Genomic DNA, 72,089 nt, shown 5'->3' with positions numbered 1-72,089 from the left:
ACTTCAAGCCCCTCTACCACTTCCCTGTTCCTGGATTAACTCAGATGTTTTTAAAACTCACAGCCTATGCACACACACATACTTCCAGCCCCTATGCCTCTTCCCTCTTCCTGGATTCACTCAGAGGTTTTTAAAACTCAAAGCCTCTGCACAGGGACACACTTACAACCCTCTGCCTCTTCCCTCTTCCTGGATTCACTCAGAGGTTTTTAAAACTGACAGCCTGTGCACACACAAACACTTCCAGCCCTTGTTCCTCTTCCCTCTTCCTGGATTCACTCAGACGTTTTTAAAACTCACATCCTGTGCACACAAACACACTTCAAGCCCCTCTACCACTTCCCTGTTCCTGGATTAACTCAGATGTTTTTAAAACTCACAGCCTATGCACACACACATACTTCCAGCCCCTATGCCTCTTCCCTCTTCCTGGATTCACTCAGAGGTTTTTAAAACTCAAAGCCTCTGCACAGGGACACACTTACAACCCTCTGCCTCTTCCCTCTTCCTGGATTCACTCAGAGGTTTTTAAAACTGACAGCCTGTGCACACACAAACACTTCCAGCCCTTGTTCCTCTTCCCTCTTCCTGGATTCACTCAGACGTTTTTAAAACTCACAGCCTGTGCACAGGCACACACTTCCAGCGCCTGTACCTCTTCCCTCTTCCTGGATTCACTCAGACGTTTTTAAAACTCACAGCCTGTGCACAGGCACACACTTACAACCCTCTGCCTCGTCCCTCTTCCTGGATTCGCTCAGATGTTTTAATACACACAGCCTGTGCACACACACACACTTCCAGACCCTCTGCCTCTTACCGCTTCCTGGATTCACTCAGAGGTTCTTAAAACTCAAAGCGTCTGCACAGGGACACACTTAAAACCCTATGCCTCTTCCTTCTTCCTGGATTCACTCAGAGGTTTTTAAAACTCACAGCCTCTGCACAGGGACTCACTTCCAGACCCTCTGCCTCTTCCCTCTTCCTGGATTCACTCAGACGTTTTTAAAACTCACAGCCTGTGCACACAAACACACTTCCAGTCTCTGTGCCTCTTCCCTCTTCCTGGATTCACTCAGACGTTTTTAAAACTCACAGCCTGTGCACAGGGACACACTTCCAGCCCCTCCACCACTTCCCTGTTCCTGGATTAACTCAGATGTTTTTAAAACTCACAGCCTGTGCACACAAACAGACTTCCAGTCTCTGTGCCTCTTCCCTCTTCCTGGATTCACTCAGACATTTTTAAAACTCACAGCCTGTGCACACACACACACTTCCAGCCCCTCTACCACGTCCCTGTTCCTGGATTAACTCAGATGTTTTTAAAACTCACAGCCTGTGCACACACACATACTTCCAGCCCCTGTGCCTCTAGCCTCTTCCTGGATTCACTCAGACGTTTTTAAAACTCACAGCCGGTGCACAGGGACACTCTTACAAGCCTCTGCCTCTTCCCTCTTCCTGGATTCACTCAGAGGTTTTTAAAACTCACAGCCTGTGCACACACACACACTTCCAGCCCCTGTGCCTCTTACCTCTTCCTGGATTCACTCAGAGGTTTTTAAAACTCAAAACCGGTGCACACACAGACACTTCCAGCCCCTCTGCCTCTTCCCTCTTCCTGGATTCACTCAGACGTTTTTAAACCTCAAAGCCTGTGCACAGGAACATACTTCCAGCCCCTCTGCCTCTTCCTGGATTCACTCAGACGTTTTTAAAACTCACAGCCTGTGCTCAGGCACACACTTCCAGCGCCTGTACCTCTTCCCTCTTCCTGGATTCACTCAGACGTTTTTAAAACTCACAGCCTGTGCACAGGGACACACTTACAAACCTCTGCCTCGTCCCTCTTCCTGGATTCACTCAGATGTTTTAATACACACAGCCTGTGCACACACACACACTTCCAGACCCTCTGCCTCTTACCGCTTCCTGGATTCACTCAGAGGTTCTTAAAACTCAAAGCGTCTGCATAGGGACACACTTAAAACCCTATGCCTCTTCCTTCTTCCTGGATTCACTCAGAGGTTTTTAAAACTCACAGCCTCTGCACAGGGACTCACTTCCAGACCCTCTGCCTCTTCCCTCTTCCTGGATTCACTCAGACGTTTTTAAAACTCACAGCCTGTGCACATAAACACACTTCCAGTCTCTGTGCCTCTTCCCTCTTCCTGGATTCACTCAGACGTTTTTAAAACTCACAGCCTGTGCACACACACACACTTCCAGCCCCTCTACCACTTCCCTATTCCTGGATTAACTCAGATGTTTTTAAAACTCACAGCCTGTGCACACACACATACTTCCAGCCCCTATGCCTCTTCCCTCTTCCTGGATTCACTCAGAGGTTTTTACAACTCAAAGCCTCTGCACAGGGACTCACTTACAACCCTCTGCCTCTTCCCTCTTCCTGGATTCACTCAGAGGTTTTTAAAACTCAAAGCCTCTGCACAGGGTCACACTTACAACCCTCTGCTTCTTCCCTCTTCCTGGATTCACTCAGATGTTCTTAAAACTCACAGCTTGTGCACACAAACAGACTTCCAGCCCCTGTGCCTCTTCCCTCTTCCTGGATTCACTCAGACGTTTTTAAAACTCACAGCCTGTGCACAGGGACACACTTCCAGCCCCTCTACCACTTCCCTGTTCCTGGATTAACTCAGATGTTTTTAAAACTCACAGCCTGTGCACACACACATACTTCCAGCCCCTGTGCCTCTTCCCTCTTCCTGGATTCACTCAGACGTTTTTAAAACTCACAGCCTGTGCACAGGGACACACTTCCAGCCCCTCCACCACTTCCCTGTTCCTGGATTAACTCAGATGTTTTTAAAACTCACAGCCTGTGCACACAAACAGACTTCCAGTCTCTGTGCCTCTTCCCTCTTCCTGGATTCACTCAGACATTTTTAAAACTCACAGCCTGTGCACACACACACACTTCCAGCCCCTCTACCACGTCCCTGTTCCTGGATTAACTCAGATGTTTTTAAAACTCACAGCCTGTGCACACACACATACTTCCAGCCCCTGTGCCTCTAGCCTCTTCCTGGATTCACTCAGACGTTTTTAAAACTCACAGCCGGTGCACAGGGACACTCTTACAAGCCTCTGCCTCTTCCCTCTTCCTGGACTCACTCAGACGTTTTTAAAACTCACAGCCGGTGCACAGGGACACTCTTACAAGCCTCTGCCTCTTCCCTCTTCCTGGATTCACTCAGAGGTTTTTAAAACTCAAAACCGGTGCACACACAGACACTTCCAGCCCCTCTGCCTCTTCCCTCTTCCTGGATTCACTCAGACGTTTTTAAACCTCAAAGGCTGTGCACAGGAACATACTTCCAGCCCCTCTGCCTCTTCCTGGATTCACTCAGACGTTTTTAAAACTCACAGCCTGTGCTCAGGCACACACTTCCAGCGCCTGTACCTCTTCCCTCTTCCTGGATTCACTCAGACGTTTTTAAAACTCACAGCCTGTGCACAGGGACACACTTACAACCCTCTGCCTCGTCCCTCTTCCTGGATTCACTCAGATGTTTTAATACACACAGCCTGTGCACACACACACACTTCCAGACCCTCTGCCTCTTACCGCTTCCTGGATTCACTCAGAGGTTCTTAAAACTCAAAGCGTCTGCACAGGGACACATTTAAAACCCTATGCCTCTTCCTTCTTCCTGGATTCACTCAGAGGTTTTTAAAACTCACAGCCTCTGCACAGGGACTCACTTCCAGACCCTCTGCCTCTTCCCTCTTCCTGGATTCACTCAGACGTTTTTAAAACTCACAGCCTGTGCACACACAAACACTTCCAGCCCCTATGCCTCTTCCCTCTTCCTGGATTCACTCAGACGTTTTTAAAACTCACAGCCTGTGCACACACACACACTTCCAGCCCCTCTACCACTTCCCTATTCCTGGATTAACTCAGATGTTTTTAAAACTCACAGCCTGTGCACACACACATACTTCCAGCCCCTATGCCTCTTCCCTCTTCCTGGATTCACTCAGAGGTTTTTAAAACTCAAAGCCTCTGCACAGGGACTCACTTACAACCCTCTGCCTCTTCCCTCTACCTGGATTCACTCAGAGGTTTTTAAAACTCAAAGCCTCTGCACAGGGTCACACTTACAACCCTCTGCCTCTTCCCTCTTCCTGGATTCACTCAGATGTTCTTAAAACTCACAGCTTGTGCACACAAACAGACTTCCAGCCCCTGTGCCTCTTTCCTCTTCCTGGATTCACTCAGACGTTTTTAAAACTCACAGCCTCTGCACAGGGACACACTTCCAGACCCTGAACCTGGATTAACTCAGATGTTTTTAAAACTCACAGCCTGTGCACACACAAACACTTCCAGCCCCTATGCCTCTTCCCTCTTCCTGGATTCACTCAGACGTTTTTAAAACTCACAGCCTGTGCACACAAACAGACTTCCAGCCCCTGTGCCTCTTTCCTCTTCCTGGATTCACTCAGACGTTTTTAAAACTCACAGCCTCTGCACAGGGACACACTTCCAGACCCTGAACCTGGATTAACTCAGATGTTTTTAAAACTCACAGCCTGTGCACACAAACAGACTTCCAGCCCCTGTGCCTCTTCCCTCTTCCTGGATTCACTCAGACGTTTTTAAAACTCACAGCCTGTGCAGACAAACACACTTCCAGTCTCTGTGCCTCTTCCCTCTTCCTGGATTCACTCAGATGTTTTTAAAACTCACATCCTGTGCACACAAACACACTTCCAGCCCCTCTACCACTTCCCTGTTCCTGGATTAACTCAGATGTTTTTAAAACTCACAGCCTGTGCACACACACACACTTCCAGACCCTCTGCCTCTTCCCTCTTCCTGGATTCACTCAGAGGTTTTTAAAACTCAAACCCTCTGCACAGGGACACACTTACAACGCTCTGCCTCTTCCCTCTTCCTGGATTCTCTCAGAGGTTTTTAAAACTAACAGCCTGTGCACGCACACACATACTTCCAGCCCCTGTGCCTCTTCCCTCTTCCTGGATTCACTCAGACATTTTTAAAACTCACAGCCGGTGCACAGGCAGACACTTACAACCCTCTGCCTCTTCCCTCTTCCTGGATTAACTCAGATGTTTTTAAAACTCACAGCCTGTGCACACACACACACTTCCAGCCCCTGTGCCTCTTACCTCTTCCTGGATTCACTCAGAGGTTTTTAAAACTCAAAACCGGTGCACACACAGACACTTCCAGCCCCTCTGCCACTTCCCACTTCCTGGATTCACTCAGACGTTTTTAAACCTCAAAGCCTGTGCACAGGAACATACTTCCAGCCCCTCTGCCTCTTCCTGGATTCACTCAGACATTTTTAAAACTCACAGCCTGTGCTCAGGCACACACTTCCAGCGCCTGTACCTCTTCCCTCTTCCTGGATTCACTCAGACGTTTTTAAAACTCACAGCCTGTGCACAGGGACACACTTACAACCCTCTGCCTCGTCCCTCTTCCTGGATTCACTCAGATGTTTTAATACACACAGCCTGTGCACACACACACACTTCCAGACCCTCTGCCTCTTACCGCTTCCTGGATTCACTCAGAGGTTCTTAAAACTCAAAGCGTCTGCACAGAGTCACACTTACAACCCTCTGCCTCTTCCCTCTTCCTGGATTCACTCAGATGTTCTTAAAACTCACAGCTTGTGCACACAAACAGACTTCCAGCCCCTGTGCCTCTTCCCTCTTCCTGGATTCACTCAGAGGTTTTTAAAACTCAAAGCCTCTGCACAGGCAGACACTTACAACCCTCTGCCTCTTCCCTCTTCCTGGATTAACTCAGATGTTTTTAAAACTCACAGCCTGTGCACACACAAAAACTTCAAGCCCCTCTACCACTTCCCTGTTCCTGGATTAACTCAGATGTTTTTAAAACTCACAGCCTGTGCACACACACATACTTCCAGCCCCTATGCCTCTTCCCTCTTCCTGGATTCACTCAGAGGTTTTGAAAACTCAAAGCCTCTGCACAGGGACACATTTACAACCCTCTACCTCTTCCCTCTTCCTGGATTCGCTCAGAGGTTTTTAAAACTAACAGCCTGTGCACGCACACACATACTTCCAGCCCCTGTGCCTCTTCCCTCTTCCTGGATTCACTCAGACATTTTTAAAACTCACAGCCGGTGCACAGGCAGACACTTACAACCCTCTGCCTCTTCCCTCTTCCTGGATTAACTCAGATGTTTTTAAAACTCACAGCCTGTGCACACACACACACACTTCCAGCCCCTGTGCCTCTTCCCTCTTCCTGGATTCACTCAGAGGTTTTTAAAACTCAAAACCGGTGCACACACAAACACTTCCAGCCCCTCTGCCTCTTCCTGGATTCACTCAGAGGTTTTTAAAACTGACAGCCTGTGCACACACAAACACTTCCAGCCCTTGTTCCTCTTCCCTCTTCCTGGATTCACTCAGACGTTTTTAAAACTCACAGCCTGTGCACAGGCACACACTTCCAGCGCCTGTACCTCTTCCCTCTTCCTGGATTCACTCAGACGTTTTTAAAACTCACAGCCTGTGCACAGGCACACACTTACAACCCTCTGCCTCGCCCCTCTTCCTGGATTCGCTCAGATGTTTTAATACACACAGCCTGTGCACACACACACACTTCCAGACCCTCTGCCTCTTACCGCTTCCTGGATTCACTCAGAGGTTCTTAAAACTCAAAGCGTCTGCACAGGGACACACTTAAAACCCTATGCCTCTTCCTTCTTCCTGGATTCACTCAGAGGTTTTTAAAACTCACAGCCTCTGCACAGGGACTCACTTCCAGACCCTCTGCCTCTTCCCTCTTCCTGGATTCACTCAGACGTTTTTAAAACTCACAGCCTGTGCACACAAACACACTTCCAGTCTCTGTGCCTCTTCTCTCTTCCTGGATTCACTCAGACGTTTTTAAAACTCACAGCCTGTGCACACACACACACTTCAAGCCCCTCTACCACTTCCCTGTTCCTGGATTAACTCAGATGTTTTTAAAACTCACAGCCTGTGCACACACACATACTTCCAGACCCTCTGCCTCTTCCCTCTTCCTGGATTCACTCAGACGTTTTTAAAACTAACAGCCTGTGCACGCACACACATACTTCCAGCCCCTGTGCCTCTTCCCTCTTCCTGGATTCACTCAGACGTTTTTAAAACTCACAGCCTGTGCAGACAAACACACTTCCAGTCTCTGTGCCTCTTCCCTCTTCCTGGATTCACTCAGATGTTTTTAAAACTCACATCCTGTGCACACAAACACACTTCCAGCCCCTCTACCACTTCCCTGTTCCTGGATTAACTCAGATGTTTTTAAAACTCACAGCCTGTGCACACACACACACTTCCAGACCCTCTGCCTCTTCCCTCTTCCTGGATTCACTCAGAGGTTTTTAAAACTCAAACCCTCTGCACAGGGACACACTTACAACCCTCTGCTTCTTCCCTCTTCCTGGATTCTCTCAGAGGTTTTTAAAACTAACAGCCTGTGCACGCACACACATACTTCCAGCCCCTGTGCCTCTTCCCTCTTCCTGGATTCACTCAGACATTTTTAAAACTCACAGCCGGTGCACAGGCAGACACTTACAACCCTCTGCCTCTTCCCTCTTCCTGGATTAACTCAGATGTTTTTAAAACTCACAGCCTGTGCAGACACACACACTTCCAGCCCCTGTGCCTCTTACCTCTTCCTGGATTCACTCAGAGGTTTTTAAAACTCAAAACCGGTGCACACACAGACACTTCCAGCCCCTCTGCCACTTCCCACTTCCTGGATTCACTCAGACGTTTTTAAACCTCAAAGCCTGTGCACAGGAACATACTTCCAGCCCCTCTGCCTCTTCCTGGATTCACTCAGACATTTTTAAAACTCACAGCCTGTGCTCAGGCACACACTTCCAGCGCCTGTACCTCTTCCCTCTTCCTGGATTCACTCAGACGTTTTTAAAACTCACAGCCTGTGCACAGGGACACACTTACAACCCTCTGCCTCGTCCCTCTTCCTGGATTCACTCAGATGTTTTAATACACACAGCCTGTGCACACACACACACTTCCAGACCCTCTGCCTCTTACCGCTTCCTGGATTCACTCAGAGGTTCTTAAAACTCAAAGCGTCTGCACAGAGTCACACTTACAACCCTCTGCCTCTTCCCTCTTCCTGGATTCACTCAGATGTTCTTAAAACTCACAGCTTGTGCACACAAACAGACTTCCAGCCCCTGTGCCTCTTCCCTCTTCCTGGATTCACTCAGAGGTTTTTAAAACTCAAAGCCTCTGCACAGGCAGACACTTACAACCCTCTGCCTCTTCCCTCTTCCTGGATTAACTCAGATGTTTTTAAAACTCACAGCCTGTGCACACACAAAAACTTCAAGCCCCTCTACCACTTCCCTGTTCCTGGATTAACTCAGATGTTTTTAAAACTCACAGCCTGTGCACACACACATACTTCCAGCCCCTATGCCTCTTCCCTCTTCCTGGATTCACTCAGAGGTTTTGAAAACTCAAAGCCTCTGCACAGGGACACATTTACAACCCTCTACCTCTTCCCTCTTCCTGGATTCGCTCAGAGGTTTTTAAAACTAACAGCCTGTGCACGCACACACATACTTCCAGCCCCTGTGCCTCTTCCCTCTTCCTGGATTCACTCAGACATTTTTAAAACTCACAGCCGGTGCACAGGCAGACACTTACAACCCTCTGCCTCTTCCCTCTTCCTGGATTAACTCAGATGTTTTTAAAACTCACAGCCTGTGCACACACACACACACTTCCAGCCCCTGTGCCTCTTCCCTCTTCCTGGATTCACTCAGAGGTTTTTAAAACTCAAAACCGGTGCACACACAAACACTTCCAGCCCCTCTGCCTCTTCCCTCTTCCTAGATTCACTCAGACGTTTTTAAACCTCAAAGCCTGTGCACAGGCACATACTTCCAGCCCCTCTGCCTCTTCCTGGATTCACTCAGAGGTTTTTAAAACTGACAGCCTGTGCACACACAAACACTTCCAGCCCTTGTTCCTCTTCCCTCTTCCTGGATTCACTCAGACGTTTTTAAAACTCACAGCCTGTGCACAGGCACACACTTCCAGCGCCTGTACCTCTTCCCTCTTCCTGGATTCACTCGGACGTTTTTAAAACTCACAGCCTGTGCACAGGCACACACTTACAACCCTCTGCCTCGCCCCTCTTCCTGGATTCGCTCAGATGTTTTAATACACACAGCCTGTGCACACACACACACTTCTAGACCCTCTGCCTCTTACCGCTTCCTGGATTCACTCAGAGGTTCTTAAAACTCAAAGCGTCTGCACAGGGACACACTTAAAACCCTATGCCTCTTCCTTCTTCCTGGATTCACTCAGAGGTTTTTAAAACTCACAGCCTCTGCACAGGGACTCACTTCCAGACCCTCTGCCTCTTCCCTCTTCCTGGATTCACTCAGACGTTTTTAAAACTCACAGCCTGTGCACACAAACACACTTCCAGTCTCTGTGCCTCTTCTCTCTTCCTGGATTCACTCAGACGTTTTTAAAACTCACAGCCTGTGCACACACACACACTTCAAGCCCCTCTACCACTTCCCTGTTCCTGGATTAACTCAGATGTTTTTAAAACTCACAGCCTGTGCACACACACATACTTCCAGACCCTCTGCCTCTTCCCTCTTCCTGGATTCACTCAGACGTTTTTAAAACTAACAGCCTGTGCACGCACACACATACTTCCAGCCCCTGTGCCTCTTCCCTCTTCCTGGATTCACTCAGACATTTTTAAAACTCACAGCCGGTGCACAGGCAGACACTTACAACCCTCTGCCTCTTCCCTCTTCCTGGATTAACTCAGATGTTTTTAAAACTCACAGCCTGTGCACAGGCACATACTTCCAGCCCCTCTGCCTCTTCCTGGATTCACTCAGAGGTTTTTAAAACTGACAGCCTGTGCACACACAAACACTTCCAGCCCTTGTTCCTCTTCCCTCTTCCTGGATTCACTCAGACGTTTTTAAAACTCACAGCCTGTGCACAGGCACACACTTCCAGCGCCTCTGCCTCTTCCCTCTTCCTGGATTCACTCAGACGTTTTTAAAACTCACAGCCTGTGCACACAAACACACTTCAAGCCCCTCTACCACTTCCCTGTTCCTGGATTAACTCAGATGTTTTTAAAACTCACAGCCTATGCACACACACATACTTCCAGCCCCTATGCCTCTTCCCTCTTCCTGGATTCACTCAGAGGTTTTTAAAACTCAAAGCCTCTGCACAGGGACACACTTACAACCCTCTGCCTCTTCCCTCTTCCTGGATTCACTCAGAGGTTTTTAAAACTAACAGCCTGTGCACGCACACACATACTTCCAGCCCCTGTGCCTCTTCCCTCTTCCTGGATTCACTCAGAGGTTTTTAAAACTCAAAACCGGTGCACACAAAAACACTTCCAGCCCCTCTGCCTCTTCCCTCTTCCTGGATTCACTCAGACGTTTTTAAACCTCAAAGCCTGTGCACAGGCACATACTTCCAGCCCATCTGCCTCTTCCTGGATTCACTCAGAGGTTTTTAAAACTGACAGCCTGTGCACACACAAACACTTCCAGCCCTTGTTCCTCTTCCCTCTTCCTGGATTCACTCATACGTTTTTAAAACTCACAGCCTGTGCACAGGCACACACTTCCAGCGCCTGTACCTCTTCCCTCTTCCTGGATTCACTCAGACGTTTTTAAAACTCACAGCCTGTGCACAGGCACACACTTACAACCCTCTGCCTCGTCCCTCTTCCTGGATTCGCTCAGATGTTTTAATACACACAGCCTGTGCACACACACACACTTCCAGACCCTCTGCCTCTTACCGCTTCCTGGATTCACTCAGAGGTTCTTAAAACTCAAAGCGTCTGCACAGGGACACACTTAAAACCCTATGCCTCTTCCTTCTTCCTGGATTCACTCAGAGGTTTTTAAAACTCACAGCCTCTGCACAGGGACTCACTTCCAGACCCTCTGCCTCTTCCCTCTTCCTGGATTCACTCAGACGTTTTTAAAACTCACAGCCTGTGCACACAAACACACTTCCAGTCTCTGTGCCTCTTCCCTCTTCCTGGATTCACTCAGACGTTTTTAAAACTCACAGCCTGTGCACAGGGACACACTTCCAGCCCCTCTACCACGTCCCTCTTCCTGGATTCACTCAGATGTTTTAATACACACAGCCTGTGCACACACACACACTTCCAGACCCTCTGCCTCTTACCGCTTCCTGGATTCACTCAGAGGTTCTTAAAACTCAAAGCGTCTGCACAGGGACACACTTAAAACCCTATGCCTCTTCCTTCTTCCTGGATTCACTCAGAGGTTTTTAAAACTCACAGCCTCTGCACAGGGACTCACTTCCAGACCCTCTGCCTCTTCCCTCTTCCTGGATTCACTCAGACGTTTTTAAAACTCACAGCCTGTGCACACAAACACACTTCCAGTCTCTGTGCCTCTTCCCTCTTCCTGGATTCACTCAGACGTTTTTAAAACTCACAGCCTGTGCACACACACACACTTCCAGCCCCTCTACCACTTCCCTATTCCTGGATTAACTCAGATGTTTTTAAAACTCACAGCCTGTGCACACACACATACTTCCAGCCCCTATGCCTCTTCCCTCTTCCTGGATTCACTCAGAGGTTTTTAAAACTCAAAGCCTCTGCACAGGGACTCACTTACAACCCTCTGCCTCTTCCCTCTTCCTGGATTCACTCAGAGGTTTTTAAAACTCAAAGCCTCTGCACAGGGTCACACTTACAACCCTCTGCCTCTTCCCTCTTCCTGGATTCACTCAGATGTTCTTAAAACTCACAGCTTGTGCACACAAACAGACTTCCAGCCCCTGTGCCTCTTTCCTCTTCCTGGATTCACTCAGACGTTTTTAAAACTCAAAGCCTCTGCACAGGGACACACTTCCAGACCCTGTACCTGGATTAACTCAGATGTTTTTAAAACTCACAGCCTGTGCACAGGGACACACTTACAACCCTCTGCCTCTTCCCTCTTCCTGGATTCACTCAGAGGTTTTTAAAACTAACAGCCTGTGCACGCACACACATACTTCTAGCCCCTGTGCCTCTTCCCTCTTCCTGGATTCACTCAGAGGTTTTTAAAACTCAAAACCGGTGCACACACAAACACTTCCAGCCCCTCTGCCTCTTCCCTCTTCCTGGATTCACTCAGACGTTTTTAAACCTCAAAGCCTGTGCACAAGCACATACTTCCAGCCCATCTGCCTCTTCCTGGATTCACTCAGAGGTTTTTAAAACTGACAGCCTGTGCACACACAAACACTTCCAGCCCTTGTTCCTCTTCCCTCTTCCTGGATTCACTCAGACGTTTTTAAAACTCACAGCCTGTGCACAGGCACACACTTCCAGCGCCTGTACCTCTTCCCTCTTCCTGGATTCACTCAGACGTTTTTAAAACTCACAGCCTGTGCACAGGCACACACTTACAACCCTCTGCCTCGTCCCTCTTCCTGGATTCGCTCAGATGTTTTAATACACACAGCCTGTGCACACACACACACTTCCAGACCCTCTGCCTCTTACCGCTTCCTGGATTCACTCAGAGGTTCTTAAAACTCAAAGCGTCTGCACAGGGACACACTTAAAACACTATGCCTCTTCCTTCTTCCTGGATTCACTCAGAGGTTTTTAAAACTCACAGCCTCTGCACAGGGACTCACTTCCAGACCCTCTGCCTCTTCCCTCTTCCTGGATTCACTCAGACGTTTTTAAAACTCACAGCCTGTGCACAGGGACACACTTCCAGCCCCTCTACCACTTCCCTGTTCCTGGATTAACTCAGATGTTTTTAAAACTCACAGCCTGTGCACACAAACAGACTTCCAGTCTCTGTGCCTCTTCCCTCTTCCTGGATTCACTCAGACGTTTTTAAAACTCACAGCCTGTGCACACACACACACTTCCAGCCCCTCTACCACTTCCCTATTCCTGGATTAACTCAGATGTTTTTAAAACTCACAGCCTGTGCACACACACATACTTCCAGCCCCTATGCCTCTTCCCTCTTCCTGGATTCACTCAGAGGTTTTTAAAACTCAAAGCCTCTGCACAGGGACTCACTTACAACCCTCTGCCTCTTCCCTCTTCCTGGATTCACTCAGAGGTTTTTAAAACTCAAAGCCTCTGCACAGGGTCACACTTACAACCCTCTGCCTCTTCCCTCTTCCTGGATTCACTCAGATGTTCTTAAAACTCACAGCTTGTGCACACAAACAGACTTCCAGCCCCTGTGCCTCTTTCCTCTTCCTGGATTCACTCAGACGTTTTTAAAACTCACAGCCTCTGCACAGGGACACACTTCCAGACCCTGTACCTGGATTAACTCAGATGTTTTTAAAACTCACAGCCTGTGCACACACAAACACTTCCAGCCCCTATGCCTCTTCCCTCTTCCTGGATTCACTCAGACGTTTTTAAAACTCACAGCCTGTGCACACAAACACACTTCCAGTCTCTGTGCCTCTTCCCTCTTCCTGGATTCACTCAGACGTTTTTAAAACTCACATCCTGTGCACACAAACACACTTCAAGCCCCTCTACCACTTCCCTGTTCCTGGATTAACTCAGATGTTTTTAAAACTCACAGCCTATGCACTCACACATACTTCCAGCCCCTATGCCTCTTCCCTCTTCCTGGATTCACTCAGAGGTTTTTAAAACTCAAAGCCTCTGCACAGGGACACACTTACAACCCTCTGCCTCTTCCCTCTTCCTGGATTCACTCAGAGGTTTTTAAAACTAACAGCCTGTGCACGCAAAGACATACTTCTAGCCCCTGTGCCTCTTCCCTCTTCCTGGATTCACTCAGAGGTTTTTAAAACTCAAAACCGGTGCACACAAAAACACTTCCAGCCCCTCTGCCTCTTCCCTCTTCCTGGATTCACTCAGACGTTTTTAAACCTCAAAGCCTGTGCACAAGCACATACTTCCAGCCCATCTGCCTCTTCCTGGATTCACTCAGAGGTTTTTAAAACTGACAGCCTGTGCACACACAAACACTTCCAGCCCTTGTTCCTCTTCCCTCTTCCTGGATTCACTCAGACGTTTTTAAAACTCACAGCCTGTGCACAGGCACACACTTCCAGCGCCTGTACCTCTTCCCTCTTCCTGGATTCACTCAGACGTTTTTAAAACTCACAGCCTGTGCACAGGCACACACTTACAACCCTCTGCCTCGTCCCTCTTCCTGGATTCGCTCAGATGTTTTAATACACACAGCCTGTGCACACACACACACTTCCAGACCCTCTGCCTCTTACCGCTTCCTGGATTCACTCAGAGGTTCTTAAAACTCAAAGCGTCTGCACAGGGACACACTTAAAACCCTATGCCTCTTCCTTCTTCCTGGATTCACTCAGAGGTTTTTAAAACTCACAGCCTCTGCACAGGGACTCACTTCCAGACCCTCTGCCTCTTCCCTCTTCCTGGATTCACTCAGACGTTTTTAAAACTCACAGCCTGTGCACAGGGACACACTTCCAGCCCCTCTACCACTTCCCTGTTCCTGGATTAACTCAGATGTTTTTAAAACTCACAGCCTGTGCACACAAACAGACTTCCAGTCTCTGTGCCTCTTCCCTCTTCCTGGATTCACTCAGACGTTTTTAAAACTCACAGCCTGTGCACACACACACACTTCCAGCCCCTCTACCACTTCCCTATTCCTGGATTAACTCAGATGTTTTTAAAACTCACAGCCTGTGCACACACACATACTTCCAGCCCCTATGCCTCTTCCCTCTTCCTGGATTCACTCAGAGGTTTTTAAAACTCAAAGCCTCTGCACAGGGACTCACTTACAACCCTCTGCCTCTTCCCTCTTCCTGGATTCACTCAGAGGTTTTTAAAACTCAAAGCCTCTGCACAGGGTCACACTTACAACCCTCTGCCTCTTCCCTCTTCCTGGATTCACTCAGATGTTCTTAAAACTCACAGCTTGTGCACACAAACAGACTTCCAGCCCCTGTGCCTCTTTCCTCTTCCTGGATTCACTCAGACGTTTTTAAAACTCACAGCCTCTGCACAGGGACACACTTCCAGACCCTGTACCTGGATTAACTCAGATGTTTTTAAAATTCACAGCCTGTGCACACACAAACACTTCCAGCCCCTATGCCTCTTCCCTCTTCCTGGATTCACTCAGACGTTTTTAAAACTCACAGCCTGTGCACAAGCACATACTTCCAGCCCATCTGCCTCTTCCTGGATTCACTCAGAGGTTTTTAAAACTGACAGCCTGTGCACACACAAACACTTCCAGCCCTTGTTCCTCTTCCCTCTTCCTGGATTCACTCAGACGTTTTTAAAACTCACAGCCTGTGCACAGGCACACACTTCCAGCGCCTGTACCTCTTCCCTCTTCCTGGATTCACTCAGACGTTTTTAAAACTCACAGCCTGTGCACAGGCACACACTTACAACCCTCTGCCTCGTCCCTCTTCCTGGATTCGCTCAGATGTTTGAATACACACAGCCTGTGCACACACACACACTTCCAGACCCTCTGCCTCTTACCGCTTCCTGGATTCACTCAGAGGTTCTTAAAACTCAAAGCGTCTGCACAGGGACACACTTAAAACCCTATGCCTCTTCCTTCTTCCTGGATTCACTCAGAGGTTTTTAAAACTCACAGCCTCTGCACAGGGACTCACTTCCAGACCCTCTGCCTCTTCCCTCTTCCTGGATTCACTCAGACGTTTTTAAAACTCACAGCCTGTGCACAGGGACACACTTCCAGCCCCTCTACCACTTCCCTGTTCCTGGATTAACTCAGATGTTTTTAAAACTCACAGCCTGTGCACACAAACAGACTTCCAGTCTCTGTGCCTCTTCCCTCTTCCTGGATTCACTCAGACGTTTTTAAAACTCACAGCCTGTGCACAGGGACACACTTCCAGCCCCTCTACCACTTCCCTCTTCCTGGATTCACTCAGATGTTCTTAAAACTCACAGCTTGTGCACACAAACAGACTTCCAGCCCCTGTGCCTCTTTCCTCTTCCTGGATTCACTCAGACGTTTTTAAAACTCACAGCCTCTGCACAGGGACACACTTCCAGACCCTGTACCTGGATTAACTCAGATGTTTTTAAAACTCACAGCCTGTGCACACACAAACACTTCCAGCCCCTATGCCTCTTCCCTCTTCCTGGATTCACTCAGACGTTTTTAAAACTCACAGCCTGTGCACACAAACAGACTTCCAGTCTCTGTGCCTCTTCCCTCTTCCTGGATTCACTCAGACATTTTTAAAACTCACAGCCTGTGCACAGGGACACACTTCCAGCCCCTCTACCACTTCCCTGTTCCTGGATTAACTCAGATGTTTTTAAAACTCACAGCCTGTGCACACAAACAGACTTCCAGTCTCTGTGCCTCTTCCCTCTTCCTGGATTCACTCAGACGTTTTTAAAACTCACAGCCTGTGCACAGGGACACACTTCCAGCCCCTCTACCACTTCCCTCTTCCTGGATTCACTCAGATGTTCTTAAAACTCACAGCTTGTGCACACAAACAGACTTCCAGCCCCTGTGCCTCTTTCCTCTTCCTGGATTCACTCAGACGTTTTTAAAACTCACAGCCTCTGCACAGGGACACACTTCCAGACCCTGTACCTGGATTAACTCAGATGTTTTTAAAACTCACAGCCTGTGCACACACAAACACTTCCAGCCCCTATGCCTCTTCCCTCTTCCTGGATTCACTCAGACGTTTTTAAAACTCACAGCCTGTGCACACAAACACACTTCCAGTCTCTGTGCCTCTTCCCTCTTCCTGGATTCACTCAGACGTTTTTAAAACTCACATCCTGTGCACACAAACACACTTCAAGCCCCTCTACCACTTCCCTGTTCCTGGATTAACTCAGATGTTTTTAAAACTCACAGCCTATGCACACACACATACAACCAGCCCCTATGCCTCTTCCCTCTTCCTGGATTCACTCAGAGGTTTTTAAAACTCAAAGCCTCTGCACAGGGACACACTTACAACCCTCTGCCTCTTCCCTCTTCCTGGATTCACTCAGAGGTTTTTAAAACTAACAGCCTGTGCACGCACACACATACTTCTAGCCCCTGTGCCTCTTCCCTCTTCCTGGATTCACTCAGAGGTTTTTAAAACTCAAAACCGGTGCACACACAAACACTTCCAGCCCCTCTGCCTCTTCCCTCTTCCTGGATTCACTCAGACGTTTTTAAACCTCAAAGCCTGTGCACAGGCACATACTTCCAGCCCATCTGCCTCTTCCTGGATTCACTCAGAGGTTTTTAAAACTGACAGCCTGTGCACACACAAACACTTCCAGCCCTTGTTCCTCTTCCCTCTTCCTGGATTCACTCAGACGTTTTTAAAACTCACAGCCTGTGCACAGGCACACACTTCCAGCGCCTGTACCTCTTCCCTCTTCCTGGATTCACTCAGACATTTTTAAAACTCACAGCCTGTGCACAGGCACACACTTACAACCCTCTGCCTCGTCCCTCTTCCTGGATTCGCTCAGATGTTTTAATACACACAGCCTGTGCACACACACACACTTCCAGACCCTCTGCCTCTTACCGCTTCCTGGATTCACTCAGAGGTTCTTAAAACTCAAAGCGTCTGCACAGGGACACACTTAAAACCCTATGCCTCTTCCTTCTTCCTGGATTCACTCAGAGGTTTTTAAAACTCACAGCCTCTGCACAGGGACTCACTTCCAGACCCTCTGCCTCTTCCCTCTTCCTGGATTCACTCAGACGTTTTTAAAACTCACAGCCTGTGCACAGGGACACACTTCCAGCCCCTCTACCACTTCCCTGTTCCTGGATTAACTCAGATGTTTTTAAAACTCATAGCCTGTGCACACAAACAGACTTCCAGTCTCTGTGCCTCTTCCCTCTTCCTGGATTCACTCAGACGTTTTTAAAACTCACAGCCTGTGCACAGGGACACACTTCCAGCCCCTCTACCACTTCCCTGTTCCTGGATTAACTCAGATGTTTTTAAAACTCACAGCCTGTGCACACAAACAGACTTCCAGTCTCTGTGCCTCTTCCCTCTTCCTGGATTCACTCAGACGTTTTTGAAACTCACAGCCTGTGCACACACACACACTTCCAGCCCCTCTACCACTTCCCTGTTCCTGGATTAACTCAGATGTTTTTAAAACTCACAGCCTGTGCACACACACATACTTCCAGCCCCTGTGCCTCTTACCTCTTCCTGGATTCACTCAGAGGTTTTTAAAACTCAAAACCGGTGCACACACAGACACTTCCAGCCCCTCTGCCTCTTCCCTCTTCCTGGATTCACTCAGACGTTTTTAAACCTCAAAGCCTGTGCACAGGAACATACTTCCAGCCCCTCTGCCTCTTCCTGGATTCACTCAGACGTTTTTAAAACTCACAGCCTGTGCTCAGGCACACACTTCCAGCGCCTGTACCTCTTCCCTCTTCCTGGATTCACTCAGACGTTTTTAAAACTCACAGCCTGTGCACAGGGACACACTTACAACCCTCTGCCTCGTCCCTCTTCCTGGATTCACTCAGAGGTTTTTAAAACTCACAGCCTGTGCACACACACACACTTCCAGCCCCTGTGCCTCTTACCTCTTCCTGGATTCACTCAGAGGTTTTTAAAACTCAAAACCGGTGCACACACAGACACTTCCAGCCCCTCTGCCTCTTCCCTCTTCCTGGATTCACTCAGAGGTTTTTAAAACTCACAGCCTCTGCACAGGGACTCACTTCCAGACCCTCTGCCTCTTCCCTCTTCCTGGATTCACTCAGACGTTTTTAAAACTCACAGCCTGTGCACACAAACACACTTCCAGTCTCTGTGCCTCTTCCCTCTTCCTGGATTCACTCAGACGTTTTTAAAACTCACATCCTGTGCACACAAACACACTTCAAGCCCCTCTACCACTTCCCTGTTCCTGGATTAACTCAGATGTTTTTAAAACTCACAGCCTATGCACACACACATACTTCCAGCCCCTATGCCTCTTCCCTCTTCCTGGATTCACTCAGAGGTTTTTAAAACTCAAAGCCTCTGCACAGGGACACACTTACAACCCTCTGCCTCTTCCCTCTTCCTGGATTCACTCAGAGGTTTTTAAAACTGACAGCCTGTGCACACACAAACACTTCCAGCCCTTGTTCCTCTTCCCTCTTCCTGGATTCACTCAGACGTTTTTAAAACTCACAGCCTGTGCACAGGCACACACTTCCAGCGCCTGTACCTCTTCCCTCTTCCTGGATTCACTCAGACGTTTTTAAAACTCACAGCCTGTGCACAGGCACACACTTACAACCCTCTGCCTCGTCCCTCTTCCTGGATTCGCTCAGATGTTTTAATACACACAGCCTGTGCACACACACACACTTCCAGACCCTCTGCCTCTTACCGCTTCCTGGATTCACTCAGAGGTTCTTAAAACTCAAAGCGTCTGCACAGGGACACACTTAAAACCCTATGCCTCTTCCTTCTTCCTGGATTCACTCAGAGGTTTTTAAAACTCACAGCCTCTGCACAGGGACTCACTTCCAGACCCTCTGCCTCTTCCCTCTTCCTGGATTCACTCAGACGTTTTTAAAACTCACAGCCTGTGCACACAAACACACTTCCAGTCTCTGTGCCTCTTCCCTCTTCCTGGATTCACTCAGACGTTTTTAAAACTCACAGCCTGTGCACAGGGACACACTTCCAGCCCCTCTACCACTTCCCTGTTCCTGGATTAACTCAGATGTTTTTAAAACTCACAGCCTGTGCACACACACATACTTCCAGCCCCTGTGCCTCTTCCCTCTTCCTGGATTCACTCAGACGTTTTTAAAACTCACAGCCTGTGCACAGGAACATACTTCCAGCCCCTCTGCCTCTTCCTGGATTCACTCAGACGTTTTTGAAACTCACAGCCTGTGCTCAGGCACACACTTCCAGCGCCTGTACCTCTTCCCTCTTCCTGGATTCACTCAGACGTTTTTAAAACTCACAGCCTGTGCACAGGGACACACTTACAACCCTCTGCCTCTTCCCTCTTCCTGGATTCACTCAGATGTTTTAATACACACAGCCTGTGCACACACACACACAGTTCCAGACCCTCTGCCTCTTACCGCTTCCTGGATTCACTCAGAGGTTCTTAAAACTCAAAGCGTCTGCACAGGGACACACTTAAAACCCTATGCGTCTTCCTTCTTCCTGGATTCACTCAGAGGTTTTTAAAACTCACAGCCTCTGCACAGGGACTCACTTCCAGACCCTCTGCCTCTTCCCTCTTCCTGGATTCACTCAGACGTTTTTAAAACTCACAGCCTGTGCACACAAACACACTTCCAGTCTCTGTGCCTCTTCCCTCTTCCTGGATTCACTCAGACGTTTTTAAAACTCACAGCCTGTGCACACACACACACTTCCAGCCCCTCTACCACTTCCCTATTCCTGGATTAACTCAGATGTTTTTAAAACTCACAGCCTGTGCACACACACATACTTCCAGCCCCTATGCCTCTTCCCTCTTCCTGGATTCACTCAGAGGTTTTTAAAACTCAAAGCCTCTGCACAGGGACTCACTTACAACCCTCTGCCTCTTCCCTCTTCCCGGATTCACTCAGAGGTTTTTAAAACTCACAGCCTGTGCACACAAACAGACTTCCAGTCTCTGTGCCTCTTCCCTCTTCCTGGATTCACTCAGACGTTTTTAAAACTCACAGCCTGTGCACAGGGACACACTTCCAGCCCCTCTACCACTTCCCTCTTCCTGGATTCACTCAGATGTTCTTAAAACTCACAGCTTGTGCACACAAACAGACTTCCAGCCCCTGTGCCTCTTTCCTCTTCCTGGATTCACTCAGACGTTTTTAAAACTCACAGCCTCTGCACAGGGACACACTTCCAGACCCTGTACCTGGATTAACTCAGCTGTTTTTAAAACTCACAGCCTGTGCACACACAAACACTTCCAGCCCCTATGCCTCTTCCCTCTTCCTGGATTCACTCAGACGTTTTTAAAACTCACAGCCTGTGCACACAAACACACTTCCAGTCTCTGTGCCTCTTCCCTCTTCCTGGATTCACTCAGACGTTTTTAAAACTCACATCCTGTGCACACAAACACACTTCAAGCCCCTCTACCACTTCCCTGTTCCTGGATTAACTCAGATGTTTTTAAAACTCACAGCCTATGCACACACACATACTTCCAGCCCCTATGCCTCTTCCCTCTTCCTGGATTCACTCAGAGGTTTTTAAAACTCAAAGCCTCTGCACAGGGACACACTTACAACCCTCTGCCTCTTCCCTCTTCCTGGATTCACTCAGAGGTTTTTAAAACTAACAGCCTGTGCACGCACACACATACTTCTAGCCCCTGTGCCTCTTCCCTCTTCCTGGATTCACTCAGAGGTTTTTAAAACTCAAAACCGGTGCACACACAAACACTTCCAGCCCCTCTGCCTCTTCCCTCTTCCTGGATTCACTCAGACGTTTTTAAACCTCAAAGCCTGTGCACAGGCACATACTTCCAGCCCATCTGCCTCTTCCTGGATTCACTCAGAGGTTTTTAAAACTGACAGCCTGTGCACACACAAACACTTCCAGCCCTTGTTCCTCTTCCCTCTTCCTGGATTCACTCAGACGTTTTTAAAACTCACAGCCTGTGCACAGGCACACACTTCCAGCGCCTGTACCTCTTCCCTCTTCCTGGATTCACTCAGACGTTTTTAAAACTCACAGCCTGTGCACAGGCACACACTTACAACCCTCTGCCTCGTCCCTCTTCCTGGATTCGCTCAGATGTTTTAATACACACAGCCTGTGCACACACACACACTTCCAGACCCTCTGCCTCTTACTGCTTCCTGGATTCACTCAGAGGTTCTTAAAACTCAAAGCGTCTGCACAGGGACACACTTAAAACCCTATGCCTCTTCCTTCTTCCTGGATTCACTCAGAGGTTTTTAAAACTCACAGCCTCTGCACAGGGACTCACTTCCAGACCCTCTGCCTCTTCCCTCTTCCTGGATTCACTCAGACGTTTTTAAAACTCACAGCCTGTGCACACAAACACACTTCCAGTCTCTGTGCCTCTTCCCTCTTCCTGGATTCACTCAGACGTTTTTAAAACTCACAGCCTATGCACACACACACACTTCCAGCCCCTCTACCACTTCCCTATTCCTGGATTAACTCAGATGTTTTTAAAACTCACAGCCTGTGCACACACACATACTTCCAGCCCCTATGCCTCTTCCCTCTTCCTGGATTCACTCAGAGGTTTTTAAAACTCAAAGCCTCTGCACAGGGACTCACTTACAACCCACTGCCTCTTCCCTCTTCCTGGATTCACTCAGAGGTTTTTAAAACTCAAAGCCTCTGCACAGGGTCACACTTACAACCCTCTGCCTCTTCCCTCTTCCTGGATTCACTCAGATGTTCTTAAAACTCACAGCTTGTGCACACAAACAGACTTCCAGCCCCTGTGCCTCTTTCCTCTTCCTGGATTCACTCAGACGTTTTTAAAACTCACAGCCTCTGCACAGGGACAAACTTCCAGACCCTGTACCTGGATTAACTCAGATGTTTTTAAAACTCACAGCCTGTGCACACACAAACACTTCCAGCCCCTATGCCTCTTCCCTCTTCCTGGATTCACTCAGACGTTTTTAAAACTCACAGCCTGTGCACACAAACACACTTCCAGTCTCTGTGCCTCTTCCCTCTTCCTGGATTCACTCAGACGTTTTTAAAACTCACATCCTGTGCACACAAACACACTTCAAGCCCCTCTACCACTTCCCTGTTCCTGGATTAACTCAGATGTTTTTAAAACTCACAGCCTATGCACACACACATACTTCCAGCCCCTATGCCTCTTCCCTCTTCCTGGATTCACTCAGAGGTTTTTAAAACTCAAAGCCTCTGCACAGGGACACACTTACAACCCTCTGCCTCTTCCCTCTTCCTGGATTCACTCAGAGGTTTTTAAAACTGACAGCCTGTGCACACACAAACACTTCCAGCCCTTGTTCCTCTTCCCTCTTCCTGGATTCACTCAGACGTTTTTAAAACTCACAGCCTGTGCACAGGCACACACTTCCAGCGCCTGTACCTCTTCCCTCTTCCTGGATTCACTCAGACGTTTTTAAAACTCACAGCCTGTGCACAGGCACACACTTACAACCCTCTGCCTCGTCCCTCTTCCTGGATTCGCTCAGATGTTTTAATACACACAGCCTGTGCACACACACACACTTCCAGACCCTCTGCCTCTTACCGCTTCCTGGATTCACTCAGAGGTTCTTAAAACTCAAAGCGTCTGCACAGGGACACACTTAAAACCCTATGCCTCTTCCTTCTTCCTGGATTCACTCAGAGGTTTTTAAAACTCACAGCCTCTGCACAGGGACTCACTTCCAGACCCTCTGCCTCTTCCCTCTTCCTGGATTCACTCAGACGTTTTTAAAACTCACAGCCTGTGCACACAAACACACTTCCAGTCTCTGTGCCTCTTCCCTCTTCCTGGATTCACTCAGACGTTTTTAAAACTCACAGCCTGTGCACAGGGACACACTTCCAGCCCCTCTACCACTTCCCTGTTCCTGGATTAACTCAGATGTTTTTAAAACTCACAGCCTGTGCACACACACATACTTCCAGCCCCTGTGCCTCTTCCCTCTTCCTGGATTCACTCAGACGTTTTTAAAACTCAAAGCCTCTGCACAGGGACACACTTACAACCCTCTGCCTCTTCCCTCTTCCTGGATTCACTCAGAGGTTTTTAAAACTGACAGCCTGTGCACACACAAACACTTCCAGCCCTTGTTCCTCTTCCCTCTTCCTGGATTCACTCAGACGTTTTTAAACCTCACAGCCTGTGCACAGGCACACACTTCCAGCGCCTGTACCTCTTCCCTCTTCCTGGATTCACTCAGACGTTTTTAAAACTCACAGCCTGTGCACAGGCACACACTTACAACCCTCTGCCTCGTCCCTCTTCCTGGATTCGCTCAGATGTTTTAATACACACAGCCTGTGCACACACACACACTTCCAGACCCTCTGCCTCTTACCGCTTCCTGGATTCACTCAGAGGTTCTTAAAACTCAAAGCGTCTGCACAGGGACACACTTAAAACCCTATGCCTCTTCCTTCTTCCTGGATTCACTCAGAGGTTTTTAAAACTCACAGCCTCTGCACAGGGACTCACTTCCAGACCCTCTGCCTCTTCCCTCTTCCTGGATTCACTCAGACGTTTTTAAAACTCACAGCCTGTGCACACAAACACACTTCCAGTCTCTGTGCCTCTTCCCTCTTCCTGGATTCACTCAGACGTTTTTAAAACTCACAGCCTGTGCACAGGGACACACTTCCAGCCCCTCTACCACTTCCCTGTTCCTGGATTAACTCAGATGTTTTTAAAACTCACAGCCTGTGCACACACACATACTTCCAGCCCCTGTGCCTCTTCCCTCTTCCTGGATTCACTCAGACGTTTTTAAAACTCACAGCCGGTGCACAGGGACACTCTTACAAGCCTCTGCCTCTTCCCTCTTCCTGGATTCACTCAGAGGTTCTTAAAACTCAAAGCGTCTGCACAGGGACACACTTAAAACCCTATGCCTCTTCCTTCTTCCTGGATTCACTCAGAGGTTTTTAAAACTCACAGCCTCTGCACAGGGACTCACTTCCAGACCCTCTGCCTCTTCCCTCTTCCTGGATTCACTCAGACGTTTTTAAAACTCACAGCCTGTGCACACAAACACACTTCCAGTCTCTGTGCCTCTTCCCTCTTCCTGGATTCACTCAGATGTTTTTAAAACTCACAGCCTGTGCACACACACATACTTCCAGCCCCTATGCCTCTTCCCTCTTCCTGGATTCACTCAGAGGTTTTTAAAACTCAAAGCCTCTGCACAGGGACTCACTTACAACCCTCTGCCTCTTCCCTCTTCCCGGATTCACTCAGAGGTTTTTAAAACTCACAGCCTGTGCACACAAACAGACTTCCAGTCTCTGTGCCTCTTCCCTCTTCCTGGATTCACTCAGACGTTTTTAAAACTCACAGCCTGTGCACAGGGACACACTTCCAGCCCCTCTACCACTTCCCTCTTCCTGGATTCACTCAGATGTTCTTAAAACTCACAGCTTGTGCACACAAACAGACTTCCAGCCCCTGTGCCTCTTTCCTCTTCCTGGATTCACTCAGACGTTTTTAAAACTCACAGCCTCTGCACAGGGACACACTTCCAGACCCTGTACCTGGATTAACTCAGATGTTTTTAAAACTCACAGCCTGTGCACACACAAACACTTCCAGCCCCTATGCCTCTTCCCTCTTCCTGGATTCACTCAGACGTTTTTAAAACTCACAGCCTGTGCACACAAACACACTTCCAGTCTCTGTGCCTCTTCCCTCTTCCTGGATTCACTCAGACGTTTTTAAAACTCACATCCTGTGCACACACACACACTTCAAGCCCCTCTACCACTTCCCTGTTCCTGGATTAACTCAGATGTTTTTAAAACTCACAGCCTATGCACACACACATACTTCCAGCCCCTATGCCTCTTCCCTCTTCCTGGATTCACTCAGAGGTTTTTAAAACTCAAAGCCTCTGCACAGGGACACACTTACAACCCTCTGCCTCTTCCCTCTTCCTGGATTCACTCAGAGGTTTTTAAAACTAACAGCCTGTGCACGCACACACATACTTCTAGCCCCTGTGCCTCTTCCCTCTTCCTGGATTCACTCAGAGGTTTTTAAAACTCAAAACCGGTGCACACACAAACACTTCCAGCCCCTCTGCCTCTTCCCTCTTCCTGGATTCACTCAGACGTTTTTAAACCTCAAAGCCTGTGCACAGGCACATACTTCCAGCCCATCTGCCTCTTCCTGGATTCACTCAGAGGTTTTTAAAACTGACAGCCTGTGCACACACAAACACTTCCAGCCCTTGTTCCTCTTCCCTCTTCCTGGATTCACTCAGACGTTTTTAAAACTCACAGCCTGTGCACAGGCACACACTTCCAGCGCCTGTACCTCTTCCCTCTTCCTGGATTCACTCAGACGTTTTTAAAACTCACAGCCTGTGCACAGGCACACACTTACAACCCTCTGCCTCGTCCCTCTTCCTGGATTCGCTCAGATGTTTTAATACACACAGCCTGTGCACACACACACACTTCCAGACCCTCTGCCTCTTACTGCTTCCTGGATTCACTCAGAGGTTCTTAAAACTCAAAGCGTCTGCACAGGGACACACTTAAAACCCTATGCCTCTTCCTTCTTCCTGGATTCACTCAGAGGTTTTTAAAACTCACAGCCTCTGCACAGGGACTCACTTCCAGACCCTCTGCCTCTTCCCTCTTCCTGGATTCACTCAGACGTTTTTAAAACTCACAGCCTGTGCACACAAACACACTTCCAGTCTCTGTGCCTCTTCCCTCTTCCTGGATTCACTCAGACGTTTTTAAAACTCACAGCCTGTGCACACACACACACTTCCAGCCCCTCTACCACTTCCCTATTCCTGGATTAACTCAGATGTTTTTAAAACTCACAGCCTGTGCACACACACATACTTCCAGCCCCTATGCCTCTTCCCTCTTCCTGGATTCACTCAGAGGTTTTTAAAACTCAAAGCCTCTGCACAGGGACTCACTTACAGCCCTCTGCCTCTTCCCTCTTCTTGGATTCACTCAGAGGTTTTTAAAACTCAAAGCCTCTGCACAGGGTCACACTTACAACCCTCTGCCTCTTCCCTCTTCCTGGATTCACTCAGATGTTCTTAAAACTCACAGCTTGTGCACACAAACAGACTTCCAGCCCCTGTGCCTCTTTCCTCTTCCTGGATTCACTCAGACGTTTTTAAAACTCACAGCCTCTGCACAGGGACACACTTCCAGACCCTGTACCTGGATTAACTCAGATGTTTTTAAAACTCACAGCCTGTGCACACACAAACACTTCCAGCCCCTATGCCTCTTCCCTCTTCCTGGATTCACTCAGACGTTTTTAAAACTCACAGCCTGTGCACACAAACACACTTCCAGTCTCTGTGCCTCTTCCCTCTTCCTGGATTCACTCAGACGTTTTTAAAACTCACATCCTGTGCACACAAACACACTTCAAGCCCCTCTACCACTTCCCTGTTCCTGGATTAACTCAGATGTTTTTAAAACTCACAGCCTATGCACACACACATACTTCCAGCCCCTATGCCTCTTCCCTCTTCCTGGATTCACTCAGAGGTTTTTAAAACTCAAAGCCTCTGCACAGGGACACACTTACAACCCTCTGCCTCTTCCCTCTTCCTGGATTCACTCAGAGGTTTTTAAAACTGACAGCCTGTGCACACACAAACACTTCCAGCCCTTGTTCCTCTTCCCTCTTCCTGGATTCACTCAGACGTTTTTAAAACTCACAGCCTGTGCACAGGCACACACTTCCAGCGCCTGTACCTCTTCCCTCTTCCTGGATTCACTCAGACGTTTTTAAAACTCACAGCCTGTGCACAGGCACACACTTACAACCCTCTCCCTCGTCCCTCTTCCTGGATTCGCTCAGATGTTTTAATACACACAGCCTGTGCAAACACACACACTTCCAGACCCTCTGCCTCTTACCGCTTCCTGGATTCACTCAGAGGTTCTTAAAACTCAAAGCGTCTGCACAGGGACACACTTAAAACCCTATGCCTCTTCCTTCTTCCTGGATTCACTCAGAGGTTTTTAAAACTCACAGCCTCTGCACAGGGACTCACTTCCAGACCCTCTGCCTCTTCCCTCTTCCTGGATTCACTCAGACGTTTTTAAAACTCACAGCCTGTGCACACAAACACACTTCCAGTCTCTGTGCCTCTTCCCTCTTCCTGGATTCACTCAGACATTTTTAAAACTCACAGCCTGTGCACACACACACACTTCCAGCCCCTCTACCACTTCCCTGTTCCTGGATTAACTCAGATGTTTTTAAAACTCACAGCCTGTGCACACACACATACTTCCAGCCCCTGTGCCTCTTCCCTCTTCCTGGATTCACTCAGACGTTTTTAAAACTCACAGCCGGTGCACAGGGACACTCTTACAAGCCTCTGCCTCTTCCCTCTTCCTGGATTCACTCAGAGGTTTTTAAAACTCACAGCCTGTGCACACACACACACTTCCAGCCCCTGTGCCTCTTACCTCTTCCTGGATTCACTCAGAGGTTTTTAAAACTCAAAACCGGTGCACACACAGACACTTCCAGCCCCTCTGCCTCTTCCCTCTTCCTGGATTCACTCAGACGTTTTTAAACCTCAAAGCCTGTGCACAGGAACATACTTCCAGCCCCTCTGCCTCTTCCTGGATTCACTCAGACGTTTTTAAAACTCACAGCCTGTGCTCAGGCACACACTTCCAGCGCCTGTACCTCTTCACTCTTCCTGGATTCACTCAGACGTTTTTAAAACTCACAGCCTGTGCACAGGGACACACTTACAACCCTCTGCCTCGTCCCTCTTCCTGGATTAACTCAGATGTTTTTAAAACTCACAGCCTGTGCACACACACATACTTCCAGCCCCTATGCCTCGTCCCTCTTCCTGGATTCACTCAGATGTTTTAATACACACAACCTGTGCACACACACACACTTCCAGACCCTCTGCCTCTTCCTGGATTCACTCAGATGTTTTTAAAACTCACAGCCTATGCACACACACATACTTCCAGCCCCTATGCCTCTTCCCTCTTCCTGGATTCACTCAGAGGTTTTTAAAACTCAAAGCCTCTGCACAGGGACACACTTACAACCCTCTGCCTCTTCCCTCTTCCTGGATTCACTCAGAGGTTTTTAAAACTGACAGCCTGTGCACACACAAACACTTCCAGCCCTTGTTCCTCTTCCCTCTTCCTGGATTCACTCAGAGGTTTTTAAAACTCAAAACCGGTGCACACACAAACACTTCCAGCCCCTCTGCCTCTTCCCTGTTCCTGGATTAACTCAGATGTTTTTAAAACTCACAGCCTGTACACACACACACACTTCCAGACCCTCTGCCTCTTCCCTCTTCCTGGATTCACTCAGACGTTTTTAAAACTCACAGCCTGTGCACACACACACACTTCAAGCCCCTCTACCACTTCCCTGTTCCTGGATTAACTCAGATGTTTTTAAAACTCACAGCCTGTGCACACACACATACTTCCAGCCCCTATGCCTCTTCCCTCTTCCTGGATTCACTCAGAGGTTTTTAAAACTCAAAGCCTCTGCACAGGGACACACTTACAACCCTCTGCCTCTTCCCTCTTCCTGGATTCACTCAGAGGTTTTTAAAACTGACAGCCTGTGCACACACAAACACTTCCAGACCCTCTGCCTCTTCCCTCTTCCTGGATTCACTCAGACGTTTTTAAAACTCACAGCCTGTGCACACACACACACTTCAAGCCCCTCTACCACTTCCCTGTTCCTGGATTAACTCAGATGTTTTTAAAACTCACAGCCTGTGCACACACACATACTTCCAGCCCCTATGCCTCTTCCCTCTTCCTGGATTCACTCAGAGGTTTTTAAAACTCAAAGCCTCTGCACAGGGACACACTTACAACCCTCTGCCTCTTCCCTCTTCCTGGATTCACTCAGACGTTTTTAAAACTCACAGCCTGTGCACAGGAACACACTTCCAGCGCCTGTACCTCTTCCCTCTTCCTGGATTCACTCAGACGTTTTTAAAACTCACAGCCTGTGCACAGGCACACACTTACAACCCTCTGCCTCGTCCCTCTTCCTGGATTCGCTCAGATGTTTTAATACACACAGCCTGTGCAAACACACACACTTCCAGACCCTCTGCCTCTTACCGCTTCCTGGATTCACTCAGAGGTTCTTAAAACTCAAAGCGTCTGCACAGGGACACACTTAAAACCCTATGCCTCTTCCTTCTTCCTGGATTCACTCAGAGGTTTTTAAAACTCACAGCCTCTGCACAGGGACTCACTTCCAGACCCTCTGCCTCTTCCCTCTTCCTGGATTCACTCAGACGTTTTTAAAACTCACAGCCTGTGCACACAAACACACTTCCAGTCTCTGTGCCTCTTCCCTCTTCCTGGATTCACTCAGACGTTTTTAAAATTCACAGCCTGTGCACACACACACACTTCCAGCCCCTCTACCACTTCCCTGTTCCTGGATTAACTCAGATGTTTTTAAAACTCACAGCCTGTGCACAAACACATACTTCCAGCCCCTGTGCCTCTTCCCTCTTCCTGGATTCACTCAGACGTTTTTAAAACTCACAGCCGGTGCACAGGGACACTCTTACAAGCCTCTGCCTCTTCCCTCTTCCTGGATTCACTCAGAGGTTTTTAAAACTCAAAACCGGTGCACACACAGACACTTCCAGCCCCTCTGCCTCTTCCCTCTTCCTGGATTCACTCAGACGTTTTTAAACCTCAAAGCCTGTGCACAGGAACATACTTCCAGCCCCTCTGCCTCTTCCTGGATTCACTCAGACGTTTTTAAAACTCACAGCCTGTGCACACACACACACTTCCAGCCCCTCTACCACTTCCCTATTCCTGGATTAACTCAGATGTTTTTAAAACTCACAGCCTGTGCACACACACATACTTCCAGCCCCTATGCCTCTTCCCTCTTCCTGGATTCACTCAGAGGTTTTTAAAACTCAAAGCCTCTGCACAGGGACTCACTTACAACCCTCTGCCTCTTCCCTCTACCTGGATTCACTCAGAGGTTTTTAAAACTCAAAGCCTCTGCACAGGGTCACACTTACAACCCTCTGCCTCTTCCCTCTTCCTGGATTCACTCAGATGTTCTTAAAACTCACAGCTTGTGCACACAAACAGACTTCCAGCCCCTGTGCCTCTTTCCTCTTCCTGGATTCACTCAGACGTTTTTAAAACTCACAGCCTCTGCACAGGGACACACTTCCAGACCCTGTACCTGGATTAACTCAGATGTTTTTAAAACTCACAGCCTGTGCACACACAAACACTTCCAGACCCTCTGCCTCTTCCCTCTTCCTGGATTCACTCAGAGGTTTTTAAAACTCAAACCCTCTGCACAGGGACACACTTACAACCCTCTGCCTCGTCCCTCTTCCTGGATTCACTCAGAGGTTTTTAAAACTAACAGCCTGTGCACGCACACACATACTTCCAGCCCCTGTGCCTCTTCCCTCTTCCTGGATTCACTCAGACATTTTTAAAACTCACAGCCGGTGCACAGGCAGACACTTACAACCCTCTGCCTCTTCCCTCTTCCTGGATTAACTCAGATGTTTTTAAAACTCACAGCCTGTGCACACACACACACTTCCAGCCCCTGTGCCTCTTACCTCTTCCTGGATTCACTCAGAGGTTTTTAAAACTCACAGCCTGTGCACACAAACACACTTCCAGTCTCTGTGCCTCTTCCCTCTTCCTGGATTCACTCAGACGTTTTTAAAACTCACATCCTGTGCACACAAACACACTTCCAGCCCCTCTACCACTTCCCTGTTCCTGGATTAACTCAGATGTTTTTAAAACTCACAGCCTGTGCACACACACACACTTCCAGACCCTCTGCCTCTTCCCTCTTCCTGGATTCACTCAGAGGTTTTTAAAACTCAAACCCTCTGCACAGGGACACACTTACAACCCTCTGCCTCGTCCCTCTTCCTGGATTCACTCAGAGGTTTTTAAAACTAACAGCCTGTGCACGCACACACATACTTCCAGCCCCTGTGCCTCTTCCCTCTTCCTGGATTCACTCAGACATTTTTAAAACTCACAGCCGGTGCACAGGCAGACACTTACAACCCTCTGCCTCTTCCCTCTTCCTGGATTAACTCAGATGTTTTTAAAACTCACAGCCTGTGCACACACACACACTTCCAGCCCCTGTGCCTCTTACCTCTTCCTGGATTCACTCAGAGGTTTTTAAAACTCAAAACCGGTGCACACATAGACACTTCCAGCCCCTCTGCCTCTTCCCACTTCCTGGATTCACTCAGACGTTTTTAAACCTCAAAGCCTGTGCACAGGAACATACTTCCAGCCCCTCTGCCTCTTCCTGGATTCACTCAGACGTTTTTAAAACTCACAGCCTGTGCTCAGGCACACACTTCCAGCGCCTGTACCTCTTCCCTCTTCCTGGATTCACTCAGACGTTTTTAAAACTCACAGCCTGTGCACAGGGACACACTTACAACCCTCTGCCTCGTCCCTCTTCCTGGATTCACTCAGATGTTTTAATACACACAGCCTGTGCACACACACACACTTCCAGACCCTCTGCCTCTTACCGCCTCCTGGATTCACTCAGAGGTTCTTAAAACTCAAAGCGTCTGCACAGGCTCACACTTACAACCCTCTGCCTCTTCCCTCTTCCTGGATTCACTCAGATGTTCTTAAAACTCACAGCTTGTGCTCAGGCACACACTTCCAGCGCCTGTACCTCTTCCCTCTTCCTGGATTCACTCAGACGTTTTTAAAACTCACAGCCTGTGCACACAAACACACTTCCAGTCTCTGTGCCTCTTCCCTCTTCCTGGATTCACTCATACGTTTTTAAAACTCACAGCCTGTGCACACACACACACTTCAAGCCCCTCTACCACTTCCCTGTTCCTGGATTAACTCAGATGTTTTTAAAACTCGCAGCCTGTGCACACACACATACTTCCAGCCCCTATGCCTCTTCCCTCTTCCTGGATTCACTCAGAGGTTTTTAAAACTCAAAGCCTCTGCACAGGGACACACTTACAACCCTCTGCCTCTTCCCTCTTCCTGGATTCACTCAGAGGTTTTTAAAACTAACAGCCTGTGCACGCACACACATACTTCCAGCCCTTGTGCCTCTTCCCTCTTCCTGGATTCACTCAGAGGTTTTTAAAACTCAAAACCGGTGCACACACAAACACTTCCAGCCCCTCTGCCTCTTCCCTGTTCCTGGATTAACTCAGATGTTTTTAAAACTCACAGCCTGTGCACACACACACACTTCCAGACCCTCTGCCTCTTCCCTCTTCCTGGATTCACTCAGAGGTTTTTAAAACTCAAACCCTCTGCACAGGGAAACACTTACAACCCTCTGCCTCTTCCCTCTTCCTGGATTCACTCAGAGGTTTTTAAAACTAACAGCCTGTGCACGCACACACATACTTCCAGCCCCTGTGCCTCTTCCCTCTTCCTGGATTCACTCAGACATTTTTAAAACTCACAGCCGGTGCACAGGCAGACACTTACAACCCTCTGCCTCTTCCCTCTTCCTGGATTAACTCAGATGTTTTTAAAACTCACAGCCTGTGCACACACACACACTTCCAGCCCCTGTGCCTCTTACCTCTTCCTGGATTCACTCAGAGGTTTTTAAAACTCAAAACTGGTGCACACACAGACACTTCCAGCCCCTCTGCCTCTTCCCTCTTCCTGGATTCACTCAGACGTTTTTAAACCTCAAAGCCTGTGCACAGGAACATACTTCCAGCCCCTCTGCCTCTTCCTGGATTCACTCAGACGTTTTTAAAACTCACAGCCTGTGCTCAGGCACACACTTCCAGCGCCTGTACCTCTTCCCTCTTCCTGGATTCACTCAGACGTTTTTAAAACTCACAGCCTGTGCACAGGGACACACTTACAACCCTCTGCCTCGTCCCTCTTCCTGGATTCAGTCAGATGTTTTAATACACACAGCCTGTGCACACACACACACTTCCAGACCCTCTGCCTCTTACCGCTTCCTGGATTCACTCAGATGTTCTTAAAACTCACAGCTTGTGCACACAAACAGACTTCCAGCCCCTGTGCCTCTTCCCTCTTCCTGGATTCACTCAGAGGTTTTTAAAACTCAAAGCCTCTGCACAGGGACTCACTTACAACCCTCTGCCTCTTCCCTCTTCCTGGATTCACTCAGAGGTTTTTAAAACTCAAAGCCTCTGCACAGGGTCACACTTACAACCCTCTGCCTCTTCCCTCTTCCTGGATTCACTCAGATGTTCTTAAAACTCACAGCCTGTGCACACACACATACTTCCAGCCCCTATGCCTCTTCCCTCTTCCTGGATTCACTCAGAGGTTTTTAAAACTCAAAGCCTCTGCACAGGGACACACTTACAACCCTCTGCCTCTTCCCTCTTCCTGGATTCACTCAGAGGTTTTTAAAACTAACAGCCTGTGCACGCACACACATACTTCCAGCCCCTGTGCCTCATCCCTCTTCCTGGATTCACTCAGAGGTTTTTAAAACTCAAAACCGGTGCACACACAAACACTTCCAGCCCCTCTGCCTCTTCCCTCTTCCTGGATTCACTCAGACGTTTTTAAACCTCAAAGCCTGTGCACAGGCAAATACTTCCAGCCCATCTGCCTCTTCCTGGATTCACTCAGAGGTTTTTAAAACTGACAGCCTGTGCACACACAAACACTTCCAGCCGTTGTTCCTCTTCCCTCTTCCTGGATTCACTCAGACGTTTTTAAAACTCACAGCCTGTGCACAGGCACACACTTCCAGCGCCTGTACCTCTTCCCTCTTCCTGGATATACTCAGACGTTTTTAAAACTCACAGCCTGTGCACAGGCACACACTTACAACCCTCTGCCTCGTCCCTCTTCCTGGATTCGCTCAGATGTTTTAATACACACAGCCTGTGCACACACACACACTTCCAGGCCCTGTGCCTCTTCCCTCTTCCTGGATTCACTCAGACATTTTTAAAACTCAAAGCCAGTGCACAGGCAGACACTTACAACCCTCTGCCTCTTCCCTCTTCCTGGATTAACTCAGATGTTTTTAAAACTCACAGCCTGTGCACACACACACACACTTCCAGCCCCTGTGCCTCTTCCCTCTTCCTGGATTCACTCAGAGGTTTTTAAAACTCAAAACCGGTGCACACACAAACACTTCCAGCCCCTCTGCCTCTTCCCTCTTCCTGGATTCACTCAGACGTTTTTAAACCTCAAAGCCTGTGCACAGGCACATACTTCCAGCCCCTCTGCCTCTTCCTGGATTCACTCAGAGGTTTTTAAAACTGACAGCCTGTGCACACACAAACACTTCCAGCCCTTGTTCCTCTTCCCTCTTCCTGGATTCACTCAGACGTTTTTAAAACTCACAGCCTGTGCACAGGCACACACTTCCAGCGCCTGTACCTCTTCCCTCTTCCTGGATTCACTCAGACGTTTTTAAAACTCACAGCCTGTGCAAAGGCACACACTTACAACCCTCTGCCTCGTCCCTCTTCCTGGATTCGCTCAGATGTTTTAATACACACAGCCTGTGCACACACACACACTTCCAGCCCCTGTGCCTCTTCCCTCTTCCTGGATTCACTCAGACATTTTTAAAACTGAAAGCCAGTGCACAGGCAGACACTTACAACCCTCTGCCTCTTCCCTCTTCCTGGATTAACTCAGATGTTTTTAAAACTCACAGCCTGTGCACACACACACACACTTCCAGCCCCTGTGCCTCTTCCCTCTTCCTGGATTCACTCAGAGGTTTTTAAAACTCAAAACCGGTGCACACACAAACACTTCCAGCCCCTCTGCCTCTTCCCTCTTCCTGGATTCACTCAGACGTTTTTAAACCTCAAAGCCTGTGCACAGGCACATACTTCCAGCCCCTCTGCCTCTTCCTGGATTCACTCAGAGGTTTTTAAAACTGACAGCCTGTGCACAACCAAACACTTCCAGCCCTTGTTCCTCTTCCCTCTTCCTGGATTCACTCAGACGTTTTTAAAACTCACAGCCTGTGCACAGGCACACACTTCCAGCGCCTGTACCTCTTCCCTCTTCCTGGATTCACTCAGACGTTTTTAAAACTCACAGCCTGTGCACAGGCACACACTTACAACCCTCTGCCTCGTCCCTCTTCCTGGATTCGCTCAGATGTTTTAATACACACAGCCTGTGCACACACACACACTTCCAGACCCTCTGCCTCTTACCGCTTCCTGGATTCACTCAGAGGTTCTTAAAACTCAAAGCGTCTGCACAGGGACACACTTAAAACCCTATGCCTCTTCCTTCTTCCTGGATTCACTCAGAGGTTTTTAAAACTCACAGCCTCTGCACAGGGACTCACTTCCAGACCCTCTGCCTCTTCCCTCTTCCTGGATTCACTCAGACGTTTTTAAAACTCACAGCCTGTGCACACAAACACACTTCCAGTCTCTGTGCCTCTTCCCTCTTCCTGGATTCACTCATACGTTTTTAAAACTCACAGCCTGTGCACACACACACACTTCAAGCCCCTCTACCACTTCCCTCTTCCTGGATTAACTCAGATGTTTTTAAAACTCACAGCCTGTGCACACACACATACTTCCAGCCCCTATGCCTCTTCCCTCTTCCTGGATTCACTCAGAGGTTTTTAAAACTCAAAGCCTCTGCACAGGGACACACTTACAACCCTGTGCCTCTTCCCTCTTCCTGGATTCACTCAGAGGTTTTTAAAACTCAAAACCGGTGCACACACAAACACTTCCAGCCCCTCTGCCTCTTCCCTCTTCCTGGATTCACTCAGACGTTTTTAAACCTCAAAGCCTGTGCACAGGCACATACTTCCAGCCCATCTGCCTCTTCCTGGATTCACTCAGAGGTTTTTAAAACTGACAGCCTGTGCACACACAAACACTTCCAGCCCTTGTTCCTCTTCCCTCTTCCTGGATTCACTCAGACGTTTTTAAAACTCACAGCCTGTGCACAGGCACACACTTACAACCCTCTGCCTCGTCCCTCTTCCTGGATTCGCTCAGATGTTTTAATACACACAGCCTGTGCACACACACACACTTCCAGACCCTCTGCCTCTTCCCTCTTCCTGGATTCACTCAGAGGTTTTTAAAACTTACAGCCTGTGCACGCACACACATACTTCCAGCCCCTGTGCCTCTTCCCTCTTCCTGGATTCACTCAGAGATTTTTAAAACTCACAGCCGGTGCACAGGCAGACACTTACAACCCTCTGCCTCTTTCCTCTTCCTGGATTAACTCAGATGTTTTTAAAACTCACAGCCTGTGCACAGACACACACTTCCAGCCCCTGTGCCTCTTACCTCTTCCTGGATTCACTCAGAGGTTTTTAAAACTCAAAACCGGTGCACACACAAACACTTCCAGCCCCTCTGCCTCTTCCCTCTTCCTGGATTCACTCAGACGTTTTTAAACCTCAAAGCCTGTGCACAGGCACATACTTCCAGCCCATCTGCCTCTTCCTGGATTCCCTCAGAGGTTTTTAAAACTGACAGCCTGTGCACACACAAACACTTCCAGCCCTTGTTCCTCTTCCCTCTTCCTGGATTCACTCAGACGTTTTTAAAACTCACAGCCTGTGCACAGGCACACACTTCCAGCGCCTGTACCTCTTCCCTCTTCCTGGATTCACTCAGACGTTTTTAAAACTCACAGCCTGTGCACAGGCACACACTTACAACCCTCTGCCTCGTCCCTCTTCCTGGATTCGCTCAGATGTTTTAATACACACAGCCTGTGCACACACACACACTTCCAGACCCTCTGCCTCTTACCGCTTGCTGGATTCACTCAGAGGTTCTTAAAACTCAAAGTGTCTGCACAGGGACACACTTAAAACCCTATGCCTCTTCCTTCTTCCTGGATTCACTCAGAGGTTTTTAAAACTCACAGCCTCTGCACAGGGACTCACTTCCAGACCCTCTGCCTCTTCCCTCTTCCTGGATTCACTCAGACGTTTTTAAAACTCACAGCCTGTGCACACAAACACACTTCCAGTCTCTGTGCCTCTTCCCTCTTCCTGGATTCACTCAGACGTTTTTAAAACTCACAGCCTGTGCACACACACACACTTCCAGCCCCTCTACCACTTCCCTGTTCCTGGATTAACTCAGATGTTTTTAAAACTCACAGCCTGTGCACACAAACAGACTTCCAGTCTCTGTGCCTCTTCCCTCTTCCTGGATTCACTCAGACGTTTTTAAAACTCACAGCCTGTGCACACACACACACTTCCAGCCCCTCTACCACTTCCCTGTTCCTAGATTAACTCAGATGTTTTTAAAACTCACAGCCTGTGCACACTCACATACTTCCAGCCCCTGTGCATCTTCCCTCTTCCTGGATTCACTCAGACATTTTTAAAACTCACAGCCGGTGCACAGGGACACTCTTACAAGCCTCTGCCTCTTCCCTCTTCCTGGATTCACTCAGAGGTTTTTAAAACTCAAAGCCTCTGCACAGGGACACACTTACAACCCTCTGCCTCTTCCCTCTTCCTGGATTCACTCAGAGGTTTTTAAAACTAACAGCCTGTGCACGCACACACATACTTCCAGCCCCTGTGCCTCTTCCCTCTTCCTGGATTCACTCAGACATTTTTAAAACTCACAGCCGGTGCACACACAGACACTTCCAGCCCCTCTGCCTCCTCCCTCTTCCTGGACTCACTCAGAGGTTTTTAAAACTCACACCCTGTGCACATACAAACACTTCCAGCCCTTGTTCCTCTTCCCTCTTCCTGGATTCACTCAGACGTTTTTAAAACTCACAGCCTGTGCACAGGCACACACTTACAACCCTCTGCCTCGTCCCTCTTCCTGGATTCACTCAGATGTTTTAATACACACAGCCTGTGCACACACACACACACTTCCAGACCCTCTGCCTCTTACCGCTTCCTGGATTAACTCAGATGTTCTTTAAACTCACAGCTTGTGCACAGGGACACACTTCCAGCTCCTGTACCACTTCCCTGTTCCTGTATTAACTCAGATGTTTTTAAAACTCACAGCCTGTGCACACACACATACTTCAAGCCCCTATGCCTCTTCCCTCTTCCTGGATTCACTCAGAGGTTTTTAAAACTCAAAGCCTCTGCACAGGGACTCACTTACAACCCTCTGCCTCTTCCCTCTTCCTGGATTCACTCAGAGGTTTTTAAAACTCAAAGTCTATGCACAGGGACACACTTACCACCCTCTGCCTCTTCCCTCTTCCTGGATTCACTCAGAGGTTTTTAAAACTAACAGCCTGTGCACGCACACACATACTTCCAGCCCCTGTGCCTCTTCCCTCTTCCTGGATTCACTCAGACCTTTTTAAAACTCACAGCCGGTGCACAGGGACACTCTTAGAAGCCTCTGCCTCTTCCCTCTTCCTGGATTCACTCAGACATTTTTAAAACTCACAGCCGGTGCACAGGCAGACACTTACAACCCTCTGCCTCTTCCCTCTTCCTGGATTAACTCAGATGTTTTTAAAACTCACAGCCTGTGCACAGACACACACTTCCAGCCCCTGTGCCTCTTACCTCTTCCTGGATTCACTCAGAGGTTTTTAAAACTCAAAACCGGTGCACACACAAACACTTCCAGCCCCTCTGCCTCTTCCCTCTTCCTGGATTCACTCAGACGTTTTTAAACCTCAAAGCCTGTGCACAGGCACATACTTCCAGCCCATCTGCCTCTTCCTGGATTCCCTCAGAGGTTTTTAAAACTGACAGCCTGTGCACACACAAACACTTCCAGCCCTTGTTCCTCTTCCCTCTTCCTGGATTCACTCAGACGTTTTTAAAACTCACAGCCTGTGCACAGGCACACACTTCCAGCGCCTGTACCTCTTCCCTCTTCCTGGATTCACTCAGACGTTTTTAAAACTCACAGCCTGTGCACAGGCACACACTTACAACCCTCTGCCTCGTCCCTCTTCCTGGATTCGCTCAGATGTTTTAATACACACAGCCTGTGCACACACACACACTTCCAGACCCTCTGCCTCTTACCGCTTGCTGGATTCACTCAGAGGTTCTTAAAACTCAAAGTGTCTGCACAGGGACACACTTAAAACCCTATGCCTCTTCCTTCTTCCTGGATTCACTCAGAGGTTTTTAAAACTCACAGCCTCTGCACAGGGACTCACTTCCAGACCCTCTGCCTCTTCCCTCTTCCTGGATTCACTCAGACGTTTTTAAAACTCACAGCCTGTGCACACAAACACACTTCCAGTCTCTGTGCCTCTTCCCTCTTCCTGGATTCACTCAGACGTTTTTAAAACTCACAGCCTGTGCACACACACACACTTCCAGCCCCTCTACCACTTCCCTGTTCCTGGATTAACTCAGATGTTTTTAAAACTCACAGCCTGTGCACACAAACAGACTTCCAGTCTCTGTGCCTCTTCCCTCTTCCTGGATTCACTCAGACGTTTTTAAAACTCACAGCCTGTGCACACACACACACTTCCAGCCCCTCTACCACTTCCCTGTTCCTGGATTAACTCAGATGTTTTTAAAACTCACAGCCTGTGCACACTCACATACTTCCAGCCCCTGTGCATCTTCCCTCTTCCTGGATTCACTCAGACATTTTTAAAACTCACAGCCGGTGCACAGGGACACTCTTACAAGCCTCTGCCTCTTCCCTCTTCCTGGATTCACTCAGAGGTTTTTAAAACTCAAAGCCTCTGCACAGGGACACACTTACAACCCTCTGCCTCTTCCCTCTTCCTGGATTCACTCAGAGGTTTTTAAAACTAACAGCCTGTGCACGCACACACATACTTCCAGCCCCTGTGCCTCTTCCCTCTTCCTGGATTCACTCAGACGTTTTTAAAACTCACAGCCTGTGCACAGGCACACACTTACAACCCTCTGCCTCGTCCCTCTTCCTGGATTCACTCAGATGTTTTAATACACACAGCCTGTGCACACACACACACACTTCCAGACCCTCTGCCTCTTACCGCTTCCTGGATTAACTCAGATGTTCTTTAAACTCACAGCTTGTGCACAGGGACACACTTCCAGCTCCTGTACCACTTCCCTGTTCCTGTATTAACTCAGATGTTTTTAAAACTCACAGCCTGTGCACACACACATACTTCAAGCCCCTATGCCTCTTCCCTCTTCCTGGATTCACTCAGAGGTTTTTAAAACTCAAAGCCTCTGCACAGGGACTCACTTACAACCCTCTGCCTCTTCCCTCTTCCTGGATTCACTCAGAGGTTTTTAAAACTCAAAGTCTATGCACAGGGACACACTTACCACCCTCTGCCTCTTCCCTCTTCCTGGATTCACTCAGAGGTTTTTAAAACTAACAGCCTGTGCACGCACACACATACTTCCAGCCCCTGTGCCTCTTCCCTCTTCCTGGATTCACTCAGACGTTTTTAAAACTCACAGCCGGTGCACAGGGACACTCTTAGAAGCCTCTGCCTCTTCCCTCTTCCTGGATTCACTCAGAGGTTTTTAAAACTCACAGCCTCTGCACAAGGACACACTTACAACCCTCTGCCTCTTCCCTCTTCCTAGATTCACTCAGAGGATTTTAAAACTCAAAGCCTCTGTACAGGGACACACTTACAACCCTCTGCCTCTTCCCTCTTCCTAGATTCACTTAGAGGTTTTTAAAACTCAAAGCCGGTGCACACACAGACACTTCCAGCCCCTCTGCCTCCTCCCTCTTCCTGGATTCACTCAGAGGTTTTTAAAACTCACAGCCTGTGCACACACAAACACTTCCAGCCCCTCTGCCTCCTCTCTCTTCCTGGATTCACTCAGACGTTTTTAAAACTCACAGCCTCTGCACAGGGTCACACTTACAACCGTCTGCCTCTTCCCTCTTCCTGGATTCACTCAGATGTTCTTAAAACTCACAGCTTGTGCACACAAACAGACTTCCAGCCCCTGTGCCTCTTTCCTCTTCCTGGATTCACTCAGACGTTTTTAAAACTCACAGCCTCTGCACAGGGACACACTTCCAGACCCTGTACCTGGATTAACTCAGATGTTTTTAAAACTCACAGCCTGTGCACAGGCAGACACTTACAACCCTCTGCCTCTTCCCTCTTCCTGGATTAACTCAGATGTTTTTAAAACTCACAGCCTGTGCACACACACATACTTCCAGCCCCTGTGCATCTTCCCTCTTCCTGGATTCACTCAGACATTTTTAAAACTCACAGCCGGTGCACAGGGACACTCTTACAAGCCTCTGCCTCTTCCCTCTTCCTGGATTCACTCAGAGGTTTTTAAAACTCAAAGCCTCTGCACAGGGACACACTTACAACCCTCTGCCTCTTCCCTCTTCCTGGATTCACTCAGAGGTATTTAAAATTAACAGCCTGTGCACGCACACACATACTTCCAGCCCCTGTGCCTCTTCCCTCTTCCTGGATTCACTCAGACGTTTTTAAAACTCACAGCCGGTGCACAGGGACACTATTACAAGCCTCTGCCTCTTCCCTCTTCCTGGATTCACTCAGAGGTTTTTAAAACTCACAGCCTCTGCACAAGGACACACTTACAACCCTCTGCCTCTTCCCTCTTCCTAGATTCACTCAGAGGTTTTTAAAACTCAAAGCCTCTGTACAGGGAAACACTTACAACCCTCTGCCTCTTCCCTCTTCCTAGATTCACTTAGAGGTTTTTAAAACTCAAAGCCGGTGCACACACAGACACTTCCAGCCCCTCTGCCTCCTCCCTCTTCCTGGATTCACTCAGAGGTTTTTAAAACTCACAGCCTGTGCACACACAAACACTTCCAGCCCTTGTTCCTCTTCCCTATTCCTGGATTCACTCAGACGTTTTTAAAACTCACAGCCTGTGCACAGGCACACACTTACAACCCTCTGCCTCGTCCCTCTTCCTGGATTCACTCAGAGGTTTTTAAAACTCAAAGCCTCTGCACAGGGACACACTTACAACCCTCTGCCTCGTCCCTCTTCCTGGATTCACTCAGATGTTTTTAAAACTAACAGCCTCTGCACAAGGACACACTTACAACCCTCTGCCTCTTCCCTCTTCCTAGATTCACTCAGAGGTTTTTAAAACTCAAAGCCTCTATACAGGGACTCACTTACAACCCTCTGCCTCTTCCCTCTTCCTGGATTCACTCAGAGGTTTTTAAAACTCAAAGCCTCTGCACAGGGACACACTTACAACCCTCTGCCTCGTCCCTCTTCCTGGATTCACTCAGATGTTTTAATACACACAGCCTGTGCACACACACAAACTTCCAGACCCTCTGCCTCTTACCGCTTCCTGGATTAACTCAGATGTTCTTTAAACTCACAGCTTGTGCACAGGGACACACTTCCAGCTCCTGTACCACTTCCCTGTTCCTGTATTAACTCAGATGTTTTAAAAACTCACAGCCTGTGCACACACACATACTTCAAGCCCCTATGCCTCTTCCCTCTTCCTGGATTCACTCAGAGGTTTTTAAAACTCAAAGCCTCTGCACAGGGACTCACTTACAACCCTCTGCCTCTTCCCTCTTCCTGGATTCACTCAGAGGTTTTTAAAACTCAAAGCCTCTGCACAGGGACACACTTACAACCCTCTGCCTCTTCCCTCTTCCTGGATTCACTCAGAGGTTTTTAAAACTAACAGCCTGTGCACGCACACACATACTTCCAGCCCGTGTGCCTCTTCCCTCTTCCTGGATTCACTCAGACGTTTATAAAACTCACAGCCGGTGCACAGGGACACTCTTAGAAGCCTCTGCCTCTTCCCTCTTCCTGGATTCACTCAGAGGTTTTTAAAACTCACAGCCTCTGCACAAGGACACACTTACAACCCTCTGCCTCTTCCCTCTTCCTAGATTCACTCAGAGGATTTTAAAACTCAAAGCCTCTGTACAGGGACACACTTACAACCCTCTGGCTCTTCCCTCTTCCTAGATTCACTTAGAGGTTTTTAAAACTCAAAGCCGGTGCACACACAGACACTTCCAGCCCCTCTGCCTCCTCCCTCTTCCTGGATTCACTCAGAGGTTTTTAAAACTCACAGCCTGTGCACACACAAACACTTCCAGCCCCTCTGCCTCCTCTCTCTTCCTGGATTCACTCAGAGGTTTTTAAAACTCACAGCCTGTGCACAGTCACACACTTACAACCCTCTGCCTCTTCCCTCTTATTGAATTCACTCAGAGGTTTTTAAAACTCACAGCCTGTGTACGCACACACATACTTCCAGCCCCTGTGCCTCTTCCCTCTTCCTGGATTCACTCAGACGTTTTTAAAACTCACAGCCTCTGCACAGGGTCACACTTACAACCGTCTGCCTCTTCCCTCTTCCTGGATTCACTCAGACGTTTTTAAAACTCACAGCCTCTGCACAGGGACACACTTCCAGACCCTGTACCTGGATTAACTCAGATGTTTTTAAAACTCACAGCCTGTGCACAGGCAGACACTTACAACCCTCTGCCTCTTCCCTCTTCCTGGATTAACTCAGATGTTTTTAAAACTCACAGCCTGTGCACACACACACACACTTCCAGTCCCTGTGCCTCTTCCCTCTTCCTAGATTCACTCAGAGGTTTTTAAAACTCAAAACCGGTGCACACACAAACACTTCCAGCCCCTCTGTTTCTTCCCTCTTCCTGGATTCACTCAGAGGTTTTTAAAACTAACAGCCTGTGCACGCACACACATACTTCCAGCCCCTGTGCCTCTTCCCTCTTCCTGGATTCACTCAGACGTTTTTAAAACTCACAGCCGGTGCACAGGGACACTCTTACAAGCCTCTGCCTCTTCCCTCTTCCTGGATTCACTCAGAGGTTTTTAAAACTCACAGCCTCTGCACAAGGACACACTTACAACCCTCTGCCTCTTCCCTCTTCCTAGATTCACTCAGAGGTTTTTAAAACTCAAAGCCTCTGTACAGGGACACACTTACAACCCTCTGCCTCTTCCCTCTTCCTAGATTCACTTAGAGGTTTTTAAAACTCAAAGCCGGTGCACACACAGACACTTCCAGCCCCTCTGCCTCCTCCCTCTTCCTGGATTCAATCAGAGGTTTTTAAAACTCACAGCCTGTGCACACACAAACACTTCCAGCCCTTGTTCCTCTTCCCTCTTCCTGGATTCACTCAGACGTTTTTAAAACTCACAGCCTGTGCACAGGCACACACTTACAACCCTCTGCCTCGTCCCTCTTCCTGGATTCACTCAGATGTTTTAATACACACAGCCTGTGCACACACACACACTTCCAGACCCTCTGCCTCTTACCACTTCCTGGATTAACTGAGATGTTCTTTAAACTCACAGCTTGTGCACAGGGACACACTTCCAGCTCCTGTACCACTTCCCTGTTCCTGTATTAACTTAGATGTTTTTAAAACTCACAGCCTGTGCACACACACATACTTCAAGCCCCTATGCCTCTTCCCTCTTCCTGGATTCACTCAGAGGTTTTTAAAACTCAAAGCCTCTGCACAGGGACTCACTTACAACCCTCTGCCTCTTCCCTCTTCCTGGATTCACTCAGAGGTTTTTAAAACTCAAAGCCTCTGCACAGGGACACACTTACAACCCTCTGCCTCTTCCCTCTTCCTGGATTCACTCAGAGGTTTTTAAAACTAACAGCCTGTGCACGCACACACATACTTCCAGCCCCTGTGCCTCTTCCCTCTTCCTGGATTCACTCAGACGTTTTTAAAACTCACAGCCGGTGCACAGGGACACTCTTAGAAGCCTCTGCCTCTTCCCTCTTCCTGGATTCACTCAGAGGTTTTTAAAACTCACAGCCTCTGCACAAGGACACACTTACAACCCTCTGCCTCTTCCCTCTTCCTAGATTCACTCAGAGGATTTTAAAACTCAAAGCCTCTGTACAGGGACACACTTACAACCCTCTGGCTCTTCCCTCTTCCTAGATTCACTTAGAGGTTTTTAAAACTCAAAGCCGGTGCACACACAGACACTTCCAGCCCCTCTGCCTCCTCCCTCTTCCTGGATTCACTCAGAGGTTTTTAAAACTCACAGCCTGTGCACACACAAACACTTCCAGCCCCTCTGCCTCCTCTCTCTTCCTGGATTCACTCAGAGGTTTTTAAAACTCACAGCCTGTGCACAGTCACACACTTACAACCCTCTGCCTCTTCCCTCTTATTGAATTCACTCAGAGGTTTTTAAAACTCACAGCCTGTGTACGCACACACATACTTCCAGCCCCTGTGCCTCTTCCCTCTTCCTGGATTCACTCAGACGTTTTTAAAACTCACAGCCTCTGCACAGGGTCACACTTACAACCGTCTGCCTCTTCCCTCTTCCTGGATTCACTCAGAGGTTTTTAAAACTAACAGCCTGTGCACGCACACACATACTTCCAGCCCCTGTGCCTCTTCCCTCTTCCTGGATTCACTCAGACGTTTTTAAAACTCACAGCCGGTGCACAGGGACACTATTACAAGCCTCTGCCTCTTCCCTCTTCCTGGATTCACTCAGAGGTTTTTAAAACTCAAAGCCTCTGCACAGGGACACACTTACAACCCTCTGCCTCTTCCCTCTTCCTGGATTCACTCAGAGGTATTTAAAATTAACAGCCTGTGCACGCACACACATACTTCCAGCCCCTGTGCCTCTTCCCTCTTCCTGGATTCACTCAGACGTTTTTAAAACTCACAGCCGGTGCACAGGGACACTATTACAAGCCTCTGCCTCTTCCCTCTTCCTGGATTCACTCAGAGGTTTTTAAAACTCACAGCCTCTGCACAAGGACACACTTACAACCCTCTGCCTCTTCCCTCTTCCTAGATTCACTCAGAGGTTTTTAAAACTCAAAGCCTCTGTACAGGGACACACTTACAACCCTCTGCCTCTTCCCTCTTCCTAGATTCACTTAGAGGTTTTTAAAACTCAAAGCCGGTGCACACACAGACACTTCCAGCCCCTCTGCCTCCTCCCTCTTCCTGGATTCACTCAGAGGTTTTTAAAACTCACAGCCTGTGCACACACAAACACTTCCAGCCCTTGTTCCTCTTCCCTATTCCTGGATTCACTCAGACGTTTTTAAAACTCACAGCCTGTGCACAGGCACACACTTACAACCCTCTGCCTCGTCCCTCTTCCTGGATTCACTCAGATGTTTTAATACACACAGCCTGTGCACACACACACACTTCCAGACCCTCTGCCTCTTACCACTTCCTGGATTAACTGAGATGTTCTTTAAACTCACAGCTTGTGCACAGGGACACACTTCCAGCTCCTGTACCACTTCCCTGTTCCTGTATTAACTCAGATGTTTTTAAAAATCACAGCCTGTGCACACACACATACTTCAAGCCCCTATGCCTCTTCCCTCTTCCTGGATTCACTCAGAGGTTTTTAAAACTCAAAGCCTCTGCACAGGGACTCACTTACAACCCTCTGCCTCTTCCCTCTTCCTGGATTCACTCAGAGGTTTTTAAAACTCAAAGCCTCTGCACAGGGACACACTTACAACCCTCTGCCTCGTCCCTCTTCCTGGATTCACTCAGATGTTTTTAAAACTAACAGCCTCTGCACAAGGACACACTTACAACCCTCTGCCTCTTCCCTCTTCCTAGATTCACTCAGAGGTTTTTAAAACTCAAAGCCTCTGTACAGGGACTCACTTACAACCCTCTGCCTCTTCCCTCTTCCTGGATTCACTCAGAGGTTTTTAAAACTCAAAGCCTCTGCACAGGGACACACTTACAACCCTCTGCCTCGTCCCTCTTCCTGGATTCACTCAGATGTTTTAATACACACAGCCTGTGCACACACACACACTTCCAGACCCTCTGCCTCTTACCGCTTCCTGGATTAACTCAGATGTTCTTTAAACTCACAGCTTGTGCACAGGGACACACTTCCAGCTCCTGTACCACTTCCCTGTTCCTGTATTAACTCAGATGTTTTTAAAACTCACAGCCTGTGCACACACACATACTTCAAGCCCCTATGCCTCTTCCCTCTTCCTGGATTCACTCAGAGGTTTTTAAAACTCAAAGCCTCTGCACAGGGACTCACTTACAACCCTCTGCCTCTTCCCTCTTCCTGGATTCACTCAGAGGTTTTTAAAACTCAAAGCCTCTGCACAGGGACACACTTACAACCCTCTGCCTCTTCCCTCTTCCTGGATTCACTCAGAGGTTTTTAAAACTAACAGCCTGTGCACGCACACACATACTTTCAGCCCGTGTGCCTCTTCCCTCTTCCTGGATTCACTCAGACGTTTTTAAAACTCACAGCCGGTGCACAGGGACACTCTTAGAAGCCTCTGCCTCTTCCCTCTTCCTGGATTCACTCAGAGGTTTTTAAAACTCACAGCCTCTGCACAAGGACACACTTACAACCCTCTGCCTCTTCCCTCTTCCTAGATTCACTCAGAGGATTTTAAAACTCAAAGCCTCTGTACAGGGACACACTTACAACCCTCTGGCTCTTCCCTCTTCCTAGATTCACTTAGAGGTTTTTAAAACTCAAAGCCGGTGCACACACAGACACTTCCAGCCCCTCTGCCTCCTCCCTCTTCCTGGATTCACTCAGAGGTTTTTAAAACTCACAGCCTGTGCACACACAAACACTTCCAGCCCCTCTGCCTCCTCTCTCTTCCTGGATTCACTCAGAGGTTTTTAAAACTCACAGCCTGTGCACAGTCACACACTTACAACCCTCTGCCTCTTCCCTCTTATTGAATTCACTCAGAGGTTTTTAAAACTCACAGCCTGTGTACGCACACACATACTTCCAGCCCCTGTGCCTCTTCCCTCTTCCTGGATTCACTCAGACGTTTTTAAAACTCACAGCCTCTGCACAGGGTCACACTTACAACCGTCTGCCTCTTCCCTCTTCCTGGATTCACTCAGACGTTTTTAAAACTCACAGCCTCTGCACAGGGACACACTTCCAGACCCTGTACCTGGATTAACTCAGATGTTTTTAAAACTCACAGCCTGTGCACAGGCAGACACTTACAACCCTCTGCCTCTTCCCTCTTCCTGGATTAACTCAGATGTTTTTAAAACTCACAGCCTGTGCACACACACACACACTTCCAGTCCCTGTGCCTCTTCCCTCTTCCTAGATTCACTCAGAGGTTTTTAAAACTCAAAACCGGTGCACACACAAACACTTCCAGCCCCTCTGCCTCTTCCCTCTTCCTGGATTCACTCAGAGGTTTTTAAAACTAACAGCCTGTGCACGCACACACATACTTCCAGCCCCTGTGCCTCTTCCCTCTTCCTGGATTCACTCAGACGTTTTTAAAACTCACAGCCGGTGCACAGGGACACTCTTACAAGCCTCTGCCTCTTCCCTCTTCCTGGATTCACTCAGAGGTTTTTAAAACTCACAGCCTCTGCACAAGGACACACTTACAACCCTCTGCCTCTTCCCTCTTCCTAGATTCACTCAGAGGTTTTTAAAACTCAAAGCCTCTGTACAGGGACACACTTACAACCCTCTGCCTCTTCCCTCTTCCTAGATTCACTTAGAGGTTTTTAAAACTCAAAGCCGGTGTACACACAGACACTTCCAGCCCCTCTGCCTCCTCCCTCTTCCTGGATTCAATCAGAGGTTTTTAAAACTCACAGCCTGTGCACACACAAACACTTCCAGCCCTTGTTCCTCTTCCCTCTTCCTGGATTCACTCAGACGTTTTTAAAACTCACAGCCTGTGCACAGGCACACACTTACAACCCTCTGCCTCGTCCCTCTTCCTGGATTCACTCAGATGTTTTAATACACACAGCCTGTGCACACACACACACTTCCAGACCCTCTGCCTCTTACCACTTCCTGGATTAACTGAGATGTTCTTTAAACTCACAGCTTGTGCACAGGGACACACTTCCAGCTCCTGTACCACTTCCCTGTTCCTGTATTAACTTAGATGTTTTTAAAACTCACAGCCTGTGCACACACACATACTTCAAGCCCCTATGCCTCTTCCCTCTTCCTGGATTCACTCAGAGGTTTTTAAAACTCAAAGCCTCTGCACAGGGACTCACTTACAACCCTCTGCCTCTTCCCTGTTCCTGGATTCACTCAGAGGTTTTTAAAACTCAAAGCCTCTGCACAGGGACACACTTACAACCCTCTGCCTCTTCCCTCTTCCTGGATTCACTCAGAGGTTTTTAAAACTAACAGCCTGTGCACGCACACACATACTTCCAGCCCCTGTGCCTCTTCCCTCTTCCTGGATTCACTCAGACGTTTATAAAACTCACAGCCGGTGCACAGGGACACTCTTAGAAGCCTCTGCCTCTTCCCTCTTCCTGGATTCACTCAGAGGTTTTTAAAACTCACAGCCTCTGCACAAGGACACACTTACAACCCTCTGCCTCTTCCCTCTTCCTAGATTCACTCAGAGGATTTTAAAACTCAAAGCCTCTGTACAGGGACACACTTACAACCCTCTGGCTCTTCCCTCTTCCTAGATTCACTTAGAGGTTTTTAAAACTCAAAGCCGGTGCACACACAGACACTTCCAGCCCCTCTGCCTCCTCCCTCTTCCTGGATTCACTCAGAGGTTTTTAAAACTCACAGCCTGTGCACACACAAACACTTCCAGCCCCTCTGCCTCCGCTCTCTTCCTGGATTCACTCAGAGGTTTTTAAAACTCACAGCCTGTGCACAGTCACACACTTACAACCCTCTGCCTCTTCCCTCTTATTGAATTCACTCAGAGGTTTTTAAAACTCACAGCCTGTGTACGCACACACATACTTCCAGCCCCTGTGCCTCTTCCCTCTTCCTGGATTCACTCAGACGTTTTTAAAACTCACAGCCTCTGCACAGGGTCACACTTACAACCGTCTGCCTCTTCCCTCTTCCTGGATTCACTCAGAGGTTTTTAAAACTAACAGCCTGTGCACGCACACACATACTTCCAGCCCCTGTGCCTCTTCCCTCTTCCTGGATTCACTCAGACGTTTTTAAAACTCACAGCCGGTGCACAGGGACACTATTACAAGCCTCTGCCTCTTCCCTCTTCCTGGATTCACTCAGAGGTTTTTAAAACTAACAGCCTGTGCACGCACACACATACTTCCAGCCCCTGTGCCTCTTCCCTCTTCCTGGATTCACTCAGACATTTTTAAAACTCACAGCCGGTGCACAGGGACACTCTTACAAGCCTCTGCCTCTTCCCTCTTCCTGGATTCACTCAGAGGTTTTTAAAACTCACAGCCTCTGCACAAGGACACACTTACAACCCTCTGCCTCTTCCCTCTTCCTAGATTCACTCAGAGGTTTTTAAAACTCAAAGCCTCTGTACAGGGACACACTTACAACCCTCTGCCTCTTCCCTCTTCCTAGATTCACTTAGAGGTTTTTAAAACTCAAAGCCGGTGCACACACAGACACTTCCAGCCCCTCTGCCTCCTCCCTCTTCCTGGACTCACTCAGAGGTTTTTAAAACTCACACCCTGTGCACATACAAACACTTCCAGCCCTTGTTCCTCTTCCCTCTTCCTGGATTCACTCAGACGTTTTTAAAACTCACAGCCTGTGCACAGGCACACACTTACAACCCTCTGCCTCGTCCCTCTTCCTGGATTCACTCAGATGTTTTAATACACACAGCCTGTGCACACACACACACTTCCAGACCCTCTGCCTCTTACCGCTTCCTGGATTAACTCAGATGTTCTTTAAACTCACAGCTTGTGCACAGGGAAACACTTCCAGCTCCTGTACCACTTCCCTGTTCCTGTATTAACTCAGATGTTTTTAAAACTCACAGCCTGTGCACACACACATACTTCAAGCCCCTATGCCTCTTCCCTCTTCCTGGATTCACTCAGAGGTTTTTAAAACTCAAAGCCTCTGCACAGGGACACTCTTACAAGCCTCTGCCTCTTCCCTCTTCCTGGATTCACTCAGAGGTTTTTAAAACTCAAAGCCTCTGCACAGGGACACACTTACAACCCTCTGCCTCTTCCCTCTTCCTGGATTCACTCAGAGGTTTTTAAAACTAACAGCCTGTGCACGCACACACATACTTCCAGCCACTGTGCCTCTTCCCTCTTCCTGGATTCACTCAGACGTTTTTAAAACTTACAGCCGGTGCACAGGGACACTCTTAGAAGCCTCTGCCTCTTCCCTCTTCCTGGATTCACTCAGAGGTTTTTAAAACTCACAGCCTCTGCACAAGGACACATTTACAACCCTCTGCCTCTTCCCTCTTCCTAGATTCACTCAGAGGATTTTAAAACTCAAAGCCTCTGTACAGGGACACACTTACAACCCTCTGCCTCTTCCCTCTTCCTAGATTCACTTAGAGGTTTTTAAAACTCAAAGCCGGTGCACACACAGACACTTCCAGCCCCTCTGCCTCCTCCCTCTTCCTGGATTCACTCAGAGGTTTTTAAAACTCACAGCCTGTGCACACACAAACACTTCCAGCCCCTCTGCCTCCTCTCTCTTCCTGGATTCACTCAGACGTTTTTAAAACTCACAGCCTCTGCACAGGGTCACACTTACAACCGTCTGCCTCTTCCCTCTTCCTGGATTCACTCAGATGTTCTTAAAACTCACAGCTTGTGCACACAAACAGACTTCCAGCCCCTGTGCCTCTTTCCTCTTCCTGGATTCACTCAGACGTTTTTAAAACTCACAGCCTCTGCACAGGGACACACTTCCAGACCCTGTACCTGGATTAACTCAGATGTTTTTAAAACTCACAGCCTGTGCACAGGCAGACACTTACAACCCTCTGCCTCTTCCCTCTTCCTGGATTAACTCAGATGTTTTTAAAACTCACAGCCTGTGCACACACACATACTTCCAGCCCCTGTGCATCTTCCCTCTTCCTGGATTCACTCAGACATTTTTAAAACTCACAGCCGGTGCACAGGGACACTCTTACAAGCCTCTGCCTCTTCCCTCTTCCTGGATTCACTCAGAGGTTTTTAAAACTCAAAGCCTCTGTACAGGGACACACTTACAACCCTCTGCCTCTTCCCTCTTCCTAGATTCACTTAGAGGTTTTTAAAACTCAAAGCCGGTGCACACACAGACACTTCCAGCCCCTCTGCCTCCTCCCTCTTCCTGAACTCACTCAGAGGTTTTTAAAACTCACACCCTGTGCACATACAAACACTTCCAGCCCTTGTTCCTCTTCCCTCTTCCTGGATTCACTCAGACGTTTTTAAAACTCACAGCCTGTGCACAGGCACACACTTACAACCCTCTGCCTCGTCCCTCTTCCTGGATTCACTCAGATGTTTTAATACACACAGCCTGTGCACACACACACACTTCCAGACCCTCTGCCTCTTACCGCTTCCTGGATTAACTCAGATGTTCTTTAAACTCACAGCTTGTGCACAGGGACACACTTCCAGCTCCTGTACCACTTCCCTGTTCCTGTATTAACTCAGATGTTTTTAAAACTCACAGCCTGTGCACACACACATACTTCAAGCCCCTATGCCTCTTCCCTCTTCCTGGATTCACTCAGAGGTTTTTAAAACTCAAAGCCTCTGCACAGGGACACTCTTACAAGCCTCTGCCTCTTCCCTCTTCCTGGATTCACTCAGAGGTTTTTAAAACTCAAAGCCTCTGCACAGGGACACACTTACAACCCTCTGCCTCTTCCCTCTTCCTGGATTCACTCAGAGGTTTTTAAAACTAACAGCCTGTGCACGCACACACATACTTCCAGCCACTGTGCCTCTTCCCTCTTCCTGGATTCACTCAGACGTTTTTAAAACTTACAGCCGGTGCACAGGGACACTCTTAGAAGCCTCTGCCTCTTCCCTCTTCCTGGATTCACTCAGAGGTTTTTAAAACTCACAGCCTCTGCACAAGGACACATTTACAACCCTCTGCCTCTTCCCTCTTCCTAGATTCACTCAGAGGATTTTAAAACTCAAAGCCTCTGTACAGGGACACACTTACAACCCTCTGCCTCTTCCCTCTTCCTAGATTCACTTAGAGGTTTTTAAAACTCAAAGCCGGTGCACACACAGACACTTCCAGCCCCTCTGCCTCCTCCCTCTTCCTGGATTCACTCAGAGGTTTTTAAAACTCACAGCCTGTGCACACACAAACACTTCCAGCCCCTCTGCCTCCTCTCTCTTCCTGGATTCACTCAGACGTTTTTAAAACTCACAGCCTCTGCACAGGGTCACACTTACAACCGTCTGCCTCTTCCCTCTTCCTGGATTCACTCAGATGTTCTTAAAACTCACAGCTTGTGCACACAAACAGACTTCCAGCCCCTGTGCCTCTTTCCTCTTCCTGGATTCACTCAGACGTTTTTAAAACTCACAGCCTCTGCACAGGGACACACTTCCAGACCCTGTACCTGGATTAACTCAGATGTTTTTAAAACTCACAGCCTGTGCACAGGCAGACACTTACAACCCTCTGCCTCTTCCCTATTCCTGGATTAACTCAGATGTTTTTAAAACTCACAGCCTGTGCACACACACATACTTCCAGCCCCTGTGCATCTTCCCTCTTCCTGGATTCACTCAGACATTTTTAAAACTCACAGCCGGTGCACAGGGACACTCTTACAAGCCTCTGCCTCTTCCCTCTTCCTGGATTCACTCAGAGGTTTTTAAAACTCAAAGCCTCTGCACAGGGACACACTTACAACCCTCTGCCTCTTCCCTCTTCCTGGATTCACTCAGAGGTTTTTAAAACTAACAGCCTGTGCACGCACACACATACTTCCAGCCCCTGTGCCTCTTCCCTCTTCCTGGATTCACTCAGACGTTTTTAAAACTCACAGCCGGTGCACAGGGACACTATTACAAGCCTCTGCCTCTTCCCTCTTCCTGGATTCACTCAGAGGTTTTTAAAACTCACAGCCTCTGCACAAGGACACACTTACAACCCTCTGCCTCTTCCCTCTTCCTAGATTCACTTAGAGGTTTTTAAAACTCAAAGCCGGTGCACACACAGACACTTCCAGCCCCTCTGCCTCCTCCCTCTTCCTGGATTCACTCAGAGGTTTTTAAAACTCACAGCCTGTGCACACACAAACACTTCCAGCCCTTGTTCCTCTTCCCTCTTCCTGGATTCACTCAGACGTTTTTAAAACTCACAGCCTGTGCACAGGCACACACTTACAACCCTCTGCCTCGTCCCTCTTCCTGGATTCACTCAGATGTTTTAATACACACAGCCTGTGCACACACACACACTTCCAGACCCTCTGCCTCTTACCACTTCCTGGATTAACTGAGATGTTCTTTAAACTCACAGCTTGTGCACAGGGACACACTTCCAGCTCCTGTACCACTTCCCTGTTCCTGTATTAACTCAGATGTTTTTAAAACTCACAGCCTGTGCACACACACATACTTCAAGCCCCTATGCCTCTTCCCTCTTCCTGGATTCACTCAGAGGTTTTTAAAACTCAAAGCCTCTGCACAGGGACTCACTTACAACCCTCTGCCTCTTCCCTCTTCCTGGATTCACTCAGAGGTTTTTAAAACTCAAAGCCTCTGCACAGGGACACACTTACAACCCTCTGCCTCGTCCCTCTTCCTGGATTCACTCAGATGTTTTTAAAACTAACAGCCTCTGCACAAGGACATACTTACAACCCTCTGCCTCTTCCCTCTTCCTAGATTCACTCAGAGGTTTTTAAAACTCAAAGCCTCTGTACAGGGACTCACTTACAACCCTCTGCCTCTTCCCTCTTCCTGGATTCACTCAGAGGTTTTTAAAACTCAAAGCCTCTGCACAGGGACACACTTACAACCCTCTGCCTCGTCCCTCTTCCTGGATTCACTCAGATGTTTTAATACACACAGCCTGTGCACACACACACACTTCCAGACCCTCTGCCTCTTACCGCTTCCTGGATTAACTCAGATGTTCTTTAAACTCACAGCTTGTGCACAGGGACACACTTCCAGCTCCTGTACCACTTCCCTGTTCCTGTATTAACTCAGATGTTTTTAAAACTCACAGCCTGTGCACACACACATACTTCAAGCCCCTATGCCTCTTCCCTCTTCCTGGATTCACTCAGAGGTTTTTAAAACTCAAAGCCTCTGCACAGGGACTCACTTACAACCCTCTGCCTCTTCCCTCTTCCTGGATTCACTCAGAGGTTTTTAAAACTCAAAGCCTCTGCACAGGGACACACTTACAACCCTCTGCCTCTTCCCTCTTCCTGGATTCACTCAGAGGTTTTTAAAACTAACAGCCTGTGCACGCACACACATACTTCCAGCCCCTGTGCCTCTTCCCTCTTCCTGGATTCACTCAGACGTTTTTAAAACTCACAGCCGGTGCACAGGGACACTCTTAGAAGCCTCTGCCTCTTCCCTCTTCCTGGATTCACTCAGAGGTTTTTAAAACTCACAGCCTCTGCACAAGGACACACTTACAACCCTCTGCCTCTTCCCTCTTCCTAGATTCACTCAGAGGATTTTAAAACTCAAAGCCTCTGTACAGGGACACACTTACAACCCTCTGGCTCTTCCCTCTTCCTAGATTCACTTAGAGGTTTTTAAAACTCAAAGCCGGTGCACACACAGACACTTCCAGCCCCTCTGCCTCCTCCCTCTTCCTGGATTCACTCAGAGGTTTTTAAAACTCACAGCCTGTGCACACACAAACACTTCCAGCCCCTCTGCCTCCTCTCTCTTCCTGGATTCACTCAGAGGTTTTTAAAACTCACAGCCTGTGCACAGTCACACACTTACAACCCTCTGCCTCTTCCCTCTTATTGAATTCACTCAGAGGTTTTTAAAACTCACAGCCTGTGTACGCACACACATACTTCCAGCCCCTGTGCCTCTTCCCTCTTCCTGGATTCACTCAGACGTTTTTAAAACTCACAGCCTCTGCACAGGGTCACACTTACAACCGTCTGCCTCTTCCCTCTTCCTGGATTCACTCAGACGTTTTTAAAACTCACAGCCTCTGCACAGGGACACACTTCCAGACCCTGTACCTGGATTAACTCAGATGTTTTTAAAACTCACAGCCTGTGCACAGGCAGACACTTACAACCCTCTGCCTCTTCCCTCTTCCTGGATTAACTCAGATGTTTTTAAAACTCACAGCCTGTGCACACACACAAACACTTCCAGCCCCTCTGCCTCTTCCCTCTTCCTGGATTCACTCAGAGGTTTTTAAAACTAACAGCCTGTGCACGCACACACATACTTCCAGCCCCTGTGCCTCTTCCCTCTTCCTGGATTCACTCAGACGTTTTTAAAACTCACAGCCGGTGCACAGGGACACTCTTACAAGCCTCTGCCTCTTCCCTCTTCCTGGATTCACTCAGAGGTTTTTAAAACTCACAGACTCTGCACAAGGACACACTTACAACCCTCTGCCTCTTCCCTCTTCCTAGATTCACTCAGAGGTTTTTAAAACTCAAAGCCTCTGTACAGGGACACACTTACAACCCTCTGCCTCTTCCCTCTTCCTAGATTCACTTAGAGGTTTTTAAAACTCAAAGCCGGTGCACACACAGACACTTCCAGCCCCTCTGCCTCCTCCCTCTTCCTGGATTCAATCAGAGGTTTTTAAAACTCACAGCCTGTGCACACACAAACACTTCCAGCCCTTGTTCCTCTTCCCTCTTCCTGGATTCACTCAGACGTTTTTAAAACTCACAGCCTGTGCACAGGCACACACTTACAACCCTCTGCCTCGTCCCTCTTCCTGGATTCACTCAGATGTTTTAATACACACAGCCTGTGCACACACACACACTTCCAGACCCTCTGCCTCTTACCACTTCCTGGATTAACTGAGATGTTCTTTAAACTCACAGCTTGTGCACAGGGACACACTTCCAGCTCCTGTACCACTTCCCTGTTCCTGTATTAACTTAGATGTTTTTAAAACTCACAGCCTGTGAACACACACATACTTCAAGCCCCTATGCCTCTTCCCTCTTCCTGGATTCACTCAGAGGTTTTTAAAACTCAAAGCCTCTGCACAGGGACTCACTTACAACCCTCTGCCTCTTCCCTGTTCCTGGATTCACTCAGAGGTTTTTAAAACTCAAAGCCTCTGCACAGGGACACACTTACAACCCTCTGCCTCTTCCCTCTTCCTGGATTCACTCAGAGGTTTTTAAAACTAACAGCCTGTGCACGCACACACATACTTCCAGCCCCTGTGCCTCTTCCCTCTTCCTGGATTCACTCAGACGTTTTTAAAACTCACAGCCGGTGCACAGGGACACTCTTAGAAGCCTCTGCCTCTTCCCTCTTCCTGGATTCACTCAGAGGTTTTTAAAACTCACAGCCTCTGCACAAGGACACACTTACAACCCTCTGCCTCTTCCCTCTTCCTAGATTCACTCAGAGGATTTTAAAACTCAAAGCCTCTGTACAGGGACACACTTACAACCCTCTGGCTCTTCCCTCTTCCTAGATTCACTTAGAGGTTTTTAAAACTCAAAGCCGGTGCACACACAGACACTTCCAGCCCCTCTGCCTCCTCCCTCTTCCTGGATTCACTCAGAGGTTTTTAAAACTCACAGCCTGTGCACACACAAACACTTCCAGCCCCTCTGCCTCCTCTCTCTTCCTGGATTCACTCAGAGGTTTTTAAAACTCACAGCCTGTGCACAGTCACACACTTACAACCCTCTGCCTCTTCCCTCTTATTGAATTCACTCAGAGGTTTTTAAAACTCACAGCCTGTGTACGCACACACATACTTCCAGCCCCTGTGCCTCTTCCCTCTTCCTGGATTCACTCAGACGTTTTTAAAACTCACAGCCTCTGCACAGGGTCACACTTACAACCGTCTGCCTCTTCCCTCTTCCTGGATTCACTCAGACGTTTTTAAAACTCACAGCCTCTGCACAGGGACACACTTCCAGACCCTGTACCTGGATTAACTCAGATGTTTTTAAAACTCACAGCCTGTGCACAGGCAGACACTTACAACCCTCTGCCTCTTCCCTCTTCCTGGATTAACTCAGATGTTTTTAAAACTCACAGCCTGTGCACACACACACACACTTCCAGTCCCTGTGCCTCTTCCCTCTTCCTAGATTCACTCAGAGGTTTTTAAAACTCAAAACCGGTGCACACACAAACACTTCCAGCCCCTCTGCCTCTTCCCTCTTCCTGGATTCACTCAGAGGTTTTTAAAACTAACAGCCTGTGCACGCACACACATACTTCCAGCCCCTGTGCCTCTTCCCTCTTCCTGGATTCACTCAGACGTTTTTAAAACTCACAGCCGGTGCACAGGGACACTCTTACAAGCCTCTGCCTCTTCCCTCTTCCTGGATTCACTCAGAGGTTTTTAAAACTCACAGCCTCTGCACAAGGACACACTTACAACCCTCTGCCTCTTCCCTCTTCCTAGATTCACTCAGAGGTTTTTAAAACTCAAAGCCTCTGTACAGGGACACACTTACAACCCTCTGCCTCTTCCCTCTTCCTAGATTCACTTAGAGGTTTTTAAAACTCAAAGCCGGTGCACACACAGACACTTCCAGCCCCTCTGCCTCCTCCCTCTTCCTGGATTCAATCAGAGGTTTTTAAAACTCACAGCCTGTGCACACACAAACACTTCCAGCCCTTGTTCCTCTTCCCTCTTCCTGGATTCACTCAGACGTTTTTAAAACTCACAGCCTGTGCAAAGGCACACACTTACAACCCTCTGCCTCGTCCCTCTTCCTGGATTCACTCAGATGTTTTAATACACACAGCCTGTGCACACACACACACTTCCAGACCCTCTGCCTCTTACCACTTCCTGGATTAACTGAGATGTTCTTTAAACTCACAGCTTGTGCACAGGGACACACTTCCAGCTCCTGTACCACTTCCCTGTTCCTGTATTAACTTAGATGTTTTTAAAACTCACAGCCTGTGCACACACACATACTTCAAGCCCCTATGCCTCTTCCCTCTTCCTGGATTCACTCAGAGGTTTTTAAAACTCAAAGCCTCTGCACAGGGACTCACTTACAACCCTCTGCCTCTTCCCTGTTCCTGGATTCACTCAGACGTTTTTAAAACTCAAAGCCTCTGCACAGGGACACACTTACAACCCTCTGCCTCGTCCCTCTTCCTGGATTCACTCAGATGTTTTTAAAACTAACAGCCTGTGCACGCACACACACACTTCCAGCCCCTGTGCCTCTTCCCTCTTCCTGGATTCACTCAGACGTTTTTAAAACTCACAGCCGGTGTACAGGGACACACTTACAAGCCTCTGCCTCTTCCCTCTTCCTGGATTCACTCAGAGGTTTTTAAAACTCACAGCCTGTGCACACACAAACACTTCCAGCCCCTATGCCTCTTCCCTCTTCCTGGATTCACTCAGACATTTTTAAAACTCACAGCCAGTGCAAAGGCAGACACTTACAACCCTCTGCCTCTTCCCTCTTCCTGGATTAACTCAGACGTTTTTAAACCTCAAAGCCTGTGCACAGGGACATACTTCCAGGCCCTCTGCCTCTTCCTGGATTCACTCAGAGGTTTTTAAAACTGACAGCCTGTGCACACACAAACACTTCCAGCCCTTGTTCCTCTTCCCTCTTCCTGGATTCACTCAGACGTTTTTAAAACTCACAGCCTGTGCACAGGCACACACTTCCAGCGCCTGTACCTCTTCCCTCTTCCTGGATTCACTCAGACGTTTTTAAAACTCACAGCCTGTGCACAGGCACACACTTACAACCCTCTGCCTCGTCCCTCTTCCTGGATTCGCTCAGATGTTTTAATACACACAGCCTGTGCACACATACACACTTCCAGACCCTCTGCCTCTTACCGCTTCCTGGATTCACTCAGAGGTTCTTAAAACTCACAGCCTCTGCACAGGGACTCACTTCCAGACTCTCTGCCTCTTCCCTCTTCCTGGATTCACTCAGACGTTTTTAAAACTCACAGCCTGTGCACACAAACACACTTCCAGTCTCTGTGCCTCTTCCCTCTTCCTGGATTCACTCAGACGTTTTTAAAACTCACAGCCTGTGCACACACAAACACTTCCAGCCCCTCTACCACTTCCCTGTTCCTGGATTAACTCAGATGTTTTTAAAACTCACAGCCTGTGCACACAAACAGACTTCCAGTCTCTGTGCCTCTTCCCTCTTCCTGGATTCACTCAGACGTTTTTAAAACTCACAGCCTGTGCACACACACACACTTCCAGCCCCTCTACCACTTCCCTGTTCCTGGATTAACTCAGATGTTTTTAAAACTCACAGCCTGTGCACACACACATACTTCCAGCCCCTATGCCTCTTCCCTCTTCCTGGATTCACTCAGAGGTTTTTAAAACTAACAGCCTGTGCACGCACACACATACTTCAAGCCCCTATGCCTCTTCCCTCTTCCTGGATTCACTCAGAGGTTTTTAAAACTCAAAGCCTCTGCACAGGGACTCACTTACAACCCTCTGCCTCTTCCCTCTTCCTGGATTCACTCAGAGGTTTTTAAAACTCAAAGCCTCTGCACAGGGACACACTTCCAGCTCCTGTACCACTTCCCTGTTCCTGTATTAACTCAGATGTTTTTAAAACTCACAGCCTGTGCACACACACATACTTCAAGCCCCTATGCCTCTTCCCTCTTCCTGGATTCACTCAGAGGTTTTTAAAACTCAAAGCCTCTGCACAGGGACACACTTACAACCCTCTGCCTCTTCCCTCTTCCTGGATTCACTCAGAGGTTTTTAAAACTAACAGCCTGTGCACGCACACACATACTTCCAGCCCCTGTGCCTCTTCCCTCTACCTGGATTCACTCAGACGTTTTTAAAACTCACAACCGGTGCACAGGGACACTCTTAGAAGCCTCTGCCTCTTCCCTCTTCCTGGATTCACTCAGAGGTTTTTAAAACTCACAGCCTCTGCACAAGGACACACTTACAACCCTCTGCCTCTTCCCTCTTCCTAGATTCACTCAGACGATTTTAAAACTCAAAGCCTCTGTACAGGGACACACTTACAACCCTCTGCCTCTTCCCTCTTCCTAGATTCACTTAGAGGTTTTTAAAACTCAAAGCCGGTGCACACACAGACACTTCCAGCCCCTCTGCCTCCTCCCTCTTCCTGGATTCACTCAGAGGTTTTTAAAACTCACAGCCTGTGCACACACAAACACTTCCAGCCCCTCTGCCTCCTCTCTCTTCCTGGATTCACTCAGAGGTTTTTAAAACTCACAGCCTGTGCACAGTCACACACTTACAACCCTCTGCCTCTTCCCTCTTATTGAGTTCACTCAGAGGTTTTTAAAACTCACAGCCTGTGTACGCACACACATACTTCCAGCCCCTGTGCCTCTTCCCTCTTCCTGGATTCACTCAGACGTTTTTAAAACTCACAGCCTCTGCACAGGGTCACACTTACAACCGTCTGCCTCTTCCCTCTTCCTGGATTCAGTCAGATGTTCTTAAAACTCACAGCTTGTGCACACAAACAGACTTCCAGCCCCTGTGCCTCTTTCCTCTTCCTGGATTCACTCAGACGTTTTTAAAACTCACAGCCTCTGCACAGGGACACACTTCCAGACCCTGTAGCTGGATTAACTCAGATGTTTTTAAAACTCACAGCCTGTGCACAGGCAGACACTTACAACCCTCTGCCTCTTCCCTCTTCCTGGATTAACTCAGATGTTTTTAAAATTCACAGCCTGTGCACACACACATACTTCCAGCCCCTGTGCATCTTCCCTCTTCCTGGATTCACTCAGACATTTTTAAAACTCACAGCCGGTGCACAGGGACACTCTTACAAGCCTCTGCCTCTTCCCTCTTCCTGGATTCACTCAGAGGTTTTTAAAACTCAAAGCCTCTGCACAGGGACACACTTACAACCCTCTGCCTCTTCCCTCTTCCTGGATTCACTCAGAGGTTTTTAAAACTAACAGCCTGTGCACGCACACACATACTTCCAGCCCCTGTGCCTCTTCCCTCTTCCTGGATTCACTCAGACGTTTTTAAAACTCACAGCCGGTGCACAGGGACACTCTTACAAGCCCCTGCCTCTTCCCTCTTCCTGGATTCACTCAGAGGTTTTTAAAACTCACAGCCTCTGCACAAGGACACACTTACAACCCTCTGCCTCTTCCCTCTTCCTAGATTCACTCAGAGGTTTTTAAAACTCAAAGCCTCTGTACAGGGACACACTTACAACCCTCTGCCTCTTCCCTCTTCCTAGATTCACTTAGAGGTTTTTAAAACTCAAAGCCGGTGCACACACAGACACTTCCAGCCCCTCTGCCTCCTCCCTCTTCCTGGACTCACTCAGAGGTTTTTAAAACTCACACCCTGTGCACATACAAACACTTCCAGCCCTTGTTCCTCTTCCCTCTTCCTGGATTCACTCAGACGTTTTTAAAACTCACAGCCTGTGCACAGGCACACACTTACAACCCTCTGCCTCGTCCCTCTTCCTGGATTCACTCAGATGTTTTAATACACACAGCCTGTGCACACACACACACTTCCAGACCCTCTGCCTTTTACCGCTTCCTGGATTAACTCAGATGTTCTTTAAACTCACAGCTTGTGCACAGGGACACACTTCCAGCTCCTGTACCACTTCCCTGTTCCTGTATTAACTCAGATGTTTTTAAAACACACAGCCTGTGCACACACACATACTTCAAGCCCCTATGCCTCTTCCCTCTTCCTGGATTCACTCAGAGGTTTTTAAAACTCAAAGCCTCTGCACAGGGACTCACTTACAACCCTCTGCCTCTTCCCTCTTCCTGGATTCACTCAGAGGTTTTTAAAACTCAAAGCCTCTGCACAGGGACACACTTACAACCCTCTGCCTCTTCCCTCTTCCTGGATTCACTCAGAGGTTTTTAAAACTAACAGCCTGTGCACGCACACACATACTTCCAGCCCCTGTGCCTCTTCCCTCTTCCTGGATTCACTCAGACGTTTTTAAAACTCACAGCCGGTGCACAGGGACACTCTTAGAAGCCTCTGCCTCTCCCCTCTTCCTGGATTCACTCAGAGGTTTTTAAAACTCAAAGCCTCTGTACAGGGACACACTTACAACCCTCTGGCTCTTCCCTCTTCCTAGATTCACTTAGAGGTTTTTAAAACTCAAAGCCGGTGCACACACAGACACTTCCAGCCCCTCTGCCTCCTCCCTCTTCCTGGATTCACTCAGAGGTTTTTAAAACTCACAGCCTGTGCACACACAAACACTTCCAGCCCCTCTGCCTCCTCTCTCTTCCTGGATTCACTCAGACGTTTTTAAAACTCACAGCCGGTGCACAGGGACACTCTTACAAGCCTCTGCCTCTTCCCCCTTCCTGGATTCACTCAGAGGTTTTTAAAACTCACAGCCTCTGCACAAGGACACACTTACAACCCTCTGCCTCTTCCCTCTTCCTAGATTCACTCAGAGGTTTTTAAAACTCAAAGCCTCTGTACAGGGACACACTTACAACCCTCTGCCTCTTCCCTCTTCCTAGATTCACTTAGAGGTTTTTAAAACTCAAAGCCGGTGCACACACAGACACTTCCAGCCCCTCTGCCTCCTCCCTCTTCCTGGACTCACTCAGAGGTTTTTAAAACTCACACCCTGTGCACATACAAACACTTCCAGCCCTTGTTCCTCTTCCCTCTTCCTGGATTCACTCAGACGTTTTTAAAACTCACAGCCTGTGCACAGGCACACACTTACAACCCTCTGCCTCGTCCCTCTTCCTGGATTCACTCAGATGTTTTAATACACACAGCCTGTGCACACACACACACTTCCAGACCCTCTGCCTCTTACCGCTTCCTGGATTAACTCAGATGTTCTTTAAACTCACAGCTTGTGCACAGGGACACACTTCCAGCTCCTGTACCACTTCCCTGTTCCTGTATTAACTCAGATGTTTTTAAAACTCACAGCCGGTGCACACACACATACTTCAATCCCCTATGCCTCTTCCCTCTTCCTGGATTCACTCAGAGGTTTTTAAAACTCAAAGCCTCTGCACAGGGACTCACTTACAACCCTCTGCCTCTTCCCTCTTCCTGGATTCACTCAGAGGTTTTTAAAACTCAAAGCCTCTGCACAGGGACACACTTACAACCCTCTGCCTCGTCCCTCTTCCTGGATTCACTCAGATGTTTTTAAAACTAACAGCCTCTGCACAAGGACACACTTACAACCCTCTGCCTCTTCCCTCTTCCTAGATTCACTCAGAGGTTTTTAAAACTCAAAGCCTCTGTACAGGGACTCACTTACAACCCTCTGCCTCTTCCCTCTTCCTGGATTCACTCAGAGGTTTTTAAAACTCAAAGCCTCTGCACAGGGACACACTTACAACCCTCTGCCTCGTCCCTCTTCCTGGATTCACTCAGATGTTTTAATACACACAGCCTGAGCACACACAAACACTTCCAGACCCTCTGCCTCTTACCGCTTCCTGGATTAACTCAGATGTTCTTTAAACTCACAGCTTGTGCACAGGGACACACTTCCAGCTCCTGTACCACTTCCCTGTTCCTGTATTAACTCAGATGTTTTTAAAACTCACAGCCTGTGCACACACACATACTTCAAGCCCCTATGCCTCTTCCCTCTTCCTGGATTCACTCAGAGGTTTTTAAAACTCAAAGCCTCTGCACAGGGACTCACTTACAACCCTCTGCCTCTTCCCTCTTCCTGGATTCACTCAGAGGTTTTTAAAACTCAAAGCCTCTGCACAGGGACACACTTACAACCCTCTGCCTCTTCCCTCTTCCTGGAATCACTCAGAGGTTTTTAAAACTAACAGCCTGTGCACGCACAGACATACTTCCAGCCCCTGTGCCTCTTCCCTCTTCCTGGATTCACTCAGACGTTTTTAAAACTCACAGCCGGTGCACAGGGACACTCTTAGAAGCCTCTGCCTCTTCCCTCTTCCTGGATTCACTCAGAGGTTTTTAAAACTCACAGCCTCTGCACAAGGACACACTTACAACCCTCTGCCTCTTCCCTCTTCCTAGATTCACTCAGAGGATTTTAAAACTCAAAGCCTCTGTACAGGGACACACTTACAACCCTCTGCCTCTTCCCTCTTCCTAGATTCACTTAGAGGTTTTTAAAACTCAAAGCCGGTGCACACACAGACACTTCCAGCCCCTCTGCCTCCTCCCTCTTCCTGGATTCACTCAGAGGTTTTTAAAACTCACAGCCTGTGCACACACAAACACTTCCAGCCCCTCTGCCTCCTCTCTCTTCCTGGATTCACTCAGAGGTTTTTAAAACTCACAGCCTGTGCACACACAAACACTTCCAGCCCCTCTGCCTCCTCTCTCTTCCTGGATTCACTCAGAGGTTTTTAAAACTCACAGCCTGTGCACAGTCACACACTTACAACCCTCTGCCTCTTCCCTCTTATTGAATTCACTCAGAGGTTTTTAAAACTCACAACCTGTGTACGCACACACATACTTCCAGCCCCTGTGCCTCTTCCCTCTTCCTGGATTCACTCAGACGTTTTTAAAACTCACAGCCTCTGCACAGGGTCACACTTACAACCGTCTGCCTCTTCCCTCTTCCTGGATTCACTCAGATGTTCTTAAAACTCACAGCTTGTGCACACAAACAGACTTCCAGCCCCTGTGCCTCTTTCCTCTTCCTGGATTCACTCAGACGTTTTTAAAACTCACAGCCTCTGCACAGGGACACACTTCCAGACCCTGTACCTGGATTAACTCAGATGTTTTTAAAACTCACAGCCTGTGCACAGGCAGACACTTACAACCCTCTGCCTCTTCCCTCTTCCTGGATTAACTCAGATGTTTTTAAAACTCACAGCCTGTGCACACACACATACTTCCAGCCCCTGTGCATCTTCCCTCTTCCTGGATTCACTCAGACATTTTTAAAACTCACAGCCGGTGCACACACACATACTTCAAGCCCCTATGCCTCTTCCCTCTTCCTGGATTCACTCAGAGGTTTTTAAAACTCAAAGCCTCTGCACAGGGACTCACTTACAACCCTCTGCCTCTTCCCTCTTCCTGGATTAACTCAGATGTTTTTAAAACTCACAGCCTGTGCACACACACACACACTTCCAGTCCCTGTGCCTCTTCCCTCTTCCTAGATTCACTCAGAGGTTTTTAAAACTCAAAACCGGTGCACACACAAACACTTCCAGCCCCTCTGCCTCTTCCCTCTTCCTGGATTCAATCAGAGGTTTTTAAAACTCACAGCCTGTGCACACACACACATACTTCCAGCCCCTGTGCCTCTTCCCTCTTCCTGGATTCACTCAGACGTTTTTAAAACTCACAGCCGGTGCACAGGGACACTCTTACAAGCCTCTGCCTCTTCCCTCTTCCTGGATTCACTCAGAGGTTTTTAAAACTCACAGCCTCTGCACAAGGACACACTTACAACCCTCTGCCTCTTCCCTCTTCCTAGATTCACTCAGAGGTTTTTAAAACTCAAAGCCTCTGTACAGGGACACACTTACAACCCTCTGCCTCTTCCCTCTTCCTAGATTCACTTAGAGGTTTTTAAAACTCAAAGCCGGTGCACACACAGACACTTCCAGCCCCTCTGCCTCCTCCCTCTTCCTGGATTCAATCAGAGGTTTTTAAAACTCACAGCCTGTGCACACACAAACACTTCCAGCCCTTGTTCCTCTTCCCTCTTCCTGGATTCACTCAGACGTTTTTAAAACTCACAGCCTGTGCACAGGCACACACTTACAACCCTCTGCCTCGTCCCTCTTCCTGGATTCACTCAGATGTTTTAATACACACAGCCTGTGCACACACACACACTTCCAGACCCTCTGCCTCTTCCCTCTTCCTGGATTCACTCAGAGGTTTTTAAAACTCAAAGCCTCTGCACAGGGACACACTTACAACCCTCTGCCTCGTCCCTCTTCCTGGATTCACTCAGATGTTTTAATACACACAGCCTGTGCACACACACACACTTCCAGACCCTCTGCCTCTTACCGCTTCCTGGATTAACTCAGATGTTCTTTAAACTCACAGCTTGTGCACAGGGACACACTTCCAGCTCCTGTACCACTTCCCTGTTCCTGTATTAACTCAGATGTTTTTAAAACTCACAGCCTGTGCACACACACACACTTCCAGCCCCTCTACCACTTCCCTGTTCCTGGATTAACTCAGATGTTTTTAAAACTCACAGCCTGTGCACACACACATACTTTCAGCCCCTATGCCTCTTCCCTCTTCCTGGATTCACTCAGAGGTTTTTGAAACTCACAGCCTGTGCACAGTCACACACTTACAACCCCTCTGCCTCCTCCCTCTTCCTGGATTCACTCAGAGGTTTCTAAAACTCACAGCCTGTGCACAGGGACACACTTACCATCCTCTGCCTCTTCCCTCTTCCTAGATTCACTCAGAGGTTTTTAAAACTCAAAGCCGGTGCACACACAGACACTTCCAGCCCCTCTGCCTCCTCTCTCTTCCTGGATTCACTCAGAGGTTTTTAAAACTCACAGCCTGTGCACAGTCACACACTTACAACCCTCTGCCTCTTCCCTCTTCTTGAATTCACTCAGATGTTTTTAAAACTAACAGCCTGTGTACGCACACACATACTTCCAGCCCCTGTGCCTCTTCCCTCTTCCTGGATTCACTCAGACGTCTTTAAAACTCACAGCCTGTGCACACACACACACTTCCAGACCCTCTGCCTCTTACCGCTTCCTGGATTCACTCAGAGGTTCTTAAAACTCACAGCCTCTGCACAGGGACTCACTTCCAGACTCTCTGCCTCTTCCCTCTTCCTGGATTCACTCAGAGGTTTTTAAAACTCACAGCCTGTGCACACACAAACACTTCCAGCCCCTCTGCCTCCTCTCTCTTCCTGGATTCACTCAGAGGTTTTTAAAACTCACAGCCTGTGCACAGTCACACACTTACAACCCTCTGCCTCTTCCCTCTTATTGAATTCACTCAGAGGTTTTTAAAACTCACAACCTGTGTACGCACACACATACTTCCAGCCCCTGTGCCTCTTCCCTCTTCCTGGATTCACTCAGACGTTTTTAAAACTCACAGCCTCTGCACAGGGTCACACTTACAACCGTCTGCCTCTTCCCTCTTCCTGGATTCACTCAGATGTTCTTAAAACTCACAGCTTGTGCACACAAACAGACTTCCAGCCCCTGTGCCTCTTTCCTCTTCCTGGATTCACTCAGACGTTTTTAAAACTCACAGCCTCTGCACAGGGACACACTTCCAGACCCTGTACCTGGATTAACTCAGATGTTTTTAAAACTCACAGCCTGTGCACAGGCAGACACTTACAACCCTCTGCCTCTTCCCTCTTCCTGGATTAACTCAGATGTTTTTAAAACTCACAGCCTGTGCACACACACATACTTCCAGCCCCTGTGCATCTTCCCTCTTCCTGGATTCACTCAGACATTTTTAAAACTCACAGCCGGTGCACACATACATACTTCAAGCCCCTATGCCTCTTCCCTCTTCCTGGATTCACTCAGAGGTTTTTAAAACTCAAAGCCTCTGCACAGGGACTCACTTACAACCCTCTGCCTCTTCCCTCTTCCTGGATTAACTCAGATGTTTTTAAAACTCACAGCCTGTGCACACACACACACACTTCCAGTCCCTGTGCCTCTTCCCTCTTCCTAGATTCACTCAGAGGTTTTTAAAACTCAAAACCGGTGCACACACAAACACTTCCAGCCCCTCTGCCTCTTCCCTCTTCCTGGATTCAATCAGAGGTTTTTAAAACTCACAGCCTGTGCACACACACACATACTTCCAGCCCCTGTGCCTCTTCCCTCTTCCTGGATTCACTCAGACGTTTTTAAAACTCACAGCCGGTGCACAGGGACACTCTTACAAGCCTCTGCCTCTTCCCTCTTCCTGGATTCACTCAGAGGTTTTTAAAACTCACAGCCTCTGCACAAGGACACACTTACAACCCTCTGCCTCTTCCCTCTTCCTAGATTCACTCAGAGGTTTTTAAAACTCAAAGCCTCTGTACAGGGACACACTTACAACCCTCTGCCTCTTCCCTCTTCCTAGATTCACTTAGAGGTTTTTAAAACTCAAAGCCGGTGCACACACAGACACTTCCAGCCCCTCTGCCTCCTCCCTCTTCCTGGATTCAATCAGAGGTTTTTAAAACTCACAGCCTGTGCACACACAAACACTTCCAGCCCTTGTTCCTCTTCCCTCTTCCTGGATTCACTCAGACGTTTTTAAAACTCACAGCCTGTGCACAGGCACACACTTACAACCCTCTGCCTCGTCCCTCTTCCTGGATTCACTCAGATGTTTTAATACACACAGCCTGTGCACACACACACACTTCCAGACCCTCTGCCTCTTCCCTCTTCCTGGATTCACTCAGAGGTTTTTAAAACTCAAAGCCTCTGCACAGGGACACACTTACAACCCTCTGCCTCGTCCCTCTTCCTGGATTCACTCAGATGTTTTAATACACACAGCCTGTGCACACACACACACTTCCAGACCCTCTGCCTCTTACCGCTTCCTGGATTAACTCAGATGTTCTTTAAACTCACAGCTTGTGCACAGGGACACACTTCCAGCTCCTGTACCACTTCCCTGTTCCTGTATTAACTCAGATGTTTTTAAAACTCACAGCCTGTGCACACACACACACTTCCAGCCCCTCTACCACTTCCCTGTTCCTGGATTAACTCAGATGTTTTTAAAACTCACAGCCTGTGCACACACACATACTTTCAGCCCCTATGCCTCTTCCCTCTTCCTGGATTCACTCAGAGGTTTTTGAAACTCACAGCCTGTGCACAGTCACACACTTACAACCCCTCTGCCTCCTCCCTCTTCCTGGATTCACTCAGAGGTTTCTAAAACTCACAGCCTGTGCACAGGGACACACTTACCATCCTCTGCCTCTTCCCTCTTCCTAGATTCACTCAGAGGTTTTTAAAACTCAAAGCCGGTGCACACACAGACACTTCCAGCCCCTCTGCCTCCTCTCTCTTCCTGGATTCACTCAGAGGTTTTTAAAACTCACAGCCTGTGCACAGTCACACACTTACAACCCTCTGCCTCTTCCCTCTTCTTGAATTCACTCAGATGTTTTTAAAACTAACAGCCTGTGTACGCACACACATACTTCCAGCCCCTGTGCCTCTTCCCTCTTCCTGGATTCACTCAGACGTCTTTAAAACTCACAGCCTGTGCACACACACACACTTCCAGACCCTCTGCCTCTTACCGCTTCCTGGATTCACTCAGAGGTTCTTAAAACTCACAGCCTCTGCACAGGGACTCACTTCCAGACTCTCTGCCTCTTCCCTCTTCCTGGATTCACTCAGACGTTTTTAAAACTCACAGCCTGTGCACACAAACACGCTTCCAGTCTCTGTGCCTCTTCCCTCTTCCTGGATTCACTCAGATGTTTTTAAAACTCACAGCCTGTGCACACACACACACTTCCAGCCCCTCTACCACTTCCCTGTTCCTGGATTCACTCAGATGTTTTTAAAACTCACAGCCTGTGCACACAAACAGACTTCCAGTCTCTGTGCCTCTTCCCTCTTCCTGGATTCACTCAGACGTTTTTAAAACTCACAGCCTGTGCACACACACACACTTCCAGCCCCTCTACCACTTCCCTGTTCCTGGATTAACTCAGATGTTTTTAAAACTCACAGCCTGTGCACTCACACATACTTCCAGCCCCTATGCCTCTTCCCTCTTCCTGGATTCACTCAGAGGTTTTTGAAACTGAAAGCCTCTGCACAGGGACTCACTTCCAGACCCTCTGCCTCTTACCGCTTCCTGGATTCACTCAGAGGTTCTTAAAACTCACAGCCTGTGCACAGCGACACACTTACCATCCTCTGCCTCTTCCCTCTTCGTAGATTCACTCAGAGGTTTTTAAAACTCAAAGCCGGTGCACACACAGACACTTCCAGCCCCTCTGCCTCCTCTCTCTTCCTGGATTCACTCAGAGGTTTTTAAAACTCACAGCCTGTGCACAGTCACACACTTACAACCCTCTGCCTCTTCCCTCTTCTTGAATTCACTCAGATGTTTTTAAAACTAACAGCCTGTGTACGCACACACATACTTCCAGCCCCTGTGCCTCTTCCCTCTTCCTGGATTCACTCAGACGTTTTTAAAACTCACAGCCTGTGCACACACACACACTTCCAGCCCCTCTACCACTTCCCTCTTCCTGGATTCACTCAGACGTTTTTAAAACTCACAGCCTGTGCACACACACACACTTCCAGCCCCTCTACCACTTCCCTGTTCCTGGATTAACTCAGATGTTTTTAAAACTCACAGCCTGTGCACACACACATACTTCCAGCCCCTATGCCTCTTCCCTCTTCCTGGATTCACTCAAAGGTTTTTAAAACTCACAGCCTGTG

This window comes from Natrix helvetica, assembly GCF_964273705.1.
Source record: "Natrix helvetica genome assembly, chromosome: W".
Taxonomy (NCBI): Eukaryota; Metazoa; Chordata; class Lepidosauria; order Squamata; family Natricidae; genus Natrix; species Natrix helvetica.
Note: the sequence above shows the minus strand (reverse complement) of the source record.